The sequence below is a fragment of the Leptinotarsa decemlineata genome, unplaced genomic scaffold (genome assembly GCF_025532065.1).
Source record: "Leptinotarsa decemlineata unplaced genomic scaffold, Ldec_3_MD MMD2_tig00000505_RagTag_RagTag, whole genome shotgun sequence".
Lineage (NCBI taxonomy): Eukaryota > Metazoa > Arthropoda > Insecta > Coleoptera > Chrysomelidae > Leptinotarsa > Leptinotarsa decemlineata.
The window spans coordinates 19,299,176-19,364,934 of record NW_027412549.1 but is presented as its reverse complement, the minus strand read 5'-3'; the positions used below and the strand labels follow the sequence as shown (position 1 = coordinate 19,364,934).

Below are 65,759 nucleotides of genomic sequence, written 5' to 3'. Positions count from 1 at the left end.
GGGGAACGAGATAGATTTTCAATTGTTTTATCAACGGGAGATTCTTCTTGAGGCAACGAAAGAGACGCCACGCTAAAATTTTCTCTCCGTAAAATTTGAATTATATAAAGTACATGAATTAAGAATTAAACTGAATAGTAGTGAATACTGATTAGCAATAATAAAGTTAGTGAAAAAACCTACCTGTCCAGCCAAGTCGAGTAAGAAATCCACGAGTTCCAGCTTCACAGAAATATCACACCATACACACACCAGCGTTGGAGGAAAGTAAGGTATTTACTTAAACCATTTATAAACAATATATGCATATATTAATGAGAAGACCTACGAACTGAATAAGACAATAACAAGTACTTGAAATCAAATCCAGAAATTGGAATCTGCCGAATTACAGTGACCTACAATTCATAAACTGACAATTACCACATTTGTTCGGTGTTTCTATATTGAACAGTTCGTTGTTCGGTGTAAATTTAGGACTTTCGTAGAATTAAGGAATTTTCTCTTTTGGCAATTAACAAATTTATATATTTCTTAAATCAAACATATATATATATATATATATATATATATATATATATATATATATAATATATATATATATATATATATATATATATATATATATATATATATATATATATATATATATATATATATATTCTGAACAAATGTACTCGTAACACTGGCTGTCCATAATATACAACGGAAAGTATACAATTTTCTTACACTATATATTCCACTCTCTTCATATAATGCTTGGGTATTATAGCATTTATTCTTTCTGAACATAATTTTTATGAGTGAGTTTTGGAACATTTCTAAAAAATGTGAGGAAGATTTGAATATTCCTCCCCATATTATTAGACAATACCGTGAAATGGACTCGGCCAGGGCATCATATACTGTAAGCAACATTTTTCTACTGACTATACTTCTGGGTTGATAAAATTTGTAGGTGAGCATACGCAATATTTTCACCGTATAGTCAGTATGATCATTCCAACGAAGGCACTGATCCACTAGGACCTCTGAGTATTTTATTGAATCAGTTTTTTCTATGAAGGGACAAGTGCAAGAGAGTCTATCGTTTTGGCGAGTAAGTTTATGGATTTTAATCTCTGTAATAGTGGGCTGATCCTTCTTTGTCGAGGAGAATGCAGTGGAAAATTATATTAATACCTACCTCCGCCTTTCTATGAGCTTCTTCCTATGTGTTCCCGACAAAAGTTAATGCTGTATCATCCGCAAAAGAAGTTTTATTACCTTCGAAGTCCCTCACTGAAAAAATATTATTTATGTGTATCAGAAATAAGATAGCCGTTCCTTGAGGTAAGCTCCTGGTTATTAATAGAGGTTCACTAATTACATCATTTATTTCAACTCTATGAATCCTATTAGACAAATAATCCTCAAAGCTGTTTAACGCTACTCGTCTTATACCTGAATCATGTAAACGCTGAAGAAGTATTTTGTGATCCACCGTGTCAAAGGCCTTAGCTAAATCTAAAAAAACAGTGATAGTTTTGTCTTGATTTTGAAAAGAATTGTTAACTAAATTAACTACCTCGAAGATGGGTTTTTCAGTGGACCTGTTTTCTCTGAAACCAAATTGACATTGAGAAAAAAATTATTATTTTCTAAGAAATGCACCACTCTTTTTTTTATACATTTTTTCCAAAGTTTTTTCAAAATTGTTTGAGTGTTATAGGTCTATAATTAGTTACAAGTTTTTCATCCCCAGACTTAAAAATTGGTATTGTAAACGAGGATTACATTTAATATATGACGGAGGGGTATAGCAAAGTAAGTGTGATACTTTTTTTTTAATTTGAATAAAAAAAGAAATGAATAATATTTACGCAATGGTGAGTTCTAAGCAATTCATAATAGGGTATTCCAATAGTAGAATACGTGCTTTAAAGTTTACTAGACATATCTTTTAGGAAGCGCCTCTGTAGGACTTTTAGTTGATCTATATGAACCTGATATTAGGGATTCCACACAACAGATGCATATTCCAACCTAGATCGAAGTGAAAAGTGAAATGAAGTAATTTCATGTTGAAACTTTTTCGAAGTCTTTTGTATGTATGTAGGGCGAGGCGTTCGCAAACATGTTGTATTGTGAGTTTTAAGTCATCTGCGTATAAAAGAAAATTGACATCAATTTAACCTCCGATATCATTAATGAATATATTGAACAGTAGGGGTCCTAGGTTTGATCCTTGTCGTACACCAAATGTGGCTACATATTCGACAGACTTGAGTTGTACGTACTCACCTTCTATGTGCCAAATCAAAGGCAACACTTTCAAACAACCAAGCCTCATTTGGAATTAGGCAGCGATCTGACAGTTACACGACTCAACATGGAATCAAAGTTGCATTCAATTCAAATTTTCTTTGGGCTGATTCAACTAATTCAAGTTTTGTGAAGAAAATTGAATTGAGTGCTCAAAAACATTTGAAATGTTTACGAGTGGTAGAATAGTCTAATCAACAAGTTCAAAAACATGAAAAATAGAGATAAAGGTCCTAAAAATATGAGCAATAGCTCATTCGATTCAGAATCACCTCTAGAAAAATGTTTTCGAAGGATTTTGGTGCAGGTAAAAAATTGCAATTGATATTAACAAAATAAGATTTGAAAAAATGGTATTTAGTTTTTCGTTAATAACTCAAACAATATTAATATTTAAGCAATTTTAAAAAAAGCTCGTTAAAGAGGAGGAAATTTTCGATAAAAAAGTCCTGACTCTCGAAACTCTATCTCCATTATTTATAATTTCAATTTGACGTTCCGCGCGGTTGTTACGACATGCGCGCGCTGCCGCTAAAGAGAGTTTATCGAAATAAATAATTTTTTTATAACATAAAATGTCATTTAAAAAGTGGAAAAAATCTAGTATCTTCTTAACACTTGAATGAATCGAGTCCCGTAGAAAAAAAGTTTCTTCAATATTTTTTAAATCAATATTTTTCGAAAAGTTGTTCAATTGTTAACTAACACATTTTTTCCCAATCTCCGTTGGCATAAATAATGGGATAAAAGGTATTAATAATTGGCCTATAAATTTAAAACTTCGTGGAGCCCTTTTGATATATATACCTTATAAGATCCTGCGATAAAATGTCATAAACATTTATTAATTTGTTAATTATGATTTTTATAACTATTACAAAATGAAATAGCTGAAAATTGTTGATACTTTTTTTTTTTCAATTGATATATATATATATATATATATATATATATATATATATATATATATATATATATATATATATATATATATATATATATATATCTATGTCTGTTTTCACATTAAACAATGGCAGTTATTAACATAAGATATGAATTTTTTACGTGATTTGTTTATTGAATTGTTTCAAACAAATAGAGAGAAATTCAATATTCTAGGATTTTTAAATATGATAAAAAAAATTTTTCTTAATTTTAATTTTTTATTGTTTAAAATCGATTTTTTTATATTTCGATTGTTTAAATAATTAGTTAAGAAATAATTTTGCTTTCAAAAATCATAATTTACACTTTTAAATAGTTTGGCAAACTTTTTTTCCATTTATTACTCAATTGTTTATTACTTGTTATAAACAAATATGTTTGTTATAAACAAATATGTACCAACGTTATATTTTTTTAAGCAGAAAAAAATTATAAAAAGGGCTATATATAAAAAAGTGCCATAAAAATTATTGATTGATTGATATTAGAAAGTATTTTAATAAATGGAGAAAAATTTCATGGCACTTTTTCATATAAAGCTGTTTTTATAATTTTTTTCTGCTTCAGAAAAAAAATATAACGTTGGTCAATATTTGTTTATAACAAATTGTTAAACTAATGAACGATTAAATAATGAATATTTTTTTTGACAAACTATTTGAAAGTGTAAATTATAATTTTTCAAAGCAAAATTATTTCTTAAGTAATTATTCAAACAATCGAAATATAAAAAAATCGCAAAAAAATATAGCAAAAAAATGTTTTCAAAAATATTGAATTTCTCTATTTGTTTAAAACAATTTAATAAACAAATTACGTAAAAAATTCATATCCTATGTTAATAACTGCCATTGTTCGATATGAAAACAGACATAGCTGAATATCAATTTATCAAAAATTTTTAGATATTTCATTTTGCAACAGTTATAAAAAATCATAATTAACAAATTAATAAATTTTTATGATTTTTTATTGAAGGATCGTATGAAGTATATATACATATATCAAAAGGGCTCCACAAAGTTTAAAATTTGTAGGCCAATTATTTATACAGTTTATCCCATAATTTATGCCAACGGAGATTGGATTTTTTTTTATTAGTTAACAATTGAATAATTTTTTGAAAAATGTTGATACAACTTTTTTTTCTACGGGACTCGATTCATTCAAGTGTTAAGAACATACTAGATTTTTTCAACTTTTAAAAATGATATTTTATGTTATAAACAAAATATTTCTTTTGATAAACTCTCTTTAGCGGCAGCGCGCGCATGCCGTAACCACCGCGCGGAACCCTATTTTCAACGTCAAATTAAAATTAAAAATGATGAAAATATAGTTTCGGGAGTTGGGACTTTTTTATCGGAAATTTTCTCCTCTTTAACGAGCTTTTTTCAAAATTGCTTAAATATTAATATTGTTTGAGTTATTAACGAAAAACTCAATACCATTTTTTTAAATTTTATATTGTTAATAATAATTGCAATTTTTTAACTGCACCAAAATCCTTCAAAAGCATTTTTCTAGAGGTGATTCCGAATCGAATAAGGTGTCGCTCATATTTTAGGACCTGTATCTCTATTTTTCATGTTTTTTAACTTGTTGATTAGACTACAAGATTTTCACAGAAGGTCGAGAAGATGTAAAAGACGACGCTCGCCCTGTACGGCCCAGCACATCAACAACCGATGGAAATGGTGAGAAAGTGGAGACAATTGTTATGGAGAATCGTCGAATAAGTATCTGAGAAGTTGCTGAGAATATCGGCTTATCGGTTGGCTCTTGCAATGCAGGTTTTTTGAAAATTTTGGGAATGAAGCGTGTGGCAGTGAAGTGCGTTCCAAAATTGCTGAATTTTGACTAGAAAACCGTAGCATGAGCATCGCTAAGGAATTGTTGAATGACGTCAACTGTGAACCAAATCTGTTCGAAAGGGTGGTATAGTTGTATATCATAGGTATAAAATTATGACATCGAAACAAAAGTCCAATGATCCCAATGGAAGAGCCCAGGAGCGCCAATAAGACCAAAAAAAGCACACCAAGTTCGATCGAATGTCAAGGTTTTGCTCGTTTATACATACTGAGAAAGGTATTGTATGGTCAAACACGTGTTGCGGTTTGGTAAAGTGTTCACAAAGGATTTTCTAGAAGAATGTAACCGCTGGAGACAGTAACCAACATGATATTGGAAAAGAGTGTAAGTGGAAAGTCGTTACCTGCTATTGGTCAGGTGGTTAAATGATGTCTCTAAAAATAACAACAATTCACTGCCAACAACTGATGACACCTCCATCACCTTTGCCAGATTGAAATGGTTTTCTTAGCCTAACAAGAGCAGTTATTCAAAGTTTATCACCTTCAGAAAAAAAACCACAGTTTTTTTCGGTGAAAATGAATTTATACCAGTTGAACGTCCTTGAGATTATATGAATGGATATGAAAGGTGTGGAAGACTTCTTTCTGAAAGAGGTTCAATTGATCACCACATGATCTTGGAGAAGTATTGGGAGGACATTAGGCCCAGTTGAAAGTATATACTGAGAAGTTTTCAATATTCCATAAGCAAGTAGATCTTCTTGACCAATGATGAAATATAAATTGACCTGGCATTAATCAAGTTGCTGAAAAACTAGTTACGATTGAGGGATGAAAGATAATTCATCGAAAATTTCTACTAAATCATCAGAACATAAACTGCATCTTTGTGTTCATGCATTTAGATCCTTATCAAAAAATCGTATCAGAAACATATTTTGTATAGTTATCGTTGATGGATGTTTGTTATCCACTTTAAATGTTTTTGTTCATCTGTAATGTGAACATGATACATTTTAATTAAGTAATATTAATATATCTATTGATAACTTATCCATATTTTTTTGTTATATAATTAGTCACTATTGTTATCATTTTCCTAATCATTTTCCAAAAAATATGTTCGAAGAGGTCGGATTTCATATTCAATTGTGAATGAAGAAAAGATAATTGAAACTTTCTATTTTTTTTACCACTTTCAAAATGGTAAAAAACATCCATTGTGAATTTCAGAAATATTTACGGATCTTTTATTATAAAGGTTAACTAACACGATTATTATGCCATATACAGTTGTCTCACTTATCATATAAATACCTCCGTATCTTCCGTAATATTCAAAGTAGAATGATGAATTAGCTAAAAATGCACCTACCGCTTGAATGGGGTTGGCCAAAGTGACATGCACTGCCCGCCACCCGCGATGGAACACCCCATTTTTATGGTAAAACATACTAGGGGCAAAATAGGCTCAAAATACCTTCAGATTCAGGACTAACAACTTACTACGAACACACTTTTTCCCTGAAAAAATTTCAGTACTGAAAAATCCGAATTTGTCTAACTTCTCATGGAAACACCCCCGTATTTTCCGTAATAAACACAAAACACGAACCCGTCCTAGGAAATCAGAATTTTTAAATGAAAAATCAATTGTTTAAGAGGATCTTGACAGGAAAGTTATTCCTTCTCGCAAAATCAACAAGAGAGGATAAGTTAATTTTGTAAGTGGAATGGAAACATGATACCAGTGAGATTTTAGGATGTTCCCCAGGGCTCAGTCCTAGCACCCTCTCTATTCCTAATCTATGTGCACGACTTTCCCTCCACTCGAAAAATTCTACAATACGCAGATGACATAATCCTTTACTCCTCCGCCACTAACACCCGTATCCTACAAACAAAAAATGATAAACCACTTTGAGCACTGGTGCAACAAGTGGCGCATTAAAATGAATCCCCTTAAAACCACTACCTGCCCCAAACTGAATTCTAACAACTTGAACCTCAGACTGTTGGGAGAGAACCTCCACCTCCAAGTGGTGTCCTACTTGGGGGTTACTTTCACGAGTACCCTCAACTGGGACACCGACCTTAGAGAAATCCTGGACAGAGTCCGAAAAGGGCTAATCTCCTAAAAGCGCTGAGAAGCAAGCTCCGTAGATGCGACAGTGAGAACCTCTTACACATTTACAAAATGTTTATAAGACCGATCGTGGACCATGAAGCCACGGTCTACTACATCCTCTCCTAGAGACAAATCTTCCGCATACTCAGAACCGAGAGAAGAATACTAAGAAATATCTTCTTCCCGGAATGGCAACAGGCGAGCATCGGTCATCGTTTTGTAGTTTAAATGTATTTCACATCGCCTTGAACAGTTGTCGGTGCATGATGTAACAAATATGGCAATATACAGGGTGTTCCTTAAACACATGCTAATATTTAAGGAGGTAATTTTTAGACCCATTTTAAGGAAAAAATGTCTTATGGACGTATGTCCTAAATGCCTTAACTTTTGAGATACAGGGTGGCAAAGTTTTCAAAAATAATCATTTTTTTAATAATAACTGAGATAATTTTGTAGACATCTTTGGCATATTTGGTACATATGTTCCATGCCTCAAGGCGCATTTTCTGATGTACAATTTTCTTAATTTCCTCTGCCAGTGGCGTACGTACGAGTTTTGAAATGTATATTTTTGGCGAAAAAAATACTACGCTACTGCTTTATCTTCAATTAAAAATTATTTTTAAAATCTCCATACATTTTTGAGCACATTTGATTAACTGGGTTTTCTTTGTCCGACGCATGGTTTTCGCTCAAAAAATTTAAATTCGCTTTACTTAAGGATACATTCCTTAAAAATCTGATGCGGTATCGTGCATCGACTGAAAGCAAACTAAGAGATCAGATTTGTTGCAAAATAATTGAGGATCTGAAAGGTATTTGTTTGTTGTCAGATGCACTGTTCTCAATTGAAATTACGTCATAACGCAGCACCGCTTAATAATTTTTGAAAACATAAATTTAGTTATCCTGGAATAAATGACGTGTAGCAGAATTTATTTACTGCACCTCTTGGAAATATGGAGTTTGTCGATATGTGATTTCTTTTAAAGATTAAAAGCAGAAAAAACAGCGTACCCACCTTAGCAATAAAAAACCAATTCTCTGTATGTACAAACGTCAGTAGCTAATATTGATGTTGGTTTAAAGTAAGGTGTTGGTGTTAAAAACTGTCACAGCGCGTTTTGATTGATTTTGAAGTGTTATAAGTTATTTTGGTAGTCCGCGCAAATGCATTACGTATATGGCCTTGCCGATGGTAATGCAACAGAAGCCAGGCGCATTTATCAGGAAAGATATCCTAATCGTGCCTTACCAGATAGCCGAACCTTTTCAAATATTCATCGTCGACTTGGGGAAACTGGTAGTTTCAAGAAAGGGACTCCGGAAGGTAGACCTCGTGTAGTAAGAACTCCTGAAATTGAGGAAGCGGTGCTGCAAGAAATTGAGGAACATCCTGAGACGACTACGAGGAAGATCGCTAGAACTCTGGATATTCGTCATCAAATTGTTTGGCGTATTTTGGTTGATTTCTTGTTATACCCATATCATATTTCAAGAGTGCAGGCATTATTCCCCAGAGATTTTCCACAGCGTGTGAACTTCAGTCAGTGGTATCTACAAAGTATTGCACTAAATCCGCAGTTTGAGACACAAATTTTGTTCACAGACGAAGCAAATTTTTCTTGGAATGCCATTCAAAATTTCCATAACAATCAGGTGGTTAATGTATGGGCAGGAATTATAGGTGATCATCTAATAGGCCCATTTTTTCTACCAGGACGCCTTGATGGTCGTTCTTATTTACACTTTCTCGAAAAAGACTTACCTGGGTTATTGGAAGATGTGCCACATGCGTTAAGGAATCGAATATGGTACATGCACGACGGCGCCCCTGCTCATTTCAGTGTAATTGTCCGAAATCATTTAAATACAGTTTATCCTAATCGTTGGATAGGTCGCCGAGGACCTCAGCAATGGCCACCAAGATCCCCCGATCTCAACAGTTTAGATTTTTTTTATAAACTCTTGTGTATAAAACTCCCGTTAATACTTTAGAAGATTTAAGAGAGCGAATAGTTGCCTCGTGTGAAACTATACGAAATACGCCGGGAATATTTGAACGGGTGCGTAACTCCATGCGTAGAAGGGCGGACGCATGCATACTAAGTGCAGGTGGCCACTTCCAACAATTTTTATATTCATTTTTGGTATTATTACTAATTAAAAAATTTGTGCTATTCGTTTAGACTTACTGTCACAAAATAAAATAAAACTCGTTTTTGTAAAAAAATTATTTTTTTGGCAGATTATGTTTTCAAATATTATTAGGGAATTGGTAATGCGTTATGAAGCAATTTTCAGATTCTCATTCATTTTAGAATTGATCTAATTTCTTAATTTGCTTTCTGTCGATTTTTATTTTTTTGAGTGAAAATCATGCGTCGGACAAAAAAAATACCAAGAGATCAAATTTTCTCAAAAATGAATGAGGATTTCAAAAATGATTTTATTTTGAAAAGAAAGCATTGGTGTAGTACTTTTTCCCCAAAAATATTCAATGCGAAACCCATAGGGATGCCATTGTTTGAAAAAATACAAATTTGTGTACATCAGAAAATGCGCCTGGAACATATGTACCAAATATGCCAAAGATATCTACAAAATTATCTCAGTTATTATTAAAAAACTGATTATTTTTGGAAACTTTGCCACCCTGTATCTCAAAAGTTAAGGCGTTTAGGACATACGTCCATAGGAAGTTTTTTTCTTAAAATGGGTCTAAGAATTACCTCCTTGAATATTAGCATGTGTTTAAGGAACACCCTGTATAGCTTAAATTTTATCAGCGTTTATGTCTCATCTCAACAACTCGAAAGCAACATTTTACAATATCCATAACCTCCCATACCGGTATCCCTCCCAAGACTTCTATAACCGAATAGAAATGACTCCAATCAACTTTAGATTTCAGGAATTGCAAAGCAGATTCGCATCAAAAACCATGAGAAGCCACAACACCGCGGCCAACGGCACCCTGACCACCCCCTAAAGGCCGCGTGGAGGCGTCAAAAGGATACCACGGAAAAAGCCACCGTTCCCCCAGCCAGACTCCTGGGATTAGTGGAAGTCCCTACGGAGTAGATCTAAAACAACCTAGAGGAATATCCATTGGCTATCAGATAGCGTATAGTACACGGCCTGGAACACTCTGAAGACTCAACCATACCACCTCTGGCTTAACACAAACCGATACCCATCGAACAACGACCACAGCTATAGACCAGGACACCCTAACAAACAAAGGAAAAACACACAAACACTACCGTTGATGAGTTTAAATAACTGTAACCCTGAAGAGGGTTACAGTACGTGGATGTACATTGTAAATCACTAATACAACCCCATAAAATGAATAAAAACTTGAACAGCCGAAAAATAGTTTTGACACAGTTATCTCAGGCCGTGACAGTTCACATTTTTTGATTATCTTCATGTTTTTCAATCTTGTGATATTGGAAAAACTGCAAAGAAGTTTGCATATGCAAAAAAGAAAAAAAACGAGGAAGAATTTTATCGATGATTTCTCATTTACGTTGAGGAGTTGTTATGTTAATTATAGATACCAAATCACTATATATACTGCTACTATAAATGCTATTACACCTTGCTATTACAACTTGTAGACGTGAATAGGAAGTGAGCACGATCATTTTTGGGTGGAGTTCAGAACTACATTTCAGGTGAGTTTAACGATACTTGAGGAAACGTAAGAAATGCAAAATACTTTGAACCTGTTTCAATTGGTTCTACTGAACATACAGTTGAATTGAAAGAAACGATACTTTTGAAACCAAAAACTTATTTTTGTTTCTAGTATTGAATACAAAAATTAAGATTTATACTTAATTTTCATATTTTATATCATGTAATCTCAGATAATAATAATAATAAAAAACTGTATTCACCGTAAGAGTACAGAATATAAATAAATGAACTACATGATAGAGTGTGAATAAAGACTTGAACGATAAGCGCTATTGCACTTGTTTCGTTATTGTGTAACAAGGAGTATAATTTATAGAGTACGCTACAAGACAAATAGTATGTAACATAAAAACAAAAAAAAATAATTTGAAAAGACATGACGGTATGAGTTGACAGAAAATATAAATAAAACAATAATAATAATAAGATTCGTGTAAACCTAATACAGGGTGCCTGTTTATGGTAACAATGAGTATATTTTCTAGAATACGGCACAAGACAAATAATATAAAAAGAAATAAAACAAGGACATAAACAAATATATGTTGACAGAATGTAAAAATAATAATAAGATTTGTATAAAATGTATATAATGTGACTAGGGTAATATAGCATAATTGGTTGGTATACTTTTTATTCCAATATATTTATCACATATTGTCTTTTTTTTTCGAATATAAACGATTTCAAATTCTTCTTGAAAATTGGAGTGCGGTTACTGTTTTTAATTTCATCAGGAATAATATTGTAGGATTTGGTTGATGTGTATGAAAATGCTCTTTGTGAAATTGACTTTTTCAGTATGATAGGATACGGTATTTTCTTATAATTTCTTGTATAGTAACTGTGATGTTCTGGTTTTATTTGATTTTTGTTGGAATTGTATTTGACGAGTACGTTGTAAAAATGAAGCTGTCTAAGGTCCATTATTTGACATTCCTTGTATAGATCGTCCGAGGAATAGCGATTGTTTCTAAACATTATAATTTTAAGTATTTTCCTTTGCGGGTTGAGATGGGTACGTAGAGCAGCTCCCCAGGCTACAATGCCATATTTCAAATGACTTTCAACCAGCGCATAATAAAGATTTTTTAATTCTTTGATGGGGAGGTATTTCCTCAGAAATCTGAATCTGAATAGGATTGTCTGAAGTTTCTTGATGACATACTTGATATGAGTATCCCATTTCAGGTACCTATCCAAATAAACACCTGAATATTTCACTTCGTCAACAGCTTGAATTGTGAAGTTTGATGTTTGGTTTTTGATAAGGAGATTGTCAAAAGGCAGTAATTGTTTGAATTGCAACTAAAGGGTAAGAAATTGGTTTTCTCCATATTAACAGTGAGTAATTTATTGTCGAACAATTCTTTTATAGCTTTAAAATCCATTTCAACTACATTTTTGAGGTTATTCCAGGTCTTTTCCTCATAAAAAATTGCTGTATCATCTGCATATCCAATTATTGTACCAGCTGTATTAAGTTTGAATAGGTCGTTCATGTAGAGATTGAATAAAGTTGGTCCTAAGATTGTACCTTGGGGCACACCACATTCTACTCTTCTCGGCTCGCTTTGTATCCCTTCAATTCTTCTTGACTGTTCTCTATTGAGTAAATAGCTTTCAAACAGTTTCAGGCAATTGCCCCTAATACCGTTATTTTCCAATGTATTCAGAAGTTTTTTATGATCCACGGTGTCAAAGGCTTTTGAGAGATCAATGAATAGACAGAGAGAGGGTGTGGAGTTCTCTAAAGCCTTGTGTATCTTCTCAGTTAAAGTTATTAAAGCATCATCGGTTGAAATATTTTGTCTGAAGCCAAATTGTTTCTCTGAAATTAGCTGATATTTGTTTATAAATGACGTCAACCTATTTTTCAATAATTTTTCAAAAACTTTCGATAAGTGTGTGATCAGGGATATTGGTCTGTAGTTGTTCACTGAGGTTTTATCTCCTCTTTTGTAAATTGGGCAAATTACTGATTTTTTCATCCTTTATTTTTTTTTGGTTGTTGAGTGTACACCAGTAGAAAATAAAAGTTATTAGTATGCAATCTGAATGTACGACAGAAACAGAATTTTTCAAAAACCTTGTGAATAGCGAAAGAAAAAGACCAAACTAGGGGAATCGGACAGTTTAAATTGTGATGCAATCTACCAAAAGTCGACGAAAGTTTCAAGTCAGTATTTTTGATTTATAATTTTTTTTTGTATACAGTCATTTCATTCGCAATGTTTCGTATCCTTCTTGCACTACGACTTTGTCGGGAAAAATTCGATCGTCTTGGTCGCGGCATTGTTTTTATAATTGTCTAATTTTTTACCATACTTAACCATTGACAAAGTTACGTTTAGCTGCCATTTACCTTTTTTTGTTATACCATGTCAGATACGTTTTTGCTATACCACGTTTTATAGTAACTTCTAGGTGACTTCACGGAAACGCGGTCGAACGGCTCCTTGTTCTAAGCTACCTCTCCACCAATTTTCAGCCACATCGTTTCATCCGTTCTTGAGTTATAAATAGTGTAGCTAACACTTCTTTATATATATATATATATATATATATATATATATATATATATATATCCGTCCGTCGGCGGACCGCGGTCCGCCGACGGACCGCGGTCCACCTGTTGCTGATCGCGGGCCGTAAAGAATACGGGATAATGAGTTTGCTGTCTACAGATTTTTCTGATATTGATCGTGAAAAGCGGTCAAATTCTTGCCTTGAATTAGCCACAAATATGGTGTACCACACAATGTTCTTTTGAATTTCAGCACAGCGATGGATCCATCCTACAACATAACGGATCCTTGTCCGAATAACCTACAGGGAGTTCCCGCACAACTTTTCCTCACCCTTTTAAAATCCCTCATGGCAGCAAAGTGTTCGCTAGGATCATCACAGCTTTACCCAGATGATTATGCACCCAAACTCATGGACGGAGACGATTTCGACTTCATCGTGATAGGAGCTGGATCAGCAGGATCTATGGTGGCAAATAAGTTGAGCGAAAACAAAAATTGGAAGGTGTTGGTCTTGGAAGCTGGAGAACATCCTTCGGCCACTAGCGATGTAATGTACCTCTTTGAATTTTTTTTTGAGATTTGCTGAATATTCTTGAAATTGAAATATTTTTTTGTTCTTGATTATTATACATTACGAAGGATCTCGAGGGTGACGAAAAGAATTGAATTGAACCATCGGAATATAATGTTTATTATGGATAGAAACACCAGAAATATTCACAACTAATATGAAAAAATAAAAATTGTAATGGAGAACTTCATACAGATGTGGAAAAGGCAAAGTTCTAGTTCACCCTGATAAGTTACCGTGTGATACGGAAAATTCTTCAAAAAGAATGATGCTCTGTTACTTGACTTAGTTTATAGATTTTGTCTATACAATAGAGCTAGGAATTTTAATAATACCCACCTTGGCGTTTCGGAATTTAAATACATACTTCCGTCTTGGGAATTGAAAAAAAAAAACAGATTTATATGAAGTTTCCTGAAAGATATCATTAATTTCAGGTGGTGATCACTTGTGATACTTTATGTAGATGATGTTGATCGACTCTAATAATCCTGCAAATCCACAGTTTTTTTTCCAGCATCTGTTTCAGTTATGATATTTTTTGTTCTTAAATCTGTTTTTCCGTTAATCAGCTGTCACCCCCATACGAACGAAAACCCTCAGAAGTTGAGAAATTTGTGCGAGCTAAGGACTGACGAGGTCTTACCTTTTAACGTGTGATTCCTAACACGGTTGCAGAATCATCCCAGCTTCAACCAGATAAATTATCTCGAGGAAAATATCAGGTCGAGGTGGGAATCGAACCCATGGCCTTCCGATCGTGAGTCAGGCGCACTACCACCGCGGCCAATTCCACAACAATGGTACAATTAATTGTTATAATTGTTCATATTGTGCTGATTCGAATCCACACATTTTTCATAAGGCAACATCGCCAAGAATTAAATGTATGGCATGGTATTTTAGGTGATCGTATCGTTGGCCCTTCATTCTTAGAAGACAATCGATATTATAAAAACTTATCATAAATGAATGTCATCTAATTACCCCCAGAAATGTTCCTTAACGCTTTCTGCAAAATCAATGTAATTATAGATACATATCTGTATTATCTGTATCTGTAGAGTAGGGAGGGTGTAGACCCACAGCAGTTAGGCCACATGTGACCCGTTGTACATCGTCCCGAGGAGTTGTCCTCCTAGGTCATCGTACATCCTGTCCTTTCCAGGAAAGTGAACAGGTCACTAGGAGAAATCTCCTTTATATCGGTAGGCGTAGGCCAAGACTCGTCGAAAACACTCTCTTTGGCAACATTGAGGTGTCTCAGGGTGGCCTCCGCGAAGGTTATGGAACCCTACTTGGGGTTCCTTCCTTGGAGGTGCACAAGTGAGGAAGCTTTCCTGCAGGGGCAGTCGGTTCCTTGCCTTCATACAAGGCGGAGCTCTTGGCGCCCGCCGCAGGAAGTGCCATTGCTGTTGTGGGTGAAGTGGGGGAAGAGGAGGTTGCACTTATAGTTGCTGCCACTCCTGCCTCCTTCGATCTGTTTCTCCTTATGGCCTCGGCGCCGCAAATGCGCTTACGCCTTGACCTTTGTATTACATCACGAGGTGATCTGCTATGTCATTCAGCCTCATTCCAAGCGGTAGATTGGGGTGGACATTTCTATTCATCCCCGGCTACCGCCTTGGATTGAGGTGACCATATCTGTTCAGCTTCGGAATTTGTTTTTGTTGTTTCTGTTTTTTGTTCTTGTTTCATTCATGTGTGTTCCCACGTGTAGCAAGGGAAGAGTTGGTACCTCTGGCAGAGCCCCGCCTTACCAGAGGTAGGCTGATTACAATAAGGTTGCGCTCACTTCCCCAAAGGGATCGTTCGTAACCGCATATCACCCTGCGGCCATTCAGCTGGCGGTACGATTCCTTACACCTTAGCTTGGGTAGACTAGTCCACGGTGGCATGTTTTGCGAAGGCTTTTTGGGGAGTTTTAGTTCCCCTCACCCTACTTATTTCTGCCGCTGTTCAGGAGTTCGGCGACCCCGTCCGTAAGGCCACATTGGCTTCCCGAACAGGGCCTCCAGTTCCCTGGCCGTTGCCCTATCCGCCACCTGGGGACGCGCCTGATGGGTAGCCCAACCCACGGGTTACAGGTGCATAATTTGATTTCACCATGGATTTCCATTTTGAAAAATTGAGAACAATTTTTTTGAGAATTTCACGGGCTCTCAAATGATGTAACGCTCGATGCCTACTCTCAATATACATTTTCAGGATAATTCACTTCAATCCACTACTTGAAGGAAAATAAAATGTCTCCTTTCAATCTGAACTCGAGTATTTTACCATATCTGCGACATTATTACCCTCAATGTCAAGATTTCTATAGGCCACCTTGTATACTATTACGTTTTTCTCCGTGGGTTTACCAAGAATTGACTACAGTGTATGATAATCAAACCTAACTTTATTTCACTTTCAATACAACAAAACACGTTAACTCAAACCAAATATTATTCAAATTTCTATCGCCTTACTAGATCGCTCCGCGTACCGCACTGTCATTTGACTGTCTCGATAGGCGAGAGGATCGTGTTTATATTTGGCAATCGAAGGCCGTAGAAAATTCTCAGGAATTCTATCGAAGCAACGCGAACATCGAACCAGTGCAAACACCTAACAGCCACGAAACAGGACCATTATTCTTGAGGAAACACCACCTCTGAAACGGCCGCTAGCACACCTCGAGTTAGCCGTGATCTTAGTCACGTCACAATTGAATTATGGCTACCAGCAGCGGCCGGAGGTACTTTTTTTTGGGCAGTTTCCATACAGTTCATCACAATTACAACATGAATAAAATCTTGTGAAAAAAAGATGATATTCCATTGATCTTATATCTATAGCGTACTAATGAAATTTTTTTTCAAGATTCCCAGCCTGACGTTTAGTCTGCAAGGTACTGCTGAAGACTGGCAGTACAAAACAGAATTTTCCGAAAAATCATGCCTTGGTATAGAAGACAGCATATGCAAATGGCCCCGAGGAAAGGCCTTGGGCGGCTGCAGTTCTGTGAACTATATGTTATATGTCAGAGGAAATAAAAGAGACTACGACGAATGGGCTGAGAGCGGAAATGTGGGTTGGGACTGGGAGAGCGTTTTTCCGCACTTCAAAGAATTTGAAAGGTTAGAATCTGAGGTTTTCAGTGGATTATATGGTACAAACGGATCCTTGCCGATAACTAGATATGAATCAGGTGAGGAAGAACATGTTTTTTCAACAATTTCAAGCTTTTTCCAGGTTCATTATTTGAAAAATAATGTATGATTTCTCTGTTCCATTCAACTCTAGAATAACACATTCGAGATAACATTGAAAACATCGTTTTAAGACTATCAAATTTTTAATGTGATTCATTTTGAAGAAGTAGCTTTAACAATTAATATCACGATCATCTTATACAGTATGGAGTATTCCAACAGAGGCTTCTGAACTCTGAAAATTGTCAAGGCCATCTTGTTAAGGCTGCATCTGTCATTTATTCAGCCTGATTTGCCAAATCACCATGGATCCATATAGCATTCAACAAAACGTGCAAATAATTAAATTGTTCAATCAAAATTAGTGTTCTGTTCGAGCAACGTACCGCGCGCTTCGCCAATTTTACGGTCGCCATAATCATCCTACCATAAGGACTATTCGCAATGTGGTTAAGTCCACTGGTTCAGTGGACTTAAATATATCCACCCGATCGCCGACAAAACGCAAGATCTGCCGAAAATATCGCCGCCATCTGTGAGAGTGTGCAGGAGAATTCCAGTCAGTCGATTTCGCGTCGCTCTCAAGAATTTGGCCTTTCGTATACCACAACTCGACGAATTTTGCGTCGACTCGGGCCTGCACCCGTACAAAATTCAACTGACCCAGGAACTGAAGATAAACGACCATAGACAACGATATGTGTCCGCTGAATGGGCTTTGGAGCAATTGACGACTGATCCTTATTTTCATCGAAAAATCATTTTTAGCGATGAAACCCGACCCATTTATTGATGAATGAGATTCAAGAGCGACCAATGCGTCCCGAAAAAGACACATTTGGTGTAGATTTTGGGCTGGCGGTGTCATTGGTCCATATTTCTTCGAGAACGACTTTGGCCAGGCTACCACTGCCAACGGAGAAAACTATAGGTCACTGATTTCCAACTTTTTTTGGCCTGAATTGGATGATATAGATACCAACTACATATGGTTTCAACAGGACAGCGCGAATGAACCACAAACCGCAGCGATACTCAAAGCCAGTCTTTCTCAAAGTGGGCGATAACGTCCCCTTGATGGCGCTGGAGGCCTATAGGGGGGCAGTAAAGGGCACAGAAAAGATTGGGGGGCGTTGAAGCGGTTGAAGCGGGGCGATGACTGATTTAAAAATGTTGTTTTTGCTTTTAACACAAACTTTACCGCTCCTTTACGCTTAACGCGTGTTTCCTCGTGTAACGCCATCTAGAGGCTAGACAGTAGCTATTTCCTGTCCGATAGTTGTCAAACTGTACAATAGATGGCGGTAAGCTTCAATGCGAAGCGAGAAGTTTCTAGTCTCCATTCTCGAAAGTACTAGGCCCGCCCGCTGTCTCATATAATAGCGCGCGCGCGCCATCCAGTCAGTAATATCATTCGAAGATATTACGAAAACAAGTGAATTCAGTTAGCGACTAGCTAGGTAAAGTGATGTACGTGCGGTGGTGAATACTGTGAGTGGTGTCATTAGCAAAAAAATAATAAAATCGTTGGGCGTAGTATTTACCTATTGATTCAGGTACGCTACGCCTAATGATTTCATAATTTTTTTATCTGATCAATATCGTAGATTGCTGAGTGGAGTGGTGTCATGACTGCTACCTACTCTGATATGATGGTTTGGCCCTGTTGCAGAGAGTTATATTAAGTCACACCAGCTGCTGACTAAACAGTAACCATATTTTTGTGGGTTTTTGTCTTGGCGAAGTGCCTGAGTGGCTCATCGGTGTCTAGGTTAGGTTAGGTGAGGTCCAAAGTGAGTAGGTCTATTCGACCCTCATTGTGGTTCACACCTATTCACACTCGACCAAATAAACCCAGCTTCCCAACGAAACCGATCAGATGGTGAGAGATGTTAAGAGTACGACTCTGCCAAACTCAAAAAACCTGATTCGGTCCACAGTGAGGCAGGCACAAAGTATGCTGCTGCTGCTTCATCATTTACCAAATAGAGGCGACACACATTGTCTTCCGACAGTCCGAGTCTCTGCATATGATGATTTAAATGACAGTGTAAAAAGGCCAGTTAGACATCGTAGTTCATCCCTACTGTAGTCCAACAACTGTTTGGTATAAAGCTTCGAAGGGTGAATAAACGCCTGCTGCCTCCCGGAAGAGTATGTCAGAAGTCCATGAATCTTCTTGCCTTCCAGGTGTTCAATCTTTGTTTGGCAAAGCCTAAAGCGATGCCAATGATATGTTCTGGTCCGATAAAGCTGCTTGCAGCATCCTCCTTTGCAAGGTAGTCAGCTGCCTCATTGCTTTCCAAGCCAGTATGGTCAGGAATCCAGACCAGAGGTAATCTGTTGAGTCTTTCTTTCGAGTAGAGTTGTTTTTGGCAATTTGTTACCAATTTAGACGTTGCTCGGTAGGAGCCAAGAGCTTCCAACGCCGGAGGATCCAGTCCTTTCTACTCGGGAACAGTAGTTTATAAGGCAGTTCGTAGTTGATAGTTGGAGACAGTCCGAGGTCATTTCCAGAATGCTCTTGCACTCTGCATTATATTGAGAAGGATCTCTATGGCCGCTGACGGTGTGGCACTGATGGCACCACTGATGGCCAGATAAGCCTGTCTCTGTAAGTCAGAGAGCTTCTGTAAAGCCTTCGGCCATCAGGCAATTGCACCAGGCAATTGTTCAGAGTACAATAGAGCTACTAAAACAAATGACATTAAAACGGACAAAACTTTTCCAACAACCAACAAAATAATAGAGCTTTGAATTATTATGGCGACCAAAAGTACTTTACAACAAATTCAATGCCGATACAACTAATTGGAGATGCAAAACTCCCGGTGCCGGTGGCTGACGTAACGGATTTCAAAAAATGCGGCAAACTCTCGAAAATCATGTCTAAGCATTATAGTTGTTCGGTATCTCCATCTCGATTGACATCACGTATAATTGAAAAACGTCAGTCAGCTGACCGTGAATGCAATACACATATTCCTTTTTTATTTCGCAGGTATACCAGTTGCACAAACAATAAAAGAAGTTGGACGAGTATTGGGCTACCCCAGCCTTGATGAAGAAAACCCGGTAAAACCTTTGGGTTTCTTGAACATATTGAACAACATAGGAAATGGGACGAGATTCAATGCGGCAAAAGCTTTTCTAGGATCCGTTAAAGATAGAGAAAACTTATCAGTGGCACGACAATCTTTCGTAGAGAAAATTATCATCGACGAAAAGTCAGGAACAGCAAAAGGAATTGAAGTTGCAATAGGAAATCGTACGTTGAAACTGTACGCGAAGAATGAAATCATATTATCCGCAGGTGCAATAAACTCACCGCAACTCCTCATGATTTCGGGGATAGGACCGAAAAAACACCTTGGAGAGCTAGGCATCAACGTTATTAAAGACTTACCAGTGGGACAGAACCTGCAGGATCATTTGATATTTATGGGATTCCTCGTGAAAACGAACTCCAACGCGGTCAAGCCACAGAACCCTCAAGATGCAACCGACGATATTTACAAATATATGATGTACAGAAGTGGAGAAATGTCCAGAATAGGTATCACCAACTTGATGGGATTTGTCAATACAAAAAACGATTCAATATACCCCAATATCCAGTTTCACCACATGCTATTTCGACCAGGAGATACATATATTTTACGAACAATTTATACAGCTATGGGTTTCAATGAAAATGTTACTAACAGAATGTTCGAATATACTGAAAAAAACCCAGTACTTCAACCTATTCCCACTCTTCTCAGGCCAATATCCAAGGGCGAAATATTGTTAAGGTCCGACAGTCCTTTTGAGACGCCCATCATTCGAACAGGATACTTCACCGATGAGAAAGATGAGGATATGAATGAGCTCTTAACTGGAATAAGGTAGATAGATATAGAACTCTAAATCAGAGGTTCACAAACTTATTTTGTCTAAAGCCCACTTCGAGAATTAATTGTTTTCTAGCGTCCCTCAATTTTTTTCACTTTACTACATCTTAAGAATCACAATCGCAACCATTATTTTAATAATTGAATTATGTGTGTCATGTGAAAATAAGACTTTCTGATGAGGGTAATGTAAAACACCATTTTGTAATATTAGGAAAACTTTTATTCATGTTATTAAAACAAACATTTCAATTTGAATTTTGAAACTAATCTAATGTGAAGGATGAATTTTTAACAAGTTTGTTAATATCAGGCTGGTATTTACTCAAAAATACCACCGCGTGCGGTAATCTGCAACCGATTTCTCCTTTTAGTTAGCAACGTTGCCACAGCACTATATCTACGTTCACACGAATACGATGATGGGAATGCTATCAAAATTCGTTGAACGATGGTACAATTGCGGGATTGGCTTTTGTAGCCGAAATTCGTGGTATCCATTTTTGAATTTTATTTTTATTTCCTCGTTCGTTATCAGTTCTATGAGTTCTTCTTCCAGCTGGGGTGATCCTGCTGTGTTGACATTTGAAAAAGGATCCAACACCCAGTCAAGTACTTCCAATTTGAAAATGTCCTGGAATAACACAGGTCTGTCAAGTACGCCATATCATTCTTTGAAGTGATGAGGTTGTCGTGCAATTGTTTGTCTTTGTTTTCCAAGAACTGTATTACAGAGTCAAATAGATTGTAAAATCAAGTCAGACAGTTACCTCTTGATAATCAACGAACTTCTGTGTGAAATAGCAATCGGTTGAAATCTTCATCATTAGTAACACAAAGCTGATTGAATAATCTGTCATTGAAAGAGCTGTGTCGGATTTTATTGACTGCTTTGATGATATATTGCTGTGATTGAGAGAGGCACTCACTCAAATTTCTCGCAACCAAATGTTGCCTATGAATGACGCAATGTACAGCGAGCACATCTGGAATTTAATTTTTCAAGTACGCTATAAAGCCTTTGTGATGAGTTGTAATATCCGGAGCGCCATACGTAGCAGCTGATATAATATTCTTCAGTGGAATTTCTTCCTCATCACAAATTTTTTTCAGTGTATTATATATGGTTACACCTTTTGTATCCGTCTCTAAATTCCTGGCAAATAGAAGTTCTTGATATATTTTCTCATTTTTAATAAACCTCACGTATGAAACAATGCTTCATTGGTTGGTAAAGTGGACTCATCTAACTGAATTGAGAATTTAGAAGTCTTCAGATGATTGCACAATGGCTCTTCAATGTGTTCAGCCATCTCATCAATTCGTCTTTGCACGGAACTATTGCGCAAAGGAATTTTTCAGATAATATCTGCCGCTGGTTTATGTAGCACAGTAGTTATTACTTTTTTTATTTCCGGTAAAATTAAATTATCTCCAATAGTGAGAGGTTTACCTGTTTGAGCAGTTAGCAAGGAGATATTGTGTCGATTTGACACAGTTGGCTGAGTTGGGTGTTTCTTTTCCAGTTCTTGAAAATAAGTCACACTTTTGCATTTTATTGGATGGATTTGTAGGATTTTCAATAAATCCATATTTTATATATTCCGCGCTATACTGCCGACATAATTTTGTCTTCAACAATGCCGAAGTGAAGAATCTATTAAAAACTTGCTAATGACACCACTTACAGTATTCACCACCGCACGTACAGCACTTTACCTAGCTAGTCGCTAACGAAATTCACTTGTTTTCGTCATATCGTCGAATGACATCACTGGCTGAATGAGTGAATGAAAATCGTTTATTCAAATTTTTTGGTTAATTACACTTCATTTGTTGGGTATTTTTGTGTGAGGCCCTGCTATAGGCTAATGCCTCTTCAGGGTGAATGGCTGAATGGCGCTAGCGCTTTTATATGAGGCAGCGGCCAGGCCTAGTACTTTCGAGAATGGTGACTAGAAACTTCTCGCTTCGCATTGAAGCTTACCGCCATCTATTGTACAGTTTGACAACTATCGGACAGGAAATAGTTACTGTCTAGTCCCCTGGATGGCTATACACTAGGAAACATGCGTTAAGCGTAAAGGAGCGATAAAGTTTGTTGTTTTGATTCCGGAGTGAAGTGATGGATCCATGTTTCATCCATTGTCATACATCGACGCAAAAATTCCGGTTTGTCATGTTAAACATGGCCAAACACTGCTAAGAATCATCATGACGTTCTTATTTTTAGTTAACAATGAGCTCGCGTGGCACCCCCTTGGAACAGAGTTTTCTCATAGTCAAATGCTTATGCAATATAAAGCCAACACGTTCTTTTGATAACTTTACAATGTCAGCTAACTCATGCATCTTCACTTTCCGATCATTTAAAGCGATTTTGTGGATTTTTTAATGTTTTCTCTAAGACCACGTTCGAAGTCAGCAAACCGCCATTTAATTGTTGTTTCTGATGGAGCCGAATCCTTATAACACTTTTCAAGCCATTGCTTTGCTTGAACGGCATTTTTCGACATCAAGAAACAGCGTAAAATTGAAACACGAAATTGTTTTTGATTCATTGTTTTGAAAATAACAAAAGTAGTTTCACTCTTAGCACAATGACAAACTTATGAGTAGAATAACATGAAATTGTAACAGGTTTCTTTTGAAGCGGTGAATACAGTAATACTAGTGCCATCTATGTGTTAGCCCCGATACTTTTTAGCCAATGTAGTATTTGTGTAAAGAAAAACTATAATGGCCAATATATCGGTTCGCAATTGCCGTGCAATTAGCAAACATATATTTGCTAATTGCGCGACAATCACAAACACAAAAGATAAATAACGCGATCGGCGTAGTCTGGCATTGTTCACTGTCACGCATGAGCAGTCGAATAATTTTACACTAAGAACATGTGCCACAAACTGGATTTTACAGTAAATGTGTTTTTCAATTCCGTAGAGTGAATTTTCAATCTATTCCGGAATTTTACAACAAATCAAATAGTCTTACTGGAGAACCAGGCTCAGTTTTATGAAATAGTGAAAATAGAGAGATCCGACTGTCTGAATTAATTAAGAGTACCTCTATTTTAAAAGTCGACTTTGAAATTATTACTCTAAAGCGATTTTTGCTGTGTAGTATGCAGACTTTATGACTCAAATTTCTTCTAGAACTGCGGTAGACAAGAGCGTTGCCAACGAGGGGCAGCAGAGGCAACTGCTCCCCCTGCCTCCCGTTAGTTGGAGATCAAATGTACCTAGCCCCAAAGCGACCAAAGTGCGAGAAGTCGACTTCCTTACCTATTAATAAATTCCGCATCGCATGACAAAACGTAAATAAATTCACAAGGTTTAATGTATATTGTAGAAAGTACTGGAGTATTCAGAATAACATTAAGATTTTGACATCCGTTTTTAAAATCGCCGCCATTATCATCACGACTATATCAGATTTGCCATTAAATAGTGTAAAAATATGTAGGTAGGAGGTAGGTATGGTGTGTGTGTTGTGTGCATTGTATTTCTTTCTACGACAGCCGTTCACCAGCATTCACGTTAGTTTTGTATACTTTGTATGCGGCATACCTAAAGAAGAAGTTACTGTTACGAACATACAATTTTAATTGGTTTTGTGGACAATGCCATCTATAAGTGTAAATGTTTATAAGAAACACCTACAGCCTACAGTTGAATAAATCGACTACAATCCTTGTAAAATCTATTATTGCTACTCGACGCTAGATGGCGCTTGTTCAATGAACGCTCTGGAATTTGGTAGCAGTTTCTAGACCAGGTAGAATATTACCGTACATTCTAGTATGATGTTCATTAAGGTATATGAAGACGTGAGTCGCTGTGAGCGAGTCACTGACCAATCGTCTTCAACTCAATCAGGTTGGAGCCCAGCTCCCTTACCCTTTCAGCTGATATTTGTCTGAGGGGATGTTGGTGGTATGAAGTCCTCAGACATCAGTACCGCCCTTCATGGGGTACCCCTACCTGGCTGGAGTGGGATGGATGAAAAGTCTACTCGTCCGTTAACGGGGGACATGAGGGCCTCTATATCGAGAGGGGTCATCTACAGCATAATCTATAGCTATAGGATTTTCGTGAGTTTCCGTGCTATCAAAAACTCGCCGATTTCTCGACTAAATGGACTGTCAAATGAAAGACAGCTGCAAATCTCTGCGGATGGTTTCATTCCGCACGAACCAAGGAGCATTCACAATCATCTTCATCCACTTATTTTGCAATCTCTCCAGAATGGAGATATTATACGTAGCCGCTTGTCCCAGACGCCTGAAGCATACATGATGACAGTCTTGAACAGGCTAGATAGTATTTTGTTCTTTAGACTCATTTTTGATTTTCTGTTGATCAGAGGGTACAGACTAGTTATCCGACCCTCGATCTTTGACTTAACGCACATAATGTGCGGGTTCCAAGTGAGCCTACGGTCTATTAGAAGGCCGAGGTACTCTACCCGCGCTTGCCAGTCAGTCTCCCTTCCAGAGATTCTCACTTTTCTGGCCGGAGAATATAGCATTTTTCCCATGGTTATCGCCCGAGTCTTGTTCGGGTTCACTCGGATCTTCCAATCGAGGTCATTCAATGCACGTTGCATGTAGACGATGCCGAGTTCCCGACCCATTGAAGACGAGAGGAGAGCCGTGTCATCGGTGTATAGGGATATCTTCACACGCTCGGGCCTTGGAAGGTCACTGGTGTAAAGTGAGTACAACGTCGGAGAGAGCACGGCCTCCTGTGGCTCTCTCTGTTGTCAGACAGAGAGCCCTCTACTCTAACCTGAAATGTTCTGTCTCTCAGGAAAGACCCAATCCACCGGATCAGGCCCCGATGCAGATCTAACGCGAATAATTTGTGCATAAGGCCTTCGTGCCATACACGGTCGAAGGCCTTCGAGATGTCTAACAGTACAATGTGCACTTTTTTATTAGTGTTCAACTCGTGGATGGTGTTTTCGACCAGCCTTAGAGCCTGTAACTCAGTGCAGTGTTCTCTCCTGAAGCCAAAGTGAGCGAGTCACTTTTAATTGGAAGCGATCAACGAAACAAGCTAAACAAGCGAATTGGAAAGCGATTATAAGACTACCGGCTTGTGAACCTATTGCTCAGTTTTATGAATTACCGAACATGAAGAATGAAATCGAACTTTGGCAGCAATTGTGACACGATAGGCTCAATCTAACAAATCTTACAGTTGTTGATGTCCTAAAAGATACAAATTCCTTCTTTTCCGAAACGAAAAAACCATTGAAAATTTTGATCGCTTTACCATGCACGACCTGTACAGTAGAGCGATTCTTTAGCAGCCTCAGAAGACTGAAAACATGGCTAAGAAACACCATGATCGCCTTCATGATCTGGCCATGATGAGTGTATACAGAGCTATAATAAATAAAAATCTAAATAATTTTAATGATGAAGTGGTTGAAAGTTTTGCAAAAAATCCCCGCAGGATATGTTTTAATTAAATATTATTTTTGTTAAAATAAATGATTATTACTGTGTTCACAAGTTTGGTTTTGTTATTGTGCTGTCGAGGGCTTGTGAAGGTTTATACATTGATATCAGAACCGTTCTTATTACAATCGTCATCGAGGCAAAGACTTCCACAATGTAACGCTTCATGTTTTCGACTGTACCAGGCGTTCATATTTTTTATCCTCAATAATATTGCCCCACTGTCCCCCCTTAGTCATAAGCTGGCGACGCCCTTGGTGGTAGAAATTATCAAAGGCGATGAAGCAACTGATATCCCGGAAAATAGCTTTGAACCAGCTTGTTAACCCTCATTCACTCATTTGTTTTTTATTTTCATAGGTTCTTAGAACAGATGGTGGAGTCCGCCTCTTTCAAAAAACACGATCCGGAAATTTTGCCACCCAACCTTCCTTTGCCACCAACGGTACGGCGGTGGTGAATAGCAGGCTGATGGTGCATGGATTGAAAAATTTAAGGGTGGTAGACGCCAGTATAATGCCGAATATAGTCAGCGGGAATACCAATGCTGCGTCCATGATGATCGGACATAAGGGAGGTGTTATGATTGTTGAGGACTGGAAGTAGAAACTTTTCGAAATGTGTTGTTGAAAACAAAAATTAATAGTTGTAGATCCAAACTGAAGAATTACATTTCATAAACTAGTAGGCAATATTATTTAATTATGCTAGTAGCAATTGTTTTTGCAAATTTGTTGGGAGAACATATGGAAGTAAATATCTAAATATGCAAGAGTTATTTTTGAAATTCCTACAGATTTTCTAGATTGATTCTTGTTATGAATTGTTCAAGATTAAGCTATTAATCAATGTGAATGAATGAATACATACGTATTTTCATGCCCCATTCACTATAAATCATTGAATAAACAAATTAATAATTTTTGCTACGGATTCTATACAATGTGCCACTTCTCTCATCGCTTTCATGCGTTCAGAACGGAAGATTTCTCACGTAGTTAGAAATATCCGCCATTACAGTGAGAAATAATTTCTCACTGTCATCACATGAATTGTTACATGTCAGATTGATATGACACGTTCTCCATGTTGACAACGCTACGCCGACGATTTGCGTGCAATATCCAAGTAGCCCATTGTCGGCGTTTCCATAACAACAAAACCGAAGCACTGCATAATTATTGCTGTCAACTTACCCAACGAAAACAGTTTTATTGTTGATTGTTATAGTATAAACAGTTCAGATTCATTAAATACTTATTGAATATAATGGAATACGAAGATTTAGAGTTGGAAAATACACCTTCAGAAAGCACAACGAGAGAAAAATATGAAATCGTTTACAGAAACTTCATGGACTGAAAATGAAAGCCATGGTAAATTCTTGTTCCGAAAATGCCTTGTTAGTTTATTTTGAAGGGATGTCAAGAAGATTGAAATCATCAACATTATGGTCTCAGTACTCGATGCTGAGGAATACCTTTATTATTTAAAACTGTGTTGATATATCAAAATACGTGAAACTACGTTCATTTTTAAAACGCAAATCTGAAAAATATGCTCCAAAACACTCAAAAACAATAACTTCTGAACAAATTCAACAATTTTCGAAAGATGCACCTGATGAAAAGTATTTGATGATGAAAGTAAGAATTGAAAATTTTCAAATTGTTATCAAAAAATGAATGTTTAGTTTTGATTTCAGGCTGCTTTAGCTACTGGCCTTATTTTATGATGGTCTTCGAAAATTAAAAATTGATGACATGGAAGATAATTGTTCAAATATAACTGTTAATTACTATTTCAAATAAAATATAAAAATGAGTTAATGACATACAAGTATTATTATACAGGGCTATTCAAATTCGTTTCTATACATTGGGATATCGTAAACGATAAGAGATAGTGTCAGTTAATTTATGGCAAAGTTGCGTATTTTATTCAATTAAATTTCTCAGTATGAAGTGAATGTCTACGATCTAAAAATTATAACAAAAATACAGGTCCGTATTTGAAAATTTTTCTATTGAGAAACTCTGCCTCGACAAGAGAAAAGATTGGGTTATCTTGGTCAAGATGAAACAAGATAAAAGGGATAAGTAAGGCAAGAAAAGTCAAGAGAAAGTAATCAAGTACATGAAATGAGTCAATTTCAGTCCCGACAAAAGAACCGCTATAAATACAATTCGCAATTACATCCAATATCTTAAGTTGGTGTCGAGGCTAAGGACAACGTCTACCACGGTGACGACCTGGGTTCGATTTTCATACCTATAAACTTGCGTAGTCGCAAGGGGGTCCGAGCGGTGGGGCGGTGTTGCAAGGGGGCCCGAGCGGTGGGGCGGAGTACTAAGGGGGCTCACGCTCTTTGAATCTCTCCGATACTCATTCCAACCTGCATCGATTACGTCACACGTTTCTCTACCAACACATTCGTTTGACCTAAAAATTGCAAAAAGTTCAGCTCCATAAGAAAATACATGGGATTTTGCTCTCGTACCCGTCTTGTTCATCTACTGAATTTGAATTTCCTGTTGTACGCGCGGTAGCTTCTGATTGGTCGACTCAATAACGGTGAAAGTGGAGGAGTGGAGGTGGTCTGGAGTGGGCTTTGGAGGCTAAGGCTCAGTTCACACATAATGGACGTCTGACAGAGACGAGGCGCTGACCTTTGTCCCTTCCGTGTGAAGTGGGCCTTAGGTCCAAAAAGATCCAGAACGAACCTGCTCAAATTTGCACGTGTTTTTCCATAAGGAGTGTCATAGAACTCTTGCAGTTATATTACTATATTTTCAATGCATAGCTCGCAAATAACAATCTCATTTTTATTCTCGGTACTAATACTCTGGTCAACAAGTGCCTCCGAAAAATATGAATGAGCTTGTCATTCGATTCGGAGCAAAGTGTAGATGATTTAAAAAAAAAATCAGGTATCGCTCGCAGAAATTGCAAAAGTTATAAAGAATTAACTGTAAAAAATGGCGTTTGATTTTTTGAGAATATCTCAAATGCTATTTGACATTTTACAAATTTGAAAAAAGGCTCAAAAAGCGGGGGAAATTCCCCAAGAAAGTTCTACCTCCCAAAACTGTGAGAGTAATTTTCTTTCAGTTATCAAAGAGCAAGATAAATTTTGATTTGAAATAAAAGTGTTCCTTGATATTTCAAATTCCAAGTTAATCTTGTCGGGTTAAATTTTGAATGATTCGTCCAAATTACTTAGTGTAACAGATAAAGTTTATCTATATTTATTACCTGAAACGACAATTGTATCAATTTTCATAAGAACTTGGCAGATTTTCTAAAATGTGCATTGTAAAAAAAGTATCCAATTCAATTGTATCTACTGTTCAGTATTTTGCATATAGGGCAGACACATAAGAACATATAATAATAATCGTCTTTATTGTTTCCCAGCTGTAGTTACAATACAAATATATAAATAAATTACAGAGCTAGTTGCTGACACAAACAAAAGGCGAAGTTCAACTCAGTTTGCACAAGTGCTACTGAGTTGTTCTCCCACTCAACCTCAAAAAGATTCTACCTAAGCTAAAACAAAAAGAAAGTAATACATAAAAAAATTGTGATTGTTCAAATATCTATTAGAATGCTGGAGAAGACATTCAGAACAATTTAAGATAAACAATCTTACGGTACATTATTTGCATGTAACTCCAACGGTATAGGCATCGCACGCCAAGGTAGCTCTCAGGGAGAAAAAATTTTTCCGACTTACTCAATACCTATCGTTATATATTATGACCAAAATTACACAGGATTATAATCTATATGTTATTCTGATGTATAAGCTGCATTTATGTAAAGTTTCATGTAAATCCGTTCAGACGTTTAGGTGTGAACGAGCCACAAACATACATACACACATTTACCCATCTTCACAAACTTAACATTTATATTATCAGTAAAGATATATGATAATAAGGTACAACCATTTAACTCGCTATCGTCTTGCCTATACCATTAAAAATTCGTTGTAGATTGGGAGTTGGAGGTGTGTAACATAGGTCTGTTGAAGTTCCAAACCACTTTTCAAGTAAGTAGCATGAATCACCTTATTTAATTTTTTGTAATTTCATAGAGTTAATTTTTTTCAATGTGGGTATGATATTCTTGTAGTTCTAGTGTCGTTGTCGACAAAATGTTGCCATGTCATACATCTATCTAAAAAACAATTGAACTGGAACGAAAGTGAAAATTTATTTTTTGAGCTAGATCGAACGAAAATAAAATAAGGCTATTTTTATAACAGAAGATAATACGAAAATAAAATTATAGTAATAGGCTTGTTTCATGCTATGGAAAATGATACTGGTTTGCTTACAGACTGTCGAGTTAGGGGTATTTTATACTTACCAAGCCTAATCGGTCACATGATCTCTTTATATTTGCAGAAAAAAAAACAATTCGAAAAGCAAGAATTTAAATTGGCCGCGTGCCTGTTGACCAATAAAATTGTTAGTGTCTAGAGCGGAGTTGCGAAGTGTATTGGTTTTTAATATCAAATCACAGATCTGATGATCCAATTTGACAGACGCCATTTTTGTTGTTATTGTTGTCAACTCGATGTGAAAACAACTGTTACAATTATCTAATAAAGAACGCTGTTTTTGTGAAAGGTAGGTCTCAGCGGGGGCCTATTTTGCTGCATATTAAGTGTCATTAGTTTACATTCCAAACAATATTTTTTCAGGTTATTTTTGGATTGAAATTTACCATTACTACCTTGGCCGAGCTCAAATCAAAATTTTCCATCCTTCGAATAAATAAAAAGTGTGAAATGAAAGTCATATAAATAAAAGGGACCTACTAAATATACCACTTATTGATATACAATTTTTCATTCTTCATTTCTGTTCCAAAGTATTGCAAATTTTTCAAGTGAAATTATCGATCATTTAAAAATCGACTCTTGGTAAGTTTTTGGAGTCAGCTTTAACAAAACTAGACTCAACATTTTGAAATTATTTTAACAAAAATACGAAGTTATGTGTGGTAACCATTGACATTAGAAAGAGAACATTGTCGCATACACTACAGAGGGCGCTGGCTGACAATATAGCTCATATACCAGTAACGTTGTATTTCTTATTTTTGGTGGGTGGCATGAGTACAAAATTGATTTATTTTATCAGGGATCATGAACATTCGAAAACCATTTGAAAATTCAGCTCGTTAAGTTCTATATAAAATCATATTTATATATAACTTGTACTAAATCAATTTTCAAGGCAAATATTATTATCCATTTTTATATTTGATTCGAGGATTCGAGAGATCTTATTATTGTATATTTATTTGTTTCCGGGTTTCATTCCTAACAAAAATTAATGAATAATTACAGGAAATTCTAATTGATCGTTCATTTTCTCAGGAAAATGGAGAACCCATATCACAATTTATTGATTTATTCCGCATTAAAAATGTATCTGTACCTAATCATAAATTAGGTGAATATTTTGTGATCTTTCGACTTTGTGTACTGATTTTAGATATGTACATTTTATTCCATGTGGAAATTTTTCATTAATTGAAACGTTAACGGGTTAATATACACTTCCATAATTAAATTGATAATTATAGGCTTCGTGAATTTTACGATTTGGCAATGTAGATTATTTCTATTGTTCCTATTGGTCAATCAAACAAGAAGCGGGAATAGGGGCATGACGTCACCACCCTACCACATTCGATTTTTAATAATTAATTACGGGAAAACTACGGTACTTAGAGAGCTGAAAAAAAGTGCACTGTTTTTCAATTTGAAATTTCTATCAAGTGAACTATAAACTAAAAATCATGAAACAAACCCATTAACAAGCTGAAATAAAAACTGTTCCTTAGAATTTACATAATTGAACTTCCAAATTTCATCATTTGAACGCAAGAAAGTTCTCAAATAATTTGTGTTGAATGCGATTTGAATTCTGATATTTGACTGAGAGTTCTAGAAATATTTGTATTGAATGCGGAAGTTGAAATTTCAGATTTCTTGAAGATAAACGTCACCGAATGAATCTGTTCACATTTCATGACTTAGATTAAATTATTAACATCGAAAAAAAATGGTACCATTTCCAGTTTCCTCAACAACAACATATTTAGTAACATTGTGTTATTATATTCAATGACACAGAAACAGAACTCTAAACTATTCATATTCAGTAAATTGTACAATTACATATTTCCAATAATTATGCATAATATTAAAGTTCATAATGAGACATTAGTTTGAAAACGAAAATTGACTCTACGAAAACAAACATAATGAACACACAATAGAGAGTTCGGAAAATATGATAGAAATAACTGATACTTGATGAAAATCCAGTGTAACGTATCAAAAAAACACACTTTGATGTGAGATTTTCACTGGAAAGTTGACAAAACCGCCACACGTGTTTCGCTATACAATAGCAAATTTCATGTCATAATACCCTATTTCTCCCTTTTGTTTATCATATCTGTCTCTCTTTCTGTTTCGTTGGCCGTTGCTTCCGGCCACTATTCTTGTTTCCTTCTTCTTTTTTTCCTCTTGGTGGTTTTATTTTCTGCCACTTTTTTGCCTTTTTTTTGTATGGTGGGGTATATAAGTGGTTTCACATATAGAATTTTTGGCATAAGGTGATAGGCATAATCTGGATAGGATATGATTTTTTAAAGAAGGATAGGGATACCGTTTCCATTTTCTATGAACCAATTTTGAACTATGTCATATGTTCGTTTGATTTCATTTGTTCGGCCATTTGTCCAGCTTCAGGTTAGAGAAAGAAGAAGCTTAACAAAAACAGTTCATCATCTTTTTGAAAGATATTTGTCTGGGACTTCTGATTGATAATAAATTGAAGTTTGGTAACCATATTACAAAACTAAGCAATCGATTAGCTTCAGGTTGCTTTGCGGTTCGTCTCGTTGCTAATGAGTTGAATTTGGGTATAGCGAATAACGTATACTACGCACTAATAGAATCTCATCTTCGTAATTGAATCTGCTTCTAGGGCGCTTGTGCTCAGTATTTATTTCAAAGAGTATTCTCTCTCCAAAAAAGGTCAATTAGATACCTATGTAGTTCTGATTACCGTGAATCCTGTCGTCCCTTGTTTATGCAACATGGAGTTCTGACATTGGTTTGTATCTACATTTTGGAAATGGCTTGCCTCATGCACAAGAAATACCAAGATATAATTACTTCTGAGTCAACCTATAACACTCGCTCCTCTCACTTGATCTCGCTTCCATATCCCTCCTCAACCTTAACTCGCAACTCTCTAATTTTTGAGGGGAAGAAAATCTTCAATCACCTTTCCCTAACCTTGCGTGTCATCAAAAGCGAAGTCAAGTTCAGAAAATCTGTAAAAACGCTCATAGTTGGGAGGGCCTACTAGACCCTTCAGGGTTCTTTTTGCTGAGATCTCTATCTTTGGAGGCCGTCATATAACGTATGCCTATTTCTTCATATATTTAGAGGTAGTCCTTGTAATTTCATGTACAAAATGTAAAAATTTTTTCTTTTTGTTTTTCCGGCATGTTACTTTATTCATTTAATTGGCACATCGTAGTTTTGTTGTTCAATGTTATTTGGCTTAGTGGTGTAAATCTTGTTGCTTTTGTATATGTAATTATGTCCGCTTATTGTAAGTTTGAATTTATGTGTATTTATGATTTCCTTGCTAACTGTATATTTGCGATATTATCATGGTGACTGTATGCATTCTCATGAGAATTGTTATTCTTGGACAATAAAGTATATTTTGATTGATTGATTGATCCCCTGAAGCTCAAAACCGAATCAATGATTATAATTTCAGATTGATAGATAAGGAGAACTGTTTACTAAAAAAAACTAGTTATTTGACTCTCGAATGATTTCACCACAAAATTCAAAAGTTTGATAGATTATATAAACAAGCTATTTTTTTTTTATTTCAATAAACCGTATCAACCCTTTGGGTCATTAGCGGTGGAGTTGATAAATAACATTTATAACTGCCTAATTGAATCTAAAGTATGTAAAAATGGAATGATTTTGTTACTATTACTATAGTCTAACATTTCTTTCAAGTTAGGGGATATGTTGAATGTGTCTCTCTCAGTTTGGAATAGAGGGCATTGCACTATAATATGTTTCACAGTTGAACTTCACAAATAAATATCACAAGTTGGTTTATTTTGTCCAGGCTACTGGAAAATAAGATCTCTTTAAAATTCTTGTGAATTAATATCGATGAGTGTCTGAAATTCGAGGAGCATATAACAATATAAATAAGAAACTTTCTTCCAAGTCCTTTGCAGTTGGAATAGTATCAAAAGAACTAGGATATCACGCAGCAAAAAATGTTCATTATGTCCTCATAGACCTAAGGTATGGCATAGCATTTTGGATGTGTATGCAGTAAACAGCTTTTCACACTGTTTTCATATTACAAAAAAGTGCGGTACGGTATCTCTGTTGAGCAGAGTGAAATAATCCATGCAAGCCACTGTTTATAATGAATGGAATTTTGACTGTGATTTCATTGCTCGTTCTTGAATCAACATGCCTTATACATAGGAACAAAGGTACCTTTACCTCTCAGCCTCACCACAATACTAGACAGGTTTGTTAATTGAAAGTTCGTATCCCAAGTGGCCAAATCAAGAACTCAATTATCTATGATGAAGTGGAAATGTACAAGTTATCTAAAAGTTCAACAGAATCTCTCACGCTACTATATTTTAGGATACAAGCAATTTTGGTCAAAAAGACTTACTATAAATTAGATAATTTTTTTGAGGAGATCATTATGACTGTCATAATTATTCTTCAACCTTGTTTCCATGGATCTTATGGTGGTTCCGATGTATACTTTCCCACAAGTGCAACTTTATAGTACACACCCACCCAGCTGTCAGGAAAAGTTCAATCGTCTTTTTCAGGTTTTTTCACATCGAATTGGTGAGTTCATTTCATCACTTCAATAGCGTAGTAGTAGTGGTTGTCTTTATATTTTATTTTAAAAACTATAGTGACAATTTCACGACCCACAGCTATGCTGAAACCTTGATATTCTGAATATAACAGCGACAATGGGGAATGTTCCTCAATTTGGGTTATTACAGCAAATGCAAGTTTGAACAAAATAAAGTTGAGTTTAATTTATGAGTTTTTCAAATTGACTTCGAAAAGTATTCAAATTGATGTTTAAAATGATGGGTTTTAATTTTTAAAGGGATTTGTTTCTAATTCAGATATTGGCAACAGCGCCTATATCAAGTTGAAATAATTTATACGTTCCTAGATATTCTACTTTTAAAAAAAGGAAAATTATAGGCAAAATATAAATTATAGTTCAATACCACCTCCACAAGCCACATAAACAACAGTTGTTTTGTTATTAATTTATATAGAGGAAGATACGTTAGGTGCACAAAATGACATATCACAGAATGTCTCGGAACTCGGAACATAAGTAAACAGAATAGCACGCCTCTAAAATATGTCATCTTTCTTTGTCTCATACAGGTAACAGATTAATTGTCCTTTATTAACTATAACCGATGTTGCCAAATGGTGAAATAGAAAGGAATCTCTTTAAATGTTGAATGCATTATTTCATTCCTCTTTTTTAAGTATTTATATAATTTTTTTAAAGAAAAAGGTTGAAATGATAAGTTGAAAATGCGTTGTTTTAGAGCTCTTTTATGAAAACTACTTGATTTTCGTCAGGAGGAACATTCCCCATTAGAATCGACATAATTATATCAAATATTGAACTGGAAATGATTGTTCTTGGGAAATTGCCCCATTGATACTGATATTTTTGATTTTGGTCACGATTGCGATCGTGATTCTGAGGATCCTCAGGGGATTCTTTAATATTATTGATAAAACTTCACAATGACCAACTCCGACATTGTATTATCTTGAATTCAAACTATCGTTTTCAGGTTAGCCATGGACCCTTCCCTCAGCATGACAGATCCGTGTCCGAATAATCTGCAAGGTGTTTCTGGGCAGCTCTTCCTTACACTTTTGAATACTCTCTTGGCATCAAAGTGTCCACTTGGATCATCAGAGCCTTATCAAGAGAATTATGCACCCAAACTAACGGATGGAGAAGAGTTCGACTTTATCGTTATAGGATCTGGTTCAGCGGGATCTGTAGTCGCCAACAAATTGAGCGAAAATGAAAACTGGAAGGTATTGGTCCTGGAAGCTGGAGGATATCCTTCGGCCACTAGCGATGTAAGTTTTAAAAATTATATATGGCAAAAAGCTGTCTTTTTCTTCTGACGTACTCTATAATGAATCTCAATTTTTTACAATTTTTGGAATATTTTTCTATTTTTGCGTTTGGTGACGCATGTTTTACTTTTGGTAGTATTTAAAAAAATATATATCGTAAAAATTAATTTGTTTGAAACAAATTGTTAATTAAATTAATAAAGAAAATATAAATTGAAAAAAGTTATTTTTCAGAATATCAAAGAGAAATAGAAATTATGATTTGAAAAAAAAATGTTTCTTTATATTCATATTTGGTAGTAAAAAAATTGTAAATCAACAAATGCGTTTTTAAGCAATAACAATTTTTTTTAAGAAACGATTTTGTTTCAAAAACATAATGTTCATCGTATTTCTCAGTTCGGACTTCCATTGTCTAATATACATTGTCAACCACCTTCAAACAAACGTATGATATTCATTACTGATAAAAATCCCTCCAAAAAAATTTCAAATATCTCATGAACAATAAATTTGTTAATAACAATTTTTGAACAAATATAGCTAAAAATTATGAAAACTCATTTTTATGTTACTTTAAATAATAAGAATACGAATGAATTTGAATATTGAAAAAAACGTTTTTTCATTGCTCTAATTGAATTTACTTTTTAACGTCTTTGATTATTGATTCCGTGTTAGGAATCACACGTTAAAAGGTAAGACCTCGTTAATCCTTAGCTCGCACAAGTTTCGACTTCTGAGGGTTGTCGTTCGTAGGGGTGCGACAGCTGGTTAACGGAAAAACAGATTTTAAACAGATTTTAAACAGAACAGATAACAAAGTGGAAAATCTTTTTTTTATTTTTTCAACAGGAAAGCTTTCAAGAAAAGCTCCAAGAAGTGAAAAAAATTTGAGCTTTTCAGGTTAAAATTTATTAGGGTTTTTATGTAAATTTCAAACTCGTGAAAATTAGTTAGTTAATTACAGTACCTACAGCGTGACTCACGGTCGATGGTAGGTTAGACGTTTCTGGAAAACGCAAAGCATGATTTTTCTGAAAATTTAACCTCTCACATTTCCTTACCTGTTCTATCGATCTTAAATATTTTCAGCATTGCGGCGTTGCCACTTCCATCAAAAAGTCCTAGCAACTTCATTTTTTTAAATGGAACACCCCGTATATTAATACATTTTTGGAATCGCTCTGATATTTTGATACTTTTTTGTCGATAATGTCCTATACCTATCTCTATCTGTTTTCGAGATAAAAAATAAATTGTGCTAAATATGGTCCAAAACATAGCCTTAATTGAAATTGAGTACATCAGTACTCTCAATTCATGAAAAGTTGATATTTTGATGATAATTTGGACAAACTCGAAATATTCAAATAACACCAAGAAATCGACTCCATATCATACAGGGTGTGCTAAAATTACTATTATTTCCATTGTGCATAAAAGTAGTCAAAAGTTCATTTTTTCAAACGAAACCCCCTGTATATTACTCGATGAATTGAAAGATGGTGAAAAATGCTTCAAGATGATATATTATGTTCCTATACCTAAATCGTCAAGTTTTCTCAATTAAGTCGCTTCTTCTAGAAACATTATTTTTTTTTTTCAGAATTTGGATTTAGGTAGCAGTGGAATTATCAAGCTTATAGCAGTTCGGTTACTTTTATAAGTGATTTACAAAGAGTTATGTAAGAGTAATCTTACAAACTTCCTCTCGTTCATTGGTGTTAATTCAGGATACATTTGGTTGAATTTTCTACAAGTTCTGGCAATGATTTGATCACACTGTCCGTGTATAATAAATAATTTCATAAGAACTTCGTTTGAATAATCAATATTTGCATTCATTTTTGGCGATTTCTTGAAACACCGTCAATAACCATTTATCAATTGAAAATCTCTTTGATAGAAACACTTCAATTAGAACACCTACCAAAAAAATCATTTAGAAAAGTTCACACATGCAGTTCGTGCTATTGTTAATATTAAATCCCTGTGAAGTTACTGACGATGACGAAGTAGTATTCAGTCCAACTGTAGAAAGTCCTTTATGACTAACCAATAATCTTCTTTAAAATAACGTGAGTTGGCGTATGTAGTTGTAACATATGCCTTGTAATCCAAAAATCGTGTGTTCAAATCCCATGGACCCTATAATTTTTTTTATTATCAGCAGTAACAAAAAATGTATCATACAAAAAAATTTGTATGATACATTTGTTGATTTTATTTTGCTCGTGAGTTTGCTCCACTTGCTGACGCTCGTTTTGCAATAATCCCCACTCACAAAATAAAATGCCACTCTCAACACTTGTAGGTAAAACGTGAATAACTATTTTTCCACAAAAACGGCTTTATTAAGAAAACTTGACGATTTAGGTATAGGGACATGTATATCATCTTGAAGCATTTTTCACCGTCTTTCAATTTATTGGGTAATATACAGGGGGTTTCATTTGAAAAAATGAACTTTCGACTACTTTTATGCACAATGGAAATAATAGTAATTTTAGCGCGCCCTGTATGATATGGAGTCGATTTCTTGGTGTTATTTGAATATTTCGAGTTTGTCCAAACTATCATCAAAATATCAACTTTTCATGAATTGAGAGTACTGATGTACTTAATTTCAATTAAGGCTATGTTTTGGGCCATATTTAGCACAATTTATTTTTTATCTCGAAAACAGATAGAGATAGGTATAGGACATTATTAACAAAAAAGTATTGAAATACTAGAGCGATTCCAAAAATGTATTATTATACGGGGTGTTCCATTTTAAAAAATATAATTGCTAGGACTTTTTGATAGAAGTGGCAACGCCGCAATGCTGAAAATATTTTAGATCGATAGAACAGGTAAGGAAATGTGGGAGGTGAAATTTTCAGAAAAATCATGCTTTGCGTTTTCTAGAAACGTCTAACCTACCATCGACCGTGAGTCACGATGTATATCTAATAAAATAATCACGGGAAAATTTTTTTTCCATCGACTTTCGTTTATTCGAGTGTTTAGAAGGTATGTGAATTTTTTTTCTTAATAATGATATTCAATGGGTTAAAATAATTTTTATTGTTCAAAGGTACGTATCGGTCAGAGCGTGCGGGACACGCCCGCTTTTAGCGCTATTTTTGCCTCTAAATAAAAAATATAAATACTGCTGATAGAGGTCCGGGAGGTGGGATTTTTTTAGCAAATTTCCTCCTCTTTAAAGATATTTTTTTAAATTTTGGATATCTTCAATATTCTCCCAGATATTTGCAAAAAACGAAACCCTCCTTTTTTACTAAATTGTTTATAAATTTTGCAGTTTCTTCAAGTCCCTCTTGAAATTTTTCAAAAAGTGCTAGAGGTCATTCCGAATCGAATGAGCTCTGAATCAAAATTTTCGGTGCTGTTGGACAGAAGTTCCAAAAAAAGGATCTTGTGACCCAGACTATATGGGCACGTTTTGCTGATAACTAGCCTAGCTCATCCAAATGTATCCAATGAATCTGATATAATTTCTTTTCAGATTCCCGGACTTCTGTTTAGCCTTCAGGAAACTGTCGAAGATTGGCAGTATGCTACTGAACCCTCAGAAAAAGCTTGTCTTGCAATGAAGGACGGTAAAAGCAAGTGGGCTCGAGGAAAGGTCCTCGGTGGTACCAGTTCTTTGAATTCCATGTTGTACGTCAGAGGAAACAAGAGAGATTACGATGAATGGGCCACCATGGGAAATGTGGGATGGGAATGGGAAAACGTTTTTCAACACTTCAAGAGTTTAGAAAAACTGGAATCTGAAGATATGAATGCCAGTGAAATGTATGGTAGAAATGGATATATGCCACTTACTCGCTATGATTCAGGTAAGACTAATATAATAATAATAATTAATATTAGTATAATTAGTTTTTCTAGGTTTTTACACTGTATGGATTTACTTTTGTAATATTTAGTTCCTCAAGCAAGACTATAATTGATTGGAAATTTTGAAACGGTATTGTAGTCAAATGATAGAAATGATTTTGATTATGATTATATATTATTCAGATCTTGAAGAATCTATGTAAATGTTTCTGGTTCTTCTTGTGCAGCAAATGTTTAAGGTAGTTCCAAATTTTAAATATCTGGAAATACAGTGAAGAAAGTTCAACATTGAGATTAAGAAACTCAATGTGACATGTGTTTCAATTGAGAAAACTCGGTCACGTGAATATTTCTTGACATTTAAAGTATTATCTTTGTCATTCAATATCTTAGTAATCCAAACCTTTTACAAAAATATCTAGAATGAAGATAAGAAGGAAACATGATAAGAAGGACATGTCGTTTATTGATTCAATCTGTAACCGATGCAATTGTTCATTTAAAAATAATTTGGTTTTTCATCTATTGAATTATTGTCTTGCCGTTTACTCCAATTTTCATATTCATAACTAATTATTCATTATTATTCGGCTATATTTATGATAATTTTTGGCGTCAAACTGAATTATAACTAATAGAGATACAGTTTCAGAAGAAGAGAATTTTCTTCAGAAATATTCCCCTTTTCAAGTTTATTTTTTATTTCTCAATTCTTAGTTTTCGAAATATTCGCAAAAACCTTAATCTCTTTTTTTACATCTTGAATTGTGTATAACTTTTGCAATTTTTCACAATTTACAATTTGTCTATGATTTAAGAATAATGACATCTGTGTAGGTGTCATTATTCATTAACATCTGTTAATTCCATGGATGTCAGTTTTATTGCTATCGACAAGAAGCGTTTCATTGCTGTGAAACTCTGTTTTTGTAGCATACCGGTCAATTATAATAATAATAATAAATGGTCTTTATTTTTATCTTGGTGGAGTTTATTAGCTTAGACTATTCTACCACTCAACCAATTGGGGTGACATTGCTCAATTTTAAAATTTAAGTTAATAATTTTCACATAACCCATTTTTTGATATCCTAGATGAAATTTGTAGCTTTTGAAGGTGGTTTGTAGAAGTTATTCATGAAGTTATTTTATTTTTTATCATTTCCCGTCTTAAATAAAAAAATAAAATATGGGTGGGCACAGTAACCTCGTGAAGTGGGGTACTTTGCACACCAGATGTTTTTTTTTGTATAACAAAACCTATAGGTGAAAGATGGGCAAAGCCACTTCCTCAGGGTGTTACAAGAGCCACAGTAAAGACAAAAATTTCTCGAAAAATCGAATTTTATTATCAAAATATAAATAACAATGCAAATCTTGGACAAATAATGCTTGAAAGTTTTGCAAAATGGGAACAAAAAGGATTAATTATGAAAATGAAGAACAGTTCATTAAGAATAAGTGCCAAAATGAAGTTTATGAGAAAGTAAAAGAACTAAAATTACAATGTAACACTTTAAATAAAAGGTGGGCAAAGTGACCCCAACTTTCACTCGAATAACAATCAACATGTTGAGTGCAGAAACGAAATTGCAAGTGGATTGAATTCTTCATTACATTTACTAATAATAATAATAAGTGATAAAACTCACCTTGTTTTCGTAGAAGCCGTGTATATGAAATTTTGAAGAGCTCAAATTTTTATGGATAATAATAATAATAATCTTTATTAATTGAATAGAACTGGCCGATACTTGATGAAAATCCATATTTAAAAAACTAATCAATAGAGTTCATTCTATGTTAAATGTTATGCTTGAAGAAGCTATTGTATAGCGAAACACGTGTCGCAGTTTTTGTAAAACCATTATAGTGAAAATCATAGAATAAACTCTATTGATTAGGTTTTTTTTTATAATCTTTATTGAAATAGGAAACCTAATATACATATCTACGAGTGTAATAATAACACTAGCACAATGAAATGTAAAAAAAAATGCATATAAAATTTTTAAATTTAAACAATTTGAGATTTAAACTAGCATGTAGTCAGACAGTGAATATTACATATAAATATTTCAGTATCATATGTTGAGTAACATTTAAATAGATAATGAAATATAGGTACATATATACATTAAATTATTATTAAAACAGTGATATTTGGTTTCATTACAGATACAAATACCCCAGTGAACAATTGAAAACAATTAAAAACAATAAATGAAAAAACTATGAATGATAGCCAATAATGTCCCAAATAATTCCACATAACTATACAATTTGTATTCTATTACTTTTATTAAAATTCTTCGAGTGCTCTTTTGAAATCTTTTAAAATGGATATTTTTTTTTATTTCTTCAGGTAATTCATTGAACTCGTGGAAGCCCTTAAAAATTAACGAATTCATGGTACTTCCGAATGCCGGTCTGTTTATATGTATATTATTGGAATTTCTTGTATTATAATTATGAATGTTTTTATTGAATTTGATGTAATCTTTAAAATATTTCGGTGCCATTCCATTTACAATTTTGTATACTAGAGTCATTGTAAAATAGTAGAGTCTACTTTCAACTGATAACCAATTCAAACAATCAAGCATACTTTTTATAAGAGTACGGCGATTTGTTTTCAAGATTACTCTCATCCCCCGATTTTGTAGTTTTTGTAGCATATTTAATTTATAGAGGTTAAATAAAAATAATAGTGAGACACAATAATCAAAGTGTGGTTGAATAATGGTATTGTAAACTGTTACTTTGGACTGCATTGACAAATTTTGTGCTATTCTACTGAAAAAATATAGTTTTTTCGATATTTTCTTATGTATATATTCAAAGTGATTGTCAAAATTTAAAAAATTTTCCAGTTGAAAACCAAGGTATTTGGTTTTCAACTGGTTTTCGTTATTGACATTGAGGTATATACCGTTGATATTTAGAGAACTGTATTTATATTTCGTAGTGAATATCATTGCTTTTGTTTTTGTTACGTTTAACTTCAATTTGTTAGTGCATAAATCCTCATTTACCGCTACTAAAATCTTATCCATTTTATAGCTCTATCTAAATTCATATCGCTACACATAAGCAACGTATCTTCAGCAAATAGGTTTATGAACTCAGATTCAATAAAAAGTTCAATATCGTTCAAATATAAAACAAAAAGAAGTGAGCCCAGAACGCTACCTTGGGGAACACCTACATCAATGTCTATTGTTTGTTTCTATTTTTTGAATAATCACTGAACCATTCTAACACCTTTCCATCAATCCCATACTGAGCCAATTTCAACAACATAATTTCTCTATCAATTGTCTCAAAAGCTCTTTTTAAGTCTAAAAATACAGCAATAACATATTTCTGGTTATCCAAGTTAGTTTTAATATTACATATTGTGAGCTGTAATGCTGTTTCACATAAGAAGTTTTTACGGAAACCCGATTGATTATCTATCAAAATTGAATTTTTAGTGACGTGATGTAATAACTGATCATATACAGCAACTTCCAGAATTTTTTCAATTGGGGGCAAAGTATTAATGGGTCGAAATTCACTGGCTTTATTTGGTGTTTGCTATTTTTGGAATATGAATAATAGTACTGCTTTTCAATTTATATGGTATTTTTCCTGTATATAGAGATGTATTAATTGAGTTTAGAATAATATGATCGATGGTTTCGAAGATCTCTTTGATCATTTTACAGATCAGCGTTTCATATATGAAGAATTTATTGTCTAGGTTACTAACTATTTTCCGCAAATCTATCATAGAGAGCATTTCGAAGTTTTCGAATTTACAATTTAAATTATTGTTCACATTGTGCCAACTTTCAGTGATGCTAATACTTTGTATAATATCATTAATACTATGAACAAAATAATTAAAACCGCACGCTATTTCTATGTTACTCGTTAATAGTCGATTATGCTCATTTGATTCAAAATATATGCAATTCGAGAGTTTATGGCTATTACTCTTAACCAGTCGCTTCAAAGTTCTCCACATTTCTTTGGGATTATGTCTATATCTGTCAATATTGTTAAAATAATATATTTCTTTTTTTTGTTTTGAAAGATTGACAACATCATTTCTCGATAGTTTAAAGGTTTCCCATTTATCTTGTTTGTTGTTGTTGCAGCTCGATTTAACAATTTTATATGCTCTCTATCCTTCTTCTTGATTAAATCATATATCTCATAGTCAAACCATGGCAACTTTGATTGGTACTTACATATTTCAATAGTGGCATTTTTATTTATTACACACTTTACAAATGAAACAGTTAATTGGTGATAGCAGTTATCTGGAACTACCTACAAACTATAGAATATCTCGTAGTCACTGAGGAGGTATGTTTCATTGACTGCGGCGCCTCAAACGACCTTCCAGCTACTCACTATGGAGGCGCGAAACTGTTTTTTCAAAACTAGGCAAAGATACCCCAGAGGACAAAGTCACCCCAGTTGACGTAGGCTTCCATTTTTTCCTCATTTCATCGACCTGAAGGAAATAATTGCTATGAAACTCTGTTCAGGTCACCTAGCCTTTTATTTATATTTTCATCTCATCGGTTTTCAGGAAATAATCAAATAAATTTCGTCTATTTCCAAATCTTGGTTCCCAGTTGTTAGAATCGAGGATACATAAATTCAATGATTTTATTTTGATTATTATGTATTGCAGCATACATGAAATACTTTCAAATCATAACATTTTTGATAACTAGTTTCTTCCAGATGAACCGATAGCGAAAACAATAAAAGAGGCCGGACAATTGCTGAACTACCCCAGCCTTCTAGAAGAAAATCCTTTGAATCCGCTGGGATATATGGAAGCTATGAATACTATAGCGGGAGGGGTTCGAGTCAGCTCAGCGAAAGCGTTCTTAGCATCTGTTAAATATAGAAGAAATCTTTTGGTGGCGCTTCAATCGTTTACCAAAAAAATTATCATTGATAAAAAGTCTCGAATCGCAACGGGAGTTGAAGTTGTGATAGAAAACAGAATGTTGAAACTGTATGCAAAAAAAGAAATAATAGTGTCTGCAGGTTCTATAAACTCCCCGCAACTCCTCATGCTCTCAGGTATAGGCCCCAAGCACCACCTAGAAGAGCTAGGTGTCGATGTTATTGAAGATTTGCCTGTGGGAAAGAATCTTCAAGATCATATGATATTTATGGGTTTTACAGTGGAATTGAACAATAATGCACTTAAATTGAAACATTCTCTGCACCAGATTGATGATATTTACAAATATTTCCTGAACAGATCAGGAGACTTAGCACGAATCTCAATAACTAACTTAGTGGGATTTATAAACACAAAAAATGATTCAATATATCCAGACATTCAGTTCCACCACATAATTTATGTGCCTGATGACCGTTACTTGTTACCATTGCTAGGTGAAGCTATGGGTTTCAGGGATGAAGTTACTCAAAGAAAACAGGATTTTAATAAAAAATATCCAACACTAGAATTCATTCCTACTCTTCTCAACCCAAAATCAAATGGTGAGATCTACTTGAGAACCAATGATCCTTTCGAAAAACCTATGATCAGATCAGGATATTTCACTGACATAGGGGATGAAGATATAAATGTGTTGTTAGGTGGAATAAGGTGAGTCGTATATGTCAAACTCGATTTATAATGTATATATTTACGAATCAGATTTCCATTTCTCAACGTTGATTTACCTAATCACACCAAATGCATACATGATCAATTTGAAATCATTGGGTGCCAAATCAGGACTGTTAGGTGGATTACCAGTTCAACGTTTCGGTTGGTGAAATATTGACCTTTAAGGATCTACACATGTTACAGAACCATCGTGCATCAGTAATTCGGATGGAAAATACAATTTTTTTTGATACTACAATCATTTTTAAACGATATTTTATACACATATCTGATTGAGCTGAGACTAAATTCAATTGAAATACAAACTTCATACATTTCTGAAAAAGTTATCATTTCCTAGTTCAATGAAATACGAGAATTCTATTTAATATTAATTGTTTTGAAAATGAAAGAAAAATGATTAGGTGAGGAGTTAGAACTATTCAATACAGTTTATTGTATGATTTTAACTACACAAGGTTTAACGAAAACCGCGACACGTGTTTCGCTATACAATAGTTTTGTCAATCGTAAGAGTTCACGCTTAAGAAAACTATTGTATAGCGAAACACGTGTCGCAGTTTTTGTAAAACCCTTTATAGTACAAAAAAAAAGAAAAAAAAAGAAACAAAATTTATTGCACAACAGATGAATCTATTTACAGGACAATATATAATAATGCGGTGTCAATCATGACATCCTACTGAAAAAACTATATTCTCATGGAATAAGTGGAGTTGTATTTTCACTTTTTGAATCCTACCTGAAAAATCGATTTCAGGCAGTTAGTTTCAATAATAGTACATCGGATTTTAAGGAAATGAATCATGGTGTACCCCAAGGATCTGTCCTGGGGCCACTTTTATTTATTATTTCCGTTAATGAGCTGAGCAACTTCATAACTCCCTTCAAATGTGTTCTTTTCGTCGATGATACGTCATTTATATGTTCAAGTCCAGATAACCACGTTTTATTAGATCGATCTAAACAAGTTGAAGAAAAAGTTGGAACATGGTTTAGAGCCCACAATCTGAAACTAAATGATGACAAGTCTCAGAGGCTACTCGTAATGACCCGTCAGTGTAAACAACAAGACCAGAATTCGAAGCTACTTGGTGTTACTTTAGATTCTAAACTGAATTGGAATGCTCATATAGATCAATTGAAACATGAACTGTCGAGCTTATTATTTCTTCTGCGACATTTCAGGCATATTTCAAACTACGAAACTTAGAGAACAGTTTATTTCTCACTGTTTCAGTCTCATATGGGTTACGCCATTTTATTGTGGGGAAAATCCTCGGCTGCTAATGTTATTTTTATTCAACAAAAAAAGGCAATGAGAATATTAGGTAATCTGGGGTATAGAAATAAGTGTAAACTTTTACTCATCAAACTCAGAATCATGACTCTTTCGTCCCTATACATTTACAATTCACTCCTTGAAATACACAAAACATCGTCCAACCTCTCACTACAACATCATAACACTAGAAACTCTGACAACATCAGTTTTCACATAAAAACCAGTTTTTACTCAATCAATGAGTACTTGGAAGATATTCAAGATGTGACCTTTAGCCTCTGAAAACATACATACTCTAACTTGGAGCGAACGAGATATGTATAAAGTATGGTTAAGGCGGTAACCATCCATTGCCAATTTATTGATTTGACACCAGTTATCTAACAGGTCTAATTGAGACTGGAGATAAGAGCGGCTCTGTAAACTTGTGATAGATGAAAAGATCTTCAAGTCTTCCGCAAAAAGTGAGTTGCCACACGAAACCAGGGGCCCCAGATTGTAGTCTTGTGGCACACCGAATGGTGTTAAGGATGGTGCAGACTCAAATCCATTATAAGAACAACATTGGTTCTCTGATCCAAATAAGAGCGTAGAAGTTGAGTTAGTGAGAAATTTGAACCCATTTGAGCTATTTTCTTTAGTAAAATGGAGTGACTAATTCTGTCAAAGGCTTTTGCAAAATCTGTATATATATATATATATATATATATATATATATATATATATATATATATGATGTGTTGTAACAGATGTGTGTAACAGTTACACCTCTCGAAGCGAAGCAGTAACTCGTCTTGATAATGCCATCTGAGATGATGGCGAAACGTCGACTATCGAATAGTACACAACGGATGAATAGCCGGAAAAACAACACATCATATTCTACCATCCGTGAAAACCTACATTGTAATATATATATATATATATATATATATATATATATATATATAGATAGAGATTTTATCGAGTGTGCATGATATAAATCAAAAATTAAACAATTTGTGGACACAACACTCAAAAAAGGGGGGCAAACCGCGGACACGTGTTTCTGGCTATTGGCCTCATCAGCGCGGTGCAGCCAAGTGTAAAGATGGGAAACACTTGTTTGCTGAAATCAGGAAACAACACAAACGCACGGAGTCAACAACAGTAGCCAACCGCACATTTGTGGTTCCAGTTAGAAGACCTAGAATTCCCAGGCTACATCTAACATGACCACGGAGGCAGCTATAGCTACCTGCGTGACATCCGGGTCCAGGATAAATACAAATAGAGATTTTATCGGTTTGCCCCCCTTTTTTGAGTGTTGTGTCCACAAATTGTTTAATTTTTGATTTATATATATATATATATATATATATATATATATATATATATATATATATATACTTTCACGGGAGGTGTTCAAGTGACTTGGCGCATTTGATTCCCACCAAAAAAAGACCAAGGTTAACTGTATAGTGGTCAGCGGGCAACCTGGTCAAACCATCACAGTGTGAGAAAATCGACCAAATATAAAAACAAACAAAAAAAAAACGGAACAACCTAATATATTTGGCTAGGACTAGGATGACTAGGCAATCTGCATAGCCCAGTACTTTGCGTTCATTATGACACAGAAGGCTTAGTGGCTCGTTGATTGAAAGGACAACAGTGGGGACAAATATTTTCCCAACTGCATAAAAATAATTTCACAAATTAGATTCTGTTGCATAAAGATCGGAAACATATTCATTATCTTCGTGTGAATTATTATTGATCGTTTATATTCTTATTACAGATTCGCTGAAAAAGTCGTTGAATCAGACCCTTTCAAAAAACACGATCCCAAAATTCTGCGAGCCAACCTTCCAGCATGCGACGTTTTTCAATTCCGCTCAGACGAGTACTGGAAATGTGCTTTGAGGCACCTCTCCACGACATTGTATCATCAGGCCGGTACGTGCAAAATGGGTCCCTTAAACGACAATTCCTCGGTGGTCGATAGCAGGTTGAAGGTGCACGGAATAAAAAATTTGAGGGTAGTGGATGGGAGCATAATGCCAAAAATAGTCAGCGGGAATACTCAAGCCCCGATCATGATGATTGGACACAAAGCGGGTGTGATGATTACTGAAGATTGGAGGTCGAAACGTGACGAACTGTGAGATGAAAATATTTGATTTGTTCAGAATGAATATATATATATATATATATATATATATATATATATATATATATATATATATAATAAATATATTTTGAGAACTTATGAAATTTTGGGGTATTTTTTGAAAGAAATTTTGTGGAGGAGTCACTATTTTCTACTGCTTTTCTAGGTATTCAGCTTTCCACAATCTAAAAAATAAAAAGAACTAAATCATTAGAGAAAATGATGAACTGTGACGGCTAAATTGAAGAGTTCACCCCAAAAAGTTACTACCTAATTAAACATCACAGTGTACAAGAACACGTTTAAGGATGCCATTATACAGCCAAAAACGTGTTGCGGTTTTGTTAAAAATTCAGTGTCACTTGATAGAGCGAGAGCTGGCTGCAAAAATACTGGCCGATCAGTTAACAGAATGAAATGTTTTTTAAAAGTTAGTACTTATATCTAGAATGACAAATATCATTGTGTGCCTGGGCGGAACTTGTTCATAAGTTTTATATGTGTTGTCTCTGGAGCTTTTTTCGTACAATAACTGTACCAATGGAGTAACACTTTCAAATTATTTTCAAAAGTTAGTTTTTAAGAAGTAAAATAATTTTTTTTTGTGTGCCTCATTAAATCCCGTTCCCATGCCTTGGCACACCATATTTAAACATTTTTTTTTTATTTATTAGTGTACCTATCGTGTAACAACTTCAAACTAGTACCAAATTAAAGTTTAAACATTTCTTTATTAAAAAAAAATGGGTGCCACGCCTATGCCTGTTACAAATACATGGCACACACCATTTCATGTTGAAAGTCTTATACTTATACTATGCCTACTTTTACTGATATATCATTGATAATTTGTTTATAAATCTTGGAGCATTCCATACAGAAATGGCATTTTTCAAAGCCCTTGGCAAATATATAGACTCCTCAGGAATAATCGATATACTTGTTCAATCTGAGGCTTTAGCGCAGGGTTCCACAAATGGTTTTATCGATGGCAAGCATTTCAACCGTTGTAAACGATTACATCCACTATTTTCAGCAGCACTTCAAAGTTTACATATAAAAGAATTTTTAAGTGATTATGAAGTGGATTATGATATTCTTTTACATGATTTAAAACACATTTCTAATAATCCTGTAGAGAATAATAATCCTTTAAATGTACCTCCATCGTTAGATATCATAATAAATAATTATTTAAGTCATGCCCAGTTATCTTTAAGTGGAGTTCACGGTAAAACTGCTCAGTTTTATATGCAGTACATATATTTTGTAAATATATTTTTTTCACTCTCACGTAGTATTAGGAATAGTGATTTTGAGTTATACGTTCTTAGTTTGTATGAAATGACAAATCTATTTTTTGCTATGAATCAGCCAAACTATGCTAGGTGGACTATTCATTATGTTAGTAACTTATTGAATCTGAAGAGTAATAATTCACCATTACTTGAAGAATTTACGAACGGAGCATTTGGCATTAAACGAACAAATAATACTTTTTCTCGGGCACCAGTTGATTTAACTATAGAACAAACAATTAATGCTGATGCAGCTAATTGTTTAACAGGGATAAGTCATTTCACTAATTCTATCAGTGCAAGGCAACGTTGGGCGTTAAGTCATAGCATAAGAACTAAAATTATATCAGTAGTTTTAGACGAGTTAAGTATGACAGTAGAAAATGATACCATAAAAGAATTAGATTCCTACAGAATAAATAAAGACCGAAAATACTTGGAAACTATAATTGATACCATAAACAGAAATATGAATCCATTCAGTAAAGAAATTGATAAAGAAAACTTGTTTAATATTGTAACTGGTCGGGCTGCGTGTGATGAAACTGCATCTTTTCTACTGAACGCGTTCAGTAGAAAAGATGCAGTGGATGGATATGACAAACATCGAGCCATATCTATTTTCTTTTCTAATGCAACTGCTAATAAACGGCCAAAAATATCACGCTCCATTGCAATTAATACTTGCTTCTGACCGTCTTTATTTTTTTGTGGTTTTTTTATACATTCGGATTCAAAATTTTTAATGACATTTCTTTTTATTGCTGCTTCGAATCGATCAGAATTATCGTTACAACCTTTAATAAAAGCTTTCTTTTGTTCTTCACCTAAATTATTTACGCCGTAAATAATTTAGGTGAAGGTGAAACAGGTCAACAATTATACAGGAGGCCACATTTTGAAATATTCGGTATAGAGACAAATATGAAAGTAATAAATCAGAAAAAGAGATTTTTTATTAATTTTTTAATCAAAATCTGATGACTGGACAATAAGAAGAAATTAATTTTCTATAGTAAATGTTCAAAAACGTTTCCAGCAACTTTCATACAATGGTATAAAGGAGCTTCCATTGCCGCTTTGAGACTTTCACAAAAATCGATATGTCTATCGAAATCACCTTCGTTCAATTAATGAACTAGTCTAATCTTATGTGGATGAAATTTGTACTGATGAAGGATCCTGAAAACATTGGTACGACTGATTCCTGATTCTCGAGATAACTCAATGAGAGATTGCGAATTTTCCATTAGTCCAGCGTGCCCTAAAACTGCAGTACAAATAGCTTCATCGTTGACAAATCCTTAACGGTTATGCTTTTTACTGTTAACAGTTCCAGTTTACATAAATTTGTTCAATAACTTCGAAACGTATGTCTTCTTCAAAGTAGTCCTCCTCAGATGTAATACACTAGTACCAGCTTGACATACACTTTTTGGAATTTCCTTGAGCACTCTAATCGATTCAGAGTTCACCTTCTCAATCGTCGCAAAACGCCGGTTTTCATGGATTTTTTCAATGTTGAGAACACGAAAAAGTCGCAGTGCGGCAAATCTGGAGAATACGGTGGCTGAGGGATGGTAACGAAGTTGTTTTTGGCCAAAAAATTACGAACAAGCAATGACGAGTGAACAGGTGCATTATCGTGATGCAAAAACCGTGAACTGTTTTTCCACAATACCTGACGTTTTCTTTGTATTGCTTTTCGCGAGCGGCACAACACTTCAAAATAATACTCCTTATTGATTGTACGACCATATGGCAAAAAATCCTGATGCACTACGCCACGGTAATCGAAGAAAACAGTGAGCAAAACCTTGGGAATCGAATTTGGCGTGCTATTTTTGGTCTTGGCTCTCCTCGGCTCTTCCATTGTGACGATTAAACTTTCGTTGCGATGTCATAACCATATACCTATGATTTATCATCAGTTACGGCTCTTTTTAGCAAATCTGAATCGCCGTTGACGTTCTACAATTCCTGAACAACGCTCATGCGACGGTTTCACCTTATTTTTTGAACAGACTTCGTACAATCAACTATAACATTTATATCCTTACTCTGAAGAAATTAACAAGAAAAAATCTTACATTGAGGATGTATAACTGCATTAGTTAGACAAATAATATCATTAATTTTTATTGCGACGTTTTTTTCAGGGTGTTGATCAGACTGCGAATAAAGTAACACTGGCGTACTATTAGAATATTTTTTGAATAGCCCCTTTGAATTTGGGAAAATCGAAATACCATAAAACAAATAATTCACAATTCATTAGCAACGGTATAAAATCAATATTATTACTGAAGTGCATTCACCCAGAAGTATAATCAGTATTAGAAACTGTTTTTGAAAACATAAACATAGTGTGCCCTCTACAGGTTGTATAATTTGTATTGTACGCAGAAATTTGAAGGATACTTTGGAACTTAGCTTCTGTTTCTATTAATAAATAAACTTTGCGTTAGATGGCATCATACTGGACTTTTGTTCAAGAAAATTTAAAAAATGAAGAGAATATTTTTAACCTCTGTTTAACACACTGTTGGACTAACATTTATCAATGTCAAAGCTCTAGATTTTTTATAAAAAATAATACGAAATTCTCAAATCTGCAATATTTGAATTACATAGAATAGATCAAGGAAAATCGTTAAGAAATTGTTTCAATTGTGATTTTTTCATATTTTCAACGTTATTTTCTATCTGTGAATCGATCAAATGTTTTTGAAATCACATGCTTTCAAAACTTTCCTCAATGACCCATAATCATCTCTCGGAGAAATTAGTCTAGTCATCACCTGAAGATGATTGTGAATACTAACAATCGAAACGTCGTGAAGTAACTTGACTTGGAATCCCTCAATTTTTTTTATTGTTCAATTTTTCACTTGTATTTTTTTCTCTGTAACTTCATTTCAGGTTTTTTGTTTGTTTTACTTAATATAATTGTTATTTTGAGTTATTATTTTGAATTTCTGCATTTGTATTGGTTCCTTCAGGGATTTAAAATCATTTTATATAATATTAGACAATGGAAGTTTAAACTTCCATTGTCTAATATTATAGAGGCAGAAATTGAGTCAGTCTTTTTCCTCAATTTCTGCTCTCATGACTTCCAGGAATATCATTTGAAGATGACGATGACCGAGAACGGTTCACTTACGAGAGAAACAACTCAAGGTCAACACTTCACGGTATGTTTGAGTTGGGCTTTCTCCGCTATCGAAGAAATTATTTCTGGTCGAGACGAGCTGCAGGGCACGTACGCTAATTATGTTGAGAAATATTTGGCACTTTCGCTTTTTGTGTTCTCAGACGAAAGCATATTAATGGTTATCAATTACATTGAAATAAATTCTTCCTCCAAAAATGATAATAAATGCCAGGTGATCATCGTAGTGGAAATAAGTATTCATTTAACGATTGAACCGGAATTTCCTGCGGTCTGGAACTGTAATAATGTTGGGCGAAAGAATCAAGAGCGGAACCCACATAATAATATGTTTGTTACTGAAAACAGTATCTGGCCAGTCCTCCAGATGGTCGATAGAAAATATTTGCCAAAACTGAATCTGATGAAATAATGTGACTGTAACTATTGTCTCAGTCCCTTTTGGCTGTACTTCTTCACCAGAAAAGACGTTTTCGAATGTGAAAAGTTGACATGAAAAAATTATATTCAATTTGAAGTATTCAAATGCGGCTAAGGACCCCACAGAAACTTTCGCAACATCCGGGATATAGAGCATTTCTCGTAGCTGCGGGTCAGTCTACTTTGGAACCACGAAAAAAAGTGCAGTTTTTTCAAGAACAAAACACAAGCACTACAAGAAACTCTCAAAGGCGCTCTCAAAGCGGTGCATGTGCCAAAGTAGTGATTCACATTGGATTTGGATCGCTTAAGGTTGAATCCATTTGGAAAAACGTTTATTCCATATAAACACAATGTTCAGATGAACGAGTTCTAAAACGATGGGCAGCCATAGTCTGTCGAGTATTTCTGATATGTACCGCTCTTGGTACAATCAAATGTGCCACTTCCCGTGCATGTATATACAGGGTGTAACATAAGTTCGTTAAAATATTCAAGTGACGTATTCCTGAAACAATTTCAAGAAAAAAAGTCTATATGAACTTGTGTCCGAAATTGCTTCGTTTCGGAGATAAAGGGTGTTGAAATTGATTTATGATTTCCCACGTCAAAAAAACCCCGAGTACTGTATCAAATTTCATGTAACATCTATAGGGCGCTGGGTACGCTGGCATTATTCATTTCAAATTGCCCTAACTTTATTGACAGTAAACTTTTGGTACTTTTCATGAAAAAACCTAATTCCCACACCTTTTCCAAGTAAAAAAGGGACACTTCTTCAACAACGCTGGAGGTGATCGTTTTCGAGATATTCACAATTTTCTATATCGATGCATATTACTTAGCTCCAAGGGCGCTCCAAGTGAAGTTGCTGAGTACATTACAAAAACTAAGTATGTGGTGGATCTCGTCAAAATAAACAAATTTTTCCTATAAAATGTTCAACGAAGAATGATTTGTTCTCGAAATATAGATTGTTGAAATTTTTCAAAGCATGGTAGGTTTTTTTTTGCAATTTTAGTTATTTTCATCAAACTTTATACGCAGTATACCGGTACAGACTTCTTCTAAACTGAGCATTAGCGAACTGCTTTGTCAATCCAAATAAAAAAAAATTGTCAGGTTTAATTATTCAATTAAACCACATTGGCCATTAAGCCACATTTCGGAGTTTGTAAAAAAAAAAACAATTCGGAGGAGTACTATGTTATTCATTAGGAAAATGAACATATAAAAATTGAACGAAACAACTATTACAACAACTCTTCAAAGTGACGACAGTAATACAGGCTTCTGCTCTCCTCATCAAAGAATTTCGCACCCGTTGAAAAATTCCCGGAGTGTTTTTTATCGTTTCGCAGCAAGCTATGATGCAATTCCTCAACATTTCCTCGTTTTCAATGGAGCTAGCATAAACTAGTTATTTTAGGTGTCCCTAAAAAAATCGACGGGATTGAGGTCCGGTGACCTCGGGGGCCAATGCTCACTGCCACCTCTTCCTATCCATCGTTGGGAACATGCTACGTCTAAAAAAGTTTTTGCTATCACACTGAAATGAGCAGGAGCTCCATCGTGCATAAACCAAGAGTGATTTCGGAGACCAATGGGAACATCTTCCATAAGTTGGAGAAGCTCGTGTTCCAAAAAATGTAGGTAAGAATCTCCATCCAAAATTGAGGGGAGAAAATAGGGCCCAATTATATAATTCCCGATTATGCCTACCCATACATTAAAAGAGAATCTGTCTTGGAAATGAGTTTGCGTTATCGCATGTGGGTTATCTTCCGTCCAGATGTGGTTGTTATGGAAGTTCATGATACCATTTCTTGAAAAATTCGCATCATCTGTGAAGAGGATTTTTGATAAAATTTGAGGATTTTGTTCGACTTTTCTTTGAAGCCATTGAGCAAATTCGATACGTGGTTGGAAATCAGGTAGCGTAAGGATATAATTGCTGTTCCTTTAAAATTCTGTAAACTGTCATGTGACTCACATTGAAAGTTTGACTAATTTTTCTTGTACTTGTCTCTGGATATTCACTAATTTCTTCGAGAACGGCCTCCTCCAATTCTACAGTTCTTGTAGTCCGTGGCCGTCCTACTGCAATTCTTTTTTCAAAGCTTCCAGATTCGGAAAGTCGCCGGAAAAGATTCGCAAACGTCGCTCCACAAGAAGTCACGTGTTGGGGGTACCTTTCCTGAAAGATGCGTCTGGCCTCGCTTGAATTTCCGTCACCCAAGCCGTATGCAAAAACCATATCAGCAATTTCAGCATTCGTAAAGTCGGGCATGGTACCAAAAAATCACTTTATAAACTCCGAACTGTGAAATTGTCAATTAATAGTTAAAAATGTGACAGCGAACTTCTATTTTTATAAACAAACTTCCATAGCCTACTCGATTTAATTAACTTAATTTGCAAGCGGAGAGTGACAAAAATTATTGAAATCAAATTTGGCTATAAAGTAATATGCATCTATATAGAAAATTGTGAATATCTCGAAAACGATCACCTCCAGCGTTGTTGGGGAGGTTTAGCTTTTTCACCTGCAATTGGTGTGGGAATTAGGTGTTTTCATGAAAAGTACCAAAAGTTTACCGTCAAAAAAGTTAGGACAATTTGAAATAAATAATGACAGCGTACGCTGCGCCCTCTAGATGTTACATGAAAATTAATACGAAATTATTATTTCTCACGTCAAAAACCCCGGGTACTGAATTTCGTGCAAATAACTTATTTTTTGCAATAGTTGTTTTTAAAAAGCGGACAAAAAATCAATTTCTACACCCCGTATCTCCGAAACGAAGCATTTTCGTATAGACTTTTTTTCTTAAAATTGTCTCAGGAATACGTCACTTGAATATTTCAACGTACTTATGTTACACCCTGTATAAAAGAGAGACAAATCGCCAACCTTTCTTAGATGTTCCAGTCTATCAAGGTTGCACGTGATGTTCGCGTCTCCAATCAGGCGGATGGATCTTTCTGGATGGAATCCAGCAACTTCAGGGTATGTTTAGAGGCAGAGCTCCATATATGAGAACAATACTCCAAAGGTTCCCGTCTCTTTCAACACACTATACTCTCTATTTACTATACAAAAGTATATACAGAGTCAATAGAAATTCAAAAATACAAGGATATTTTGATAGAAGAGAATAGGCAATCAACATTAATAAAATCTGGCTGCCTTCCGCAGTAATACATGAAGAAGGGCAGGTAATCTAATCCAATTAAGAAAAACCACGTCGACCTATGATAATATAAAACCGGAGACAAATTTCAGCAATGTACTTTCTGCGTTGAGAACAACAGGATCAACAACTCGAGCTCTTTGGCCGTTACCTCATCGTCTTTGATATCTACCGGAGTAGTAGACGGCATAAAAACCTGCAGACCACAGCTGGAAAACCCGGAAAATAACTATCACATATTTTTAACAGAGTTAGAAAAATATTTCTCCCTCTCATATTTTACTGTTTTCAAAAAAAAATATCTGAGACATGTTATTTCAATTTTCTATGAGCCGTACATGAAATCTTTGTTCATAAGTCACAAATTCACGATTCATGGTTTCATTGAATGCAAATGTAGTTTCAGGTGTGAAAAGACAGCATTATTCCTTCATTTTTTCATGATTTATATCAACTCATAACTTTTAAATCAACCAGAAACAAATTTCAATACCTTTGAAAGTTTTGATTTCTTCGCCCTGAATTTCCTTTCTGTTGATGCCGAGAGAAATAAGGGAGCTCGTTGTGTAATACTTTTCATCCAAATAAAAAATCACAGAAAAAGGAAAACTCATTGAAACCATATATGATAGGTTCAACAACTTCTATATTGACCCAGTAAGTGTACGAAGAGACTCGTAGCTATATCCACTTTCCATGATGATATAACCGTTAACTTGGCACATCTTCGAATGGAACATCCAAATCGTTTCTTTTGTCAAAAATCCAAAAGCAGGAAAAAAGCAAATGAGAGCTTCGAAAAACGTATAAAGTGTTTTACCGACCTTCTTTGGATATTTTCACCTACCACAATCTGAAAAATTGTAATGAAACAATCTGGAATGTGCTGATTCTTCAATAATTTCAGATAAAACTAGTAGAACTAAAATTGGTCTATAATTCGTCATTTGGTCTCTTCTACCTTCTTTAAATAATGGTTTTACTGTGGAAATTTTAACATTATCAGATACAAAACCTGTTGAAGAAGAAAGATTTATCAATTCACTTATCAGTGGTGCTAATTCTGATTAAACTTTTTTAACAACTTTTATGGTAATTCCGTCGAATCCTGGACCTTTTCTCGAATCTAACATACTGATTATTTCTTCTATATTTACTGATTCGGTAGGCTTGATATACATAGACGATAATTCTGATTGAACTGCTAAACTTTGTTAAGTAGGAATACTAGATGATAAATTATTATCAACAGTAATAAAATAATTGTTTGAACTTTCACAAATATCTTGTAGAAAGTTGGATCTTCCTCTTGAAGATGATCACTTGGTGATCAAAACACGTGTCGAGGTTTTGAAATAACGGTTTGGTGTTGAGAAAAATCTCCAGTAATATTCATTAGTACACGAAAGGTTCCAAACAGTGCATCACAAATAAACAAATTTGATAATTGATTTCCATGTGCACTTTGGAGCAAATTTTTCTTCATAATTTGAATAGGATGGCGACCGTTGAATGTGATTTTGGTTTTTGAAATTTCACAACCTCAAACTAATAGAAACTATATTACTTAAGAATAGAATATCCTAGATCTTTAATTAAAAAATTAGTATATTCAGACAGAACAAATAAACAAAAAAAAAAAGAAAAAACACCGTTGAACATTAAATATTTCAAATTACCGTATGTAGCAGGTCTGACACCACATCTATGCAAGACTCTAGAAAATAAAAACTTTAAAATTAGTATGAAATCTAATTAACAATTAACAATTAAAAATCATTTATTCACGAGAATAAAAACAAAAACACCAAAAGACCTGAAATCCAATATTCCCTATAAGATACCATGTGGTGAATGTGAGAAAATATATATAGGGCAAACAGGCAGGTATCTCAAATAAAGAATTACTAAACATAGCAGGGATTGTAAAAATATACACAACCCACTAAAAACAATGAAAAATCCTACTAGCCTTGCAGAACATTGCAAATCGTCCCTTCATACTTTTCATTTTGAGTATCGTCTGTAATCGACGATACTAAAAAAGACTCCTGAACGAAATGATTGAAATAACAAAACATGGAACAAAATGCGTTAACAAAAGGTCGGATCTAATAGAGAAAATCAAACAATAACTTACTTTGGAATCATTGACCAACTGCCTTTTCCAAATACAATTCTCATTTCTTTCATGGGTTTTTTTGTATTATAAAGAACGGTTTACAGACAGTTCAGATTGTTAATCCCTTCGTGTCTGTGTCAACGTCTTTCAGGAACCTGTGTACGTATTTATATTTTATGTCGAAATTATTCACTTCACCCTTCAACTCGGAAAGCCGCCCTAAATGTAAGTACTCATCAACGTTGTTTTTTGTAAAGTTTATTATTTTATAACGATTGTTATATTACATAATTTATTCTGTTTCTAACAGAACTGCTTTGTAAATATCCATTTTAATATGTATGTCTCCTTCTTATACTTCAGAGTCCTGAAGATGAAACAATGAAGTTTCGAAACGTCGACAATTTAGAAATTGGTTTTCTTCAACACTTTGACCGAATTCCCGCCAACTTGACATCAAAATTTCTTCATAATATTTATTTTTGGCAACTCGAATACTTTTTTTCAACTAATATATTATACTGATTGAATGAATCTGCTATAAGTTGATTCTTTTTGTGGTGGAATTTGTCACGTTGCTTTATTGATCTTAAAAGACCTTCATCGAACCAGGGTTTGGAATTTTCTCTTATATGCCCTGATTTCTCTGAAGAACAATTTCTGAAAATTTCTAATAGTTGATCAAATAATTGATTTGGATAATCAAATCACAGTTATCATTGAGATAATTTAGATTTTCTTCAATTTCAATATCGTTAAAAATAAGAATTTTTTAAAAATCTTTCTTCTTTTAGTTGTTTTTTACATTTAAACCAGTTATTATTAGCTTATGTTCAATCAATTTATGATCCCTTATTGAAATTTCACACATATTTGTTTTGAAAGTCTCTGGTAGGTAGATATTTGTTCAGAGCAAGTTACGGATGCTTTGGGTGAACTTCTTGTGGAGGTCTTGAATTGCTATGTGATCGAGATGTTTCCTTTGAGGAGGGCGAGAAATCATCGCGATCAAAGACCTCCAGTCAGTTGGTTCGGTGATGAATTGCGATATAAGAGGGAAATCCTCTCGAACATCAGGGTTGTCCAAAATGCTAGGAAAGATTTGGTAACCGAAAAAATCTTCAAAACATTACGCAAAGATTACAAAAAGTCTATACAACTGGCAAAACGAGAATCGTATGAAAGTTTTTTGGCATGTTCTCCAAATATCAGTAGACATACTTGCAGGATCATCAATTATGAATGTAATAGGAGACCTTCAAGGGAGGTTGATACACCGCAATCAGAGAACGACTTCAATGATTATTTTGTTGACATTGAAGATTATCTCATTTCATCTCTTCCTGAAGTAAATTATGAAGCGACAGATTTCTTGAAAAATCTTGAAACATCAGTTAACTCCTTCGTATTGTTCCCCACGACCCTGAGGGAAGTAATGGAAAGTATCCAGTCTCTCAAGAACTCCAATTGTTCGGACTATTTTGAGATTAACAGTGGGATCATCAAAAGTATTGCCAATATGATTGCGTACCCATTATCCCTATTAATAAATAAATGTTTTTCTCATGGGGTTTTTCCTGCAATATTAAAAAAAATCTGTAGTCCTACCTCTTTTTAAAAAAGGAGACCCTCATATTATTGACAACTTTCGACCTATTTCAATAATACCTATACTTGGAAAAGTTATCGAGGTAATTGTCAAAAGCAGATTAATAGCATACTCAGAAGCTAATTCTCTTTTCTGCCTTGGACAATTTGCGTATAGAAAGGTAAGTCCACAGGATTCTGTACTGGGACCAATCTTGTTCATACTATATATTAATGACCTATACTACCATATACTTCCTAAAAAATGTTTTTTTTTGCGGATGATACCACTTTAGTGGACTGTCACGGTAGTGTTAATGATTTGAGTGTTTCTGTCAACGCCACCATGAAGTCTGCAAGTAACTGGTTTGTTTCAAATAGACTTCTCCTTAATGAGACTAAAAATGAAAATCTTATAATTTCCACAAATACTCATTTAACCCCAGGTAAAAGTATTAAGCTACTGGGGATTCATATAGACGACAGATTGAACTGGTCAAGTCATGTTGACAAACTGGCCAAGAAATTATCAAGTGTAATATTTATGATTTGTAGACTGAAGGAATTCGCCGGTATCAGAGTGGTCAAATTTTCGTACTTCGGACTCTTCCATAGTCACATGGTATATGGCATAGTGTTGTGGGAGGATTCTTGTCATTCCAAAAAAATGTTTATATTGCAAAAAAGAGTTATACGTCTAATATCTAATGCCAACTTTAAAGATCATTGACGCCCACTTTTTATTCATCTCAAAATTATGTCGCTTCGTACAGCTTTTGTATATGAAACATTGATTGAAATTCATAAAAATAAATCAAAATACATTTTATAATCGCAACAACATGAATATCTTACAAGATCAGGAAATCTGATTAGAACTGAGAGATTCAGACTGAGCACCTCACAAAATAATTCATTGAATTTGAAATTCTATAATAAGTCACCAAGTCACATAAAACAACTCAGTTTCTACTGTTTCAAGTAAAAACTGAAATCATTTTTTTTGAATCACTGTTTTTATTCCACAGATGGATACATGTTATACAACATAGATAATTCATGTCACTTCGAGTGAGTAACAATTGTTCTCATTTTTAACATTAGTTGATTGATTGTTTTTATTATTATGTACACTGTTCTGTTATACAAGCATTGTGATAGTTTTATTTGTATATATGACGTCATATTTATAAATTTTTGTGTTTTGACTTGCTACAAATATTTGTTCAAATGCATCACGTAGCCAATAAACTATTCTATTCTATTCTATTCTATTCTATTCCATTCCATTCCATTCCATTCCATTCCATTCCATTCCATTCCATTCCATTCCATTCCATTCCATTCCATTCCATTCCATTCCATTCCATTCCATTCCATTCCATTCCATTCCATTCCATTCCATTCCATTCCATTCCATTCCATTCCATTCCATTCCATTCCATTCCATTCCATTCCATTCCATTCCATTCCATTCCATTCCATTCCATTCCATTCCATTCCATTCCATTCCATTCCATTCCATTCCATTCCATTCTATTCTATTCTATTCTATTCTATTCTATTCTATTCTATTCTACGAAATTGCTTGAATATCATACATCACTGAAAAAGTTAGTCTCGGAGTTGATATTCAGGTTTCCAAACACGAAACACTCCAGTTCTATATAATTAAATTTTGAAGTTTCTATCTAATATTTTTAGATAAGCTTTGGAGTTCTCTTGTTTTGATAAATGAAGGGTTGAATGAATTAATTAATTATTGACGTAATCTAAAAACACTAAACAATTTTACAAAAACGCAACACGTGTTTCGCCATACAACGGCTTCTGCGGGCGTGTCTTAATGTTCTCCTTCCTTGAGTGTGAGTTGGAAAATCAGCCAATGAAACTCAACTTTTCCTGAATTATCGAAAGTATATTAATAACGGTTGATACGACTCATAAACTTTATTCACAAATTAATTCACAGCCTTCATCAATGATACTGAGAAAAGGTTATGCAATATGCTATTCAATGCAGGAACGAAGACATTTGAAAAAAGTTGCAAGTTTTATGGTTACCTACTTTTTACGAAACTCGTTGCCAAACCATGAATTAGAGAAATGCAGTTCTGAAATGTATGTTTCTCTTTGAGGTCACAGGGCAAACATCGATCATTATATGCACATATCGATTGGGTACTATGCTAATGAATTGAGAAATAAAATTAATTACACTTAAACCTTGAAGTAAATGTCGGCAAAACGTTTTCTGAATTTTTGGTAAAAACAATGTTCCGTCGTCAACCATCTGAAACTAGATTTCAACTCAGAATGTGACAGATTTTTTTAAAGAACTGAAAGGTCGAACATCAACTTACGAGGATTTGAACATACGTAATAAAGCATGAATTTCCACAAAAATAAATCTCAAACATACAATTATAGTAATTGCAATGTGGAAAAGACAGTTTTCGAATTTTTTTTGCCAAAAAAAAGGGATACCAAAAAATGAACAATTCTGGTGAAATGTTGTCTAGCTACACCAACTTTAATCAATCCCAACTTGATAAGGTGAGATTGGTTAGGAAGATACGATTTCGAGAAAAGTCCAACTAGTACACTCAATCTACAGAGCTCAAGGTTTTATTTTCTCATTAAATGTATCTAATGCATACCCAAATTTATTATTGAGTTACGATATATAAGGCGTATTTTGTAAGTACCATTTTGATTTTTCGCCGTTGCAGCGCTGTGGTCGGCATTCCACGCATGCGCACTGAGTGCCTGCACCGAGTGCCTGCATCGAGTACCAAGGATAAGACACCAATACGCCAACGATTATCTAACAAGCATTCAAAATGGCAACGCCACATGAGAGTCCCGTCGGCTGTGAAGTTCGATCTGTAATTCGTTTTTTGAGTGCTTAACAGCGATCAATATTCATCAGGACATCTGTGCAGTGTACGAACAAAACATTATAAGCCATGGAAGGTAGCAAGCTGAGTAAGGGTTCTATGACAATGCCCTTCCACATACGGCTAATCGAACCCAAGACCACATGACATCATTCCGATGGGAACAACTCGATCACCCTCTATACAGTCCCGATCTAGCGCCTAGTGATTACCACTGTCCCTGCATTTGAAGAAACATCTGGCCGGAAAACACCACGAAGACGATGACGATGTCAAAACGGCCGTGTCGCAGTCGCTGACAATTCAGGCGGCAGACTTCTATGACATTGGTATGCAAAAGCTCATTGTACGATATGATAAGTGCCTTAATAATGGAGGCGATTATGTAGAAAAGTAGATTTAAGATTTCAAAATGGTACTTACTTAAAAGACGTACGTCTAACAGGCCTTCTTACAGGTCACTGTCATTTGAATCAACATATGCAGAGACTCGGACTGTTGAAAGACAGTGTGTGTCGCCACTGTTTGGAAATTGATGGAACAGCAGAGCACATATTTTGTGCCTGCCCCTTTGGGAAACGGGTTTTTAGAGTTCAGCAGAGCCGTACTCTTACCATCTGACGTGAAAGACCACTCACTATACAAACTAATCGGCTTCGTTAAGAAGCTGGGTTTATTTGGTCGAGTGTGAATAGATGGGAGTCACAATAAACCCTTGCGGGTTGCGGTGGAGAGTCGAATAGACTCACTCACTTTGAACCTACCCTAACCACTTAAAAGATTCGCCTCGTATCAAGGATATTGAATAATTTATTCCTTGTCCTGATCCAAAGAGGCTCAATAACGCGAAAACATAAACCTCCCTTTGATGGCCCATGCTTGTGAGCTAGCTTCAGGTAAATTTCAAATAAATGTCGTTATATTATGGTAGGATGGAAGTGTCCTTTAGATCAAACTCTAGAGACGTTCATCTACAGTGTCACCCATTTTTAATGGAAACACCCCCCTAAAATTTGAAGTTGTAAATCGATTTTAATAATTTTTTTAAATGTCAAGTACTAAAAGGTCTACCTTGGGACAAAATTTGAAATGTTTATTAAAGTTTCAGGACATACTACGATATTTTTTCTTAGTCGAAAATCGGGATTTTTTATTAGCGATTTTTTTATTAAAAAAATCACTACGCCACTGGATTCAGAGTGCCTCTAAATAGGTGTGACCAAAATTTCATGAAAAAATATTTATTATCAACAAAGTAATGACAACTCAAAAATTCGAAAACTCACACAACTGACAGTCATAATATATCAT

General features: G+C 34.8%; 2 protein-coding genes across 2 annotated transcripts; both read left to right on the top strand.

Annotated features, from left to right (window-relative positions):
* The first annotated feature begins 10,746 nt into the window (after positions 1–10,746).
* Positions 10,747–27,254, top strand: LOC111510913 (glucose dehydrogenase [FAD, quinone]-like). The gene is given in 6 exon segments (XM_074174205.1): positions 10,747–10,880; positions 13,686–13,983; positions 16,873–17,200; positions 20,206–21,091; positions 26,928–27,004; positions 27,007–27,254. Coding segments are annotated over 5 exon segments (1,749 nt in total). The 5' UTR covers positions 10,747–10,880; positions 13,686–13,692; the 3' UTR covers positions 27,174–27,254.
* A 3,242-nt stretch (positions 27,255–30,496) lies between these two features.
* Positions 30,497–49,799, top strand: LOC111510910 (glucose dehydrogenase [FAD, quinone]-like). Its single transcript, XM_074174189.1, has 5 exons — positions 30,497–30,624; positions 36,516–36,813; positions 40,328–40,661; positions 45,406–46,291; positions 49,381–49,799. The coding sequence occupies exons 2-5, from the start codon at positions 36,523–36,525 to the stop codon at positions 49,745–49,747; spliced, it is 1,878 nt and encodes a 625-aa protein (XP_074030290.1). The 5' UTR covers positions 30,497–30,624; positions 36,516–36,522; the 3' UTR covers positions 49,748–49,799.
* Positions 49,800–65,759: the final 15,960 nt, after the last annotated feature.

Coding starts and splice junctions, on each gene's coding strand:
- LOC111510910 (XM_074174189.1), top strand. CDS start 36,523: ATGGACCCTTCCCTCAGCATGACAGATCCGTGTCCGAATAATCTGCAA. Junction 40,662..45,405: donor ACTTACTCGCTATGATTCAG/GTAAGACTAATA, acceptor AGTTTCTTCCAG/ATGAACCGATAGCGAAAACA. Junction 46,292..49,380: donor GTGTTGTTAGGTGGAATAAG/GTGAGTCGTATA, acceptor TTCTTATTACAG/ATTCGCTGAAAAAGTCGTTG.